Below are 69,694 nucleotides of genomic sequence, written 5' to 3'. Positions count from 1 at the left end.
GCTCAGTATGTGTAGAGTCTGCAAGACAGACAGGACAGGCCTGGGGGGAAGAGAGCGGGGAGGAGGATCTGGTCCCCTGGGAGTGAGGTCCTGCAGAAGAACTTCAATTGGAGATGAACTAGAGGTGGCCAAGTCGTTGTCACCTACTCAAGGAGTCTCGGGCTCCTTAGTTGGGGTGCCTCTGTCTCTCCTGCAAGTTCTGTGCCTCTCTGTTCCAAGCTCCTGCAGGGAGTGTGCTCTCACTGAGTCACTGCTGTCCAGCCCTGCCAGCCCTGGCCGGTAGATATGTACTCATAAATATCTGAATGTGTGAAGATTGGGAAACTGTATGGGGAAAAATTACTTACTTTTTCCCCCTTTTGAATTGGGGAAGAGACAACCTGCTGTGGAAATGAGGTCAGTGACTTCAGCATTGCGTGTTCCTAACGGATGAGCGGGGAGTTGGTTTCATGTGCTGTATTTCCCAAAGGGTAGGCTGGGTATCATGTCAGGGAAATAAGCCCAGAGCCACCCCACAGCCTGGAAGGGAACTGCCCCCCCCACCCCCACTCAGGCCCTGTCAGTCCCTCCTCCCTCCCTGGCTGCTCCCACTCTGAGCCCTGAGTGGAAGCGTCACTAAAAAGAAAAAAATATGTGCTGATTCATGCTGCTGTAGGCCATCTGGGCTGGTAGCCGAGAGAAAATGGGGTGCATGGGGGTGCTGGTGTGCATGAGAGATGCCTGACTCCCGGACCTCATAGCTTCATCAGCCCCTCCCTCTCAGAGTACAGATGGGGAAACTGAGGCTTGGCAAGGAAAGAGTTGTGTCCGAGGTTACACAGAGAATCAGTGCCTGTAGGGACTAGAATCCAGGTTGCTGGTGCTTTAAAAATTTGAACAAAAGCCAAAACCCTTATAAATAGAGAGTTAACCATAATTTAAAAAAAACACTAAAAAAAAAAGCCAAGAAAAATGTAGGGAAAATAATAAAAATTATATATGATCTCATCATTCATTATAACCGCTCACACATTTTGGTTTCTTTCCTGTCTTCTAAATAATACTTTTAAATTATCTTCAGTGATTTATTAACAAAAGAAAACCTCCCCACTTTTGGTTATAATTGTTACGGGTATTAGTTCCCCCTCCTCATACTGTTAAAATCAGTTCCATCCTATAATTACAAATTGTTAGAAATCCATGACTTGGGCTAGCAGCATGAACCTCACCTCCATGGAGCCTCCGAAGGGTAACTTCTAGAGGACTCCTGCTGTTAGTTCTTGTTTATTTTATTTTATTTTGTCTTATTTTACGTACAAGACTTGCTCCTTCCCAACATCTGTGCTGTATAATGGTGTCACCTTGCCTACTTCCAATTTTCGATTCTGCACATTATTCCACAGAGTTGGCATCACTGATCCAGACCATAAGATTTAAGGGTTCTTGGGATGTCCCCCAAGAGTGAGCCAACTTAGCAATCGGAAGCAGGCCTTCCCCAGCCCCTTCAGTTGAAGCAGCAACCCTTAGATCTGTTTCACAAACTGGGTTCCCATCCTAATACTTGTCATTATTGAGTGCTTACCATCTACCAGGTACTTTTCATGTATCATCACATTTACTCTTTTTTTTTTTAGGTGTAAATTTTTCCCCCCACACTTACTCCTTACAACAACGTTGGGAGGCAACTATAGTTATTATTGCCATTCTCCAGATAAAGAAACTGAGGCTCAGAGAGGTGTAGTTATTTGTCCAAAATGAGTGGTAGAGTTGGGGTCCAAACTCAAACAATGTGAGAAAACGAAGTTATTTCTCTCTCCATCTAAGTAAGACTCTATTCAAACAAAGAGTTTTTATTGCCGATAAAAATCTTTAAGAATCTTTGGTTTAGTTCCTTCTAGTGCTTTTTCTCCAATGCCAGACCTCTTGTAAAGAGGGAAGGAGACTCCTGTGGGCTGGGGAGATCCTGGAGGGCTTCAAGAAGGTGCGGTTGGAGCAAAGCCATTGAAGGATGGTCTAGCAGCAGGAGCAGGAGGTGAGCTTGTTCATGCCCAAATTGCCTGGAGATCCAGGTGGGAGCCCACTGAGGAGGTACTTTGCAGGAAATCTCTGCAAAGGGTGAGGTGAGGACAGGTTCAAGAAGGCTGTTTTCCCTGGGAAAGTCCAAAAAAGATGTGACAGGTATGGCCTTCGCCTCCTGGCTGGGCTTGTCTGAAGAGCTGGGGCCACTGACTCCAAGTCAGTCTGGGCTACTGGCGTTGGGGTGAGATGGGCCTGGTAATTCCACCTCTCCCTGAGGGCTGGCCCTGGAGAAAGCCTGTGTTCACGGCACGCGAAGAATCCCGAGTTCTCCATCTATGTAGTGGAACCTCTTTTTGATGAATGGTACAACTGAACGCATGAGGTCACTGCCTTGGGGTCTGGGAAATCCTTCATGAAACAGACTTTCTAGATTTTAATGAGATTTGCTGTGGAAAGATTTATTTTGGGTTATGTGTCCACACTTTGCTGGACGAGCTGCTTTGAATCATCTGTAAAATAGGACTATAGGCCCTGCCATTTGACTCACCTGGAGTTATTGCAAATATCAAATGGGAGCCCAGATATAGAAGTGGTGAGTTAGGGAGGGGGGTTTACATCTTTCACCTCAGCCTCACCCAGAAATGCCCAGAATAAAATTCAAACTAGTAAAAGACTTAGAAGAATCTCTGAACAAATGAAGGGTATACCATGATGATTAATGCTGCAATAATGCCAGTTCTCTCCTGCCCCCCAATCACCTATAAATTCAGTGCAATCTCAATTAAAATCACAGCTGAAATTTGAGGAACTTAACATATATATTCTAAAATGTGTAGGGGAGAATAAGGAACTGTATAGAATTAAGTCAAATTTGAAAAAGAAGAGAATCACTTTACAAGACACTAAACATTCTAGAAAGCTCTACTAATAAAAACCACATGGGGGCGGCTGGATGGCTCAGTTGGTTAGAGCGCGAGCTCGCAACAAGGTTGCCGGTTCAATTCTCGCATGGGATGGTGGGCTGCACGACACCCCCCCTCCCCCCCCACCGCAACAAAGGCAACAAAGATTGACTGGACTCGGAGCTGAGCTGCGCCCTCCACAGCTAGATTGAAGGACACAACTTGGAGCTGATGGGCCCTGGAAAAACACACTGATCCCCCCAAACAAACAAACACCCCATATGGGACTAGTCTAGGAATAAGACCAATGGAACAGATGGAATAGATCGTATCATTCAGCAACACACCCATGCAATTACAATTAATGATGAAAGGAGGAACTATTTGGCCAATGGTGTGGGAAACGCTGGCCCACTCTGGAGAAAACGAAGTGTTTTTCTTTTTTCCCTAGCTCTTCCACACCACACGTAATCTGGCTGTATTAAAGACCTAGATGTGAGATGTAAAAATCATAAAGCTAATGAAAGAAAGTAAAGGAAAATATCTTTATATTCCACAGGTAGGGAAGGACCTTTTGACTAAGATTTAAATGGCAAAAAAATTGATGGGTTTGATTACAGTAAGGTGTTTTGGTTTTTTAAACAAAGAACACCATAAACAAGGATACCAGACAGACACCATCATGAGGGAAGTATTTGTGATATCTAAAAATGACAAGGTATTAATATCTAGACTATACAAGGAATTATTGCAAAGCTACAAGAAAAAGACAGGAAATAATAGAAATACGGTCAAAGGATGTGAATAGGCAGTTCGCAGAAGGGGAAACCCAAATGACTAACCAGCAATGAAGAGGTACGCAAACCTAAGAGTATTCAGAGAAATGAAATGAAATAACAGTGGATTCCACTTTACACCCATCAAATTGGCCCAATCAGAATGTCAGCTAATAGTGAGTTTGGGGGAGAGTGTGAAAACAAATGGGAACCTTCTGACTTTGCTGATGGGAGGAAGCGTGGCCGGTGTGGTCATCCCGGAGAAACTGTTGGCGGTATTAGTGAAATAGGTACACAAATGCTCCAAGATCCAACAGTCCCATCCCAGAGAAATTCAGACACCCACAGACACCACCACATGCGTTACATGGATTGAGCTCACGGTGGGAGAGCAATAGGAGCAGGGGTTGGGGAAAAAAGAAAGCATGGTAAGATCTGAGGAGTAAGATTCACTGAATCTGCTGTAAGTGAGGTACAAAAAGCTGAGAGCAAGAGAGAAATTATGCAAAAAAGGTTCCATTCCCACCAGCTACCAAATTATTAAATATCCAGGAATTACTTACAAATAAGGGAATGGGTTGGAGGAGGGGCTGGTTGAGGGGAGTCCAGTTGCTGCCCAGACCAGAGTGGCCCAATTCATCATAGGGTGGAGAACTCAGAGGGGGCCCCAGGGAAGGTGGGGAGAGCTGGGTGGAAGATAGCCACTGCTTGTCTTTGTGTCTTTAACTAGAAAGTAGGGACCAGCTGCTTCTTGGCTCCACCAGGATCTGAAGGAGAGACTGTGAAATGGGGTGAGGAGAGGTGTTTGGAGAGTGGAGTGGATGATGAATGGCAGTGGGGGAGGGGAAAGGGGGAGAATAAGGGTAGGGTGTGGCAGGGTTAGAGATTGGGGTTGGGAGTTAGAGGAGGGGGGTGCTCATCCTTCACAGGAGAGGAAAATGAGGCCTGACAATTAAGTTCGCAAACTTGTTTGCAACCATGTTGCTAAACTTTTTTGATATCAGAGGGATTATTCATTGTGAATTTGTACCAACCAAACAGTTAACAAAATTTACTATTTGGAAGTGCTGAAAAGGCTACGTGAAAAAGTTAGACGAGCTGAACTTTTCGCCAACAATTCACGGCTCTTGCATCACGACAATGCACCAGCTCACAAGGCACCGTCTGTGAGGGAGTTTTTAGCCAGGAAACAAATAACTGTGTTGGAACACCCTCCCTACTCACCTGATCTGGCCCCCAGTGACTTCTTTCTTTACCTGAAGATAAAGGAAATATTGAAAGAAAAACATTTTGATGACATTCAGGACATCAAGGGTAATACGATGACAGCTCTGATGGCCATTCCAGAAAAAGAGTTCCAAAATGGCTTTGAAGGGTGGACTAGGTGCTGGCATCAGTTCATAGCTTCCCAAGGGGAGTCCTTCGAAGGTGACCGTAGTGATATTCAGCAACGAGGTATGTACCACCTTTTCTAGGATGAGTTTGCAAATTGTCAGATCTCGTCGTGGCAGGGCCATGGTGAGACTGAAAGAAGGAGGAGAATTGAAAGCACTTTGAAAATATAAAGGGCTATAAAAAGAAACTCACTGATTTGGGCACATGGGACTCTCACATGCAGCTGGTGGCAGTGGAAATGGGTACAGCCCCTTGGGAGAGGGATTTCACAGGACCTAGTGAAATTGAAAATGTGCAAACCCCACCTCCTGGCAGTTGTACTCTCTAGATTTGTGACCTAGACAAACTCTCACTGTGCTTCAGGAGACAGGTGCAAGAATGCACATCACAGAGCATGGACCGGAGCAGACATGCAAACACCTGAGTGCCCACTAGCAGGGGAGCAGGTAAATAGAGTGTGGGGCAGCCACGAGGGAGTACCACACAGCAGGTGGAAAGATGAAGCTAGGACTGAACTGATCCTTTCAGAAAGTTCTCAGAAACACAGCTGAGGGGCAGGGAAAAACATCAAGGGGTGGAACAGCGTGCCTAGTAGTCTATGGTTTGTATAAATGCACAAGTACACATATAAAATAATACTCTACATTTTCGTTTATATGTAGGGCAGAAAATGGACGAGAGAGAACATGGCAGACTCAGAGGGGTAGTTGCCTATGGGGAGAAGGAGAAGGGACTAGAACTGGCACTGGGGGGTCTAAAAGGATTTTGATTTTAATCACAAAATAAAGGAATTTGAAAGCAAAGAATAATTTGACACAGACACATGTTTACCGAGAGCCTCCTATTTAAAAAAAAAAAAACAAAAAATCTAATGGAAATCTGTGCTGCTTTCTAGGTGCTGGGGACCCAGCAGAGAACAAAACAGACAAGGCCCCTTAAATAAACAAAGGAATGACAAAAACTTTTATGAAGAAACGTAAAAGCAGCTGTTCTAGTTAGGAGGGTCAGAGTAGGTGACACCTGAGGAGGTGACATTTGAGCAGAGACTGGAGTGAGGTGGGGAATTGAGTCATGGAGGTGTCTGTAGTAAGGGTGACCCAGGCGGAGGGAACTGCAAGTCTAATGCGAAGGCCTGACGTGCTTTGTGTGTTCAGGACCAGCCAGGAGGACAGAGGGAACAAGTGTTATGAGGTCAGAGAGAAGTGAGGACAGCCCCAGTTGTTAGGATTGGTCGATTCCAGGTGCTGGGAATACGGGTGTTTTTTATATTAAGCTTTGAATTTTTTAAATTTAAAAAATCTGAAGAGAGACAATATAAGGTTAAAAGACAGATGGGTGTAAAATACAGCAGCGTGGTTTGCAGTAGGATGAAAGGAAGAACTGCCTATCAGGTAAGGCCTGCTTGGGACCAGGGGCGGTCCTTCCTATAGGACAGGCACACTCCCTTTTTACTGTTAAAGACAAGTGTTTTGAATCAAGCCCAGCCCTGCTCCATTCCCATCTCCCCACATCTCATGAAAGCTGTAACATCAGGACAGGAGAGGCAGAGTCCAGAGATGGCAGAGGCCAGGTAATCATGCTATGGCTGCCCCCTTCCCCACCCGGGACACACAGAGCCGTAGGCAGCCACCTCCAACTGGAGTTGGCATTTAGGATGAAACCAGCCTGTCTTCCCGATCTAATTCAGCCCCCTCATGTCATAGATGAGGACACTGGCCCAAGGTCATACAGGGAGGGGCTAGAACGGTGGGGAGTCCCCTGAGTCTTAGTGGGCCCACTTGCTGGGCTTAGAAATTTAGGGTTTTCTCCAGAAGGTTTGAGCCTGATTTGGGGACTGGTTCCTGGGAAGAGGCAAGGGGGGGGGGACAGCCCTGAGGCTCTCTTGGGTCCCCTCCCCCTCCCTAATTGCTTGGGATCCTCTTTGTGGGGTGGGGGGGTGGAGAGCTGCACTCCCCAGCCCTCTTCTTCTTTGGAAGGAAATGGGGACAGGAGCTGGCGACTATTTCTCAGTCCAGCGTGCCATGACCCCAGCTTCCTATGGCCGCCACAACCCAAGATGGGGCCCTGGGGAAGGTGGGAGGGCAGGTGGGAGGGACAAATGAAGCAGACTGTTGCAAGGGCTGGGGCTAATACCAAGTGTCACTTCCTGTTCTTGATTTTAGGACATGAGTCATCAAGGGGCTGGGTCAGGGCGCTGAGGTTAGCAGGACAGTGGGATGGGAGGAAAAGCTGCTTGCTTGACAGTGGGCCAAGCTGGGTGGTGAAGGGGAGGGTGAGGTCGGGGAGAATGGGGTCTTGCAAGACAAGCTGCCCTTGGGCCTCCAGAGACCAGGTCAGAGGAGCTGGTTTTGTGGCTGGTTCTGGGACCTCCCCAGTGTAAATGGCTGCTTCCAGCACAACCAATTAGCCATGCTTCCCAAACCGCCTTCAGCCATAACACCTGCTGCAGCTAAACCTTCTGTATGGTGTTTCCCAGGAGGTGTCCGCCAGTCACCTGGGAGCTCATTAAAAGCCAGATCATCCGTCCATAAGGCCCTCAACAGACATGGGGTGGGGGGCAGGCGTCTGCTTGTTTAACAAGCCTTCCAGATGATTCTGACGCTGGCTGAAGCGGGAAAACCATCCCTCCAAAGGGTCTACTAGAACATCTGGCACATAGTAGGTGTTCAGGAAGTACTGGTGGACAGACTGGCTGTTCTTGCACACAGTGCTGTCTGCTGCCGAGCCTTCATCTACAGCCACTTGCAAAGCACAGTCATCAACTAGCTGGGTGTGTGAGACGGTGGGGGGGGTCTTCTGAGGGCTATGAGCTGCACTGGGAAGTGAGGAAAGGTTCCAGGGAACCCAGGCCAAGGTTACAGATACCTTGCATGCAGTCCCTGAGTTGGAGCCCAGAGGGCCATGGTCTTATCTGCTGGAAGCCTGCTTGTTATCCATTAACGAGAAGCAAGTGGCCTTTTTCTGCACTTTGGGGCTGGGGTCTAAGATGTGCATGGTCTGGGAGACCAGGTTGAGTGGGTGGGGTCTGGGAGTGATTGGGCTGGGCTGGATTCCGGGGCCTTGACCCTGACACCCACTCATTCATTCATTCACTCACTCATTCATTCATTCATTCATTCACTCATTCATTCACTCACTCATTCATTCACTCACTCACGGACCTCTTTATTGCCTCCTGCATAGCACTAGTCCTGCACGAAGTCCTCATGCACTTCAGCTTTATTGCGCTCCTTCCTCTGTGTGCCACCTGGTCACCAGGGAAATAGAGGGGCCATGACCGAGTCCCCCTGCCCCCGAGGACTACATGGTCCAGCAGTTTGGCTGAGGCTGTGGAGGCAGCCATACTTGCTCTGAATTGCTGTGCCCCTTACGAGGCACATACGCTTACTATAAAGCCTGACCCCTCTGTGCCAACACAATGTCTGCAAATTCTCTGGCCCAGAATAGACTTGCAATAACTGCTAGTATCACAATTACTAAGAGAGGAGAGGGACATGTGAGCGACTCACCGTGCCGAGGGGAGGATTTTGCTAACGGTCTGTAGAAGTCCCAACCGCTGCCTGGGTTGGTGGTGTGGTTAAGGGCAAGTTTCACAGAGGAGAGAGTTGGGCTTCGATCTGAATGACAAAGAGATGACCAAGCAACAGAAGGGAAAGACATTCTAGGCAGAGGAACCTGTGTGGACACGGCGTGGAGGTGGGAACTTGGGGTTATTTAGGGTGGTTAGAGTGTGAAGTTGGGGAGATCTGTCTGGCCAGCAGCTGGCCCAGAGGTGAAAGCCTCCAGCAGCTCGCTGAAGAAGCTGAGCTCAGTTCTGAAGTCTGTGGGGAGCCATGGACTAAAGCATGTTTTCTTAACCTCTATCATATTTTGGGCTGGATAATTTATTTTGGGGGCCTTTCTGTGCATTGTGGGATATTTAGCAGCCTCCCTGGTCTCTGTGCATGAAATGCCAGGAGTACCTACCCCTGCTCCCTGTGATTTTGACAACCCAAAGTGTTCCCAGACATTGCCAAATGTGCTTGGGGGCAGTGGGCAAAATCACCCGTTGGTTGAGACCTACAGGACTGGGGAGAATGATATGACAGCCTTATGATTTTGAGAGCTGGCCCTGACCACAGCGTAAAAAACAGACTGGAGTGATGAGCCTGAAGGCCAGAGGACCAGCTGGGAGGCCGCTGGAGCATTGCAAGTGAGAAATGGCCAAAGCCAAAGCCAGGGATGGGCTGTGGGTAGGAGGAGACGGGCCAGTGATCCACACTGGGGCAGCGTTTTAAAGGGCCCCCTGTGCTGTTACTGAGTTTTACCAGATTCCTCAATGGCAGCTACGATATGGTGGGTGCCAAGATCAAACCCCACCTTGAAGAGAGAGTCCTGGGCCACCTGTGCATGTCATACTAAGAGATTCCACGTCCAATTCTGGTTCACCCAGAATTTGCCATTGCTCACCTCCAGTCTAAACAAGCTATCAGGGTTGGAGAAGCCAAGAGACAGGATTTGGGGGAAGGAGTCGCCATTGTGCTGAATGCCCACTTTGGCCTCTTGGGGGAAGCGTGGGGGGTTCTTCCTTTTCCCTGGGGCCAAGCAGGAGGAGCTATAAGGAACCACTCTGGAGTATATCGCAGGAGTTTAGGGACCACAAGACTGATGGGAGATTCTTGTCTGCTTTGTGCTCTACTGAATGCCCAGCGCCCCAGGGCTGGCACACAGCCCATGCTCCATCACGGTTTGTGACAGGAACCTTTGGCTAGATGGGCCTGAGGTGGCAAAGCTGGAGTGAGACAGGACGCACGGCTTGGGAGCTGGGCTTCTATTGGAGGGGATGAGTCAGTGGGAGCCACTGGATTTGAGGTGTGTAGGGGACATCCATGGCAAATCAATTACCCCTGCTTCTGCCCAGTGACACCTCTCTCTGGGCTTTTGGCTCTCTTATGGATCAGGGAGTCCTCAGAACTGCTCCCAGGTGAGACTTGGAAGGGTCAGAAGAAATCTCCATGCAAGTTTTAGAGGCTGATGCTCTCTGAGGAGTTAACAGTTGTGAGCTGTGCTATCTGCACCCTCCGTGAGATCAATCTCTCACAAACGTGTGGGAACCAGGTGATTTCCCAGCCTCCTGATCAAGAGGTGGGATTTTCCATCTCCTCGGAGTCACTTCCAGTTTCTCAGTCAGCGCCTAGAAGCACCATGCTTGCTATCTCCATCACCGGGATTGGTGGCCGAGAGTAGGGGGCACCTGTACCTCTTTGGGGTAGCCTTACAGTGAGGGAACAAGGGGGAACAGAATCACCTCCTGCTACCCTGCCCTCCCCACCCCTCAGAAATGCCCTGTGTGTTGGGGACAAAGGACTCCCAGGGCTGAGGAAATATGTTCTGGTCACACAGGGCTGGCCCTGGCATCAGAGTGAAGAGGGTGCAGATGGCAACTGGAGTGGGTGCTCAGTCATGATGTAAACTCTAGGGAAGCCAGCCCTCATGGCCCTTGGCCTGGGCCAGCCGCCCTCTGGGTCCCCACGACTTCCTAGAAAGCTTCTGTCCCAGCCTCTGTTTACTTGTCAGCCACGTGGACAGGGGACTCAAGAAGGAAGGCAGGACAGGGTCTGGCTCACTGAGAAGGCCTTGAAGAATATTTAAGGATAGCTGAACAAATAAATAATAGTAATGACAGCTAATACATACTCGTATACAGAGCTTACTACATTACATATATACTTACTTTGTAAGTATACATGCGTCTATAATATATACTATATTATGGGTATTACATAGTTTTTAATCTATAATAACTCTATGAGGTTGATGCAGAGATTCAGACCCAGGTGGTCTGGCTCTAGAGTCTAAATGAGTGAATGATCTAGAACCACGGTGGTCTCCCCAGAGCTACCCTCAGCTTTGTGGCATGTTTTTCCAAAGTAGTGCCACACCCCAACAGGAATGGGGAGCCTGCAGGGGTGGGAGGGGTAGGTGGTCGCAGAGCAGATCAAGGGGCACAGGCTCAGGGTAGCCACAAACCTGGTGGGAGCCTGTCCCCAGGGCAGGTCTCGGGCCCCCACACTGGGAGGGGGGTGTTAGGGGAGTTGTCGTCAGAGGGAGGTTGAGAGGTCACCGAGGTCTGGGAGTGGCTGACGCTGGAAGGTATCGACCCAGAGCCGGATTTGGAGAGTGGGGCCAGACTGGGCCCTGTCGGGGTGAGTCGAGGTCCGGTTGCCAGGCAGCCGGTCGTTGGGGGGCGGGGGCCGTGGGAGGAGGCAGGAGGAGGTGTGTCCTCTAGCCCCGCCCCGCCCCGTTTGCCTTAAGAGAGCCGGCTTTCGCTTTCAGTCGCAGGCGCGGGAGCGCAGCGGTGCCGGAGGGAAGGCGCGGAGGAGGGAGGAGTGAGGGTCCCGGCCCGCCGAAGCCGCCCGCGCTCGGCCGCCACCCCCGGTCCCCATGGCGCCCGCCGCCGTCTGGGCCGCGCTGGCCGTCGGACTACAGCTCTGGGCCGCGGGCCACGCCGTGCCCGCCCAGGTGGGTGCCTTGCGCGGTCCACGGGGAGCGCCGGCCCCTCGCGCCCACCCGGCCTGGCGCGCAAAGCCCAACCCTGGGGGGCCCTGGCCCGGCGCCGAGGAGCCACGCCCCCACCCCCCACCGAAGTGCGCCGCTGGCGACCCGCTGGGGACTCTGGTGGGGCACCTATGCGCCGGGGGCGGAACTCTGTCCCTCGGCCACGGCGTTTGGGGATCCCAGCTAGACCCTGGACCCCAACCCGTCACCCCTGCGACTGCCACGACCGAGCCTTCCCTCCCGTGGGGTGAAGGAGGTGGTCTGAGTGGGGGCATTGCCGCCACTGCCGACACCCGGCACCCTCTTCAGATGACTTCCTCCTCCTCTGGGCGATGGTTTTCCTCTTTCTTAGAAATACAAGGGCGATGTGCCTGAAAGAACAGGGCCAGTTATACAGTAAGCGCTTGATAAGGGCACAGTGGGCTGTCTCCCAGGTCCTTTGCCCAGACCCCTTCCCCAGGAGTCACCTGGTATGTCCAGCAGCCATTTTAGGGCCTCTTCTCTGTGGGCTCCAGGGTAATGGGGAGGAGACAGTGTCCTCAGGTTCTCCTGGGCTCACCTCCCCTGAGGGCCTGTGCCTGAGCTCTGGGGACAGAGGACGTGAGAGAGGCTTTCTGGGTGATTATCAAGGCAGACGTGATCTCTAAGGGGCTCCAGGAAAATGGAGAGAGCAGCCCCCTCCCCACCCCAGAGCAGTTATTCAGTATTGACTGCACCCACCATAATAGCAAGGTAGAGGAATTGCTTGTCCTTTGCCTCTTCTGGCTGTCACCATGGTCTGGTAAGATAGAAGGACCCCATTTTACAGAGAGGGAAAATTGAGGCTCAGAAAACACCTCCTACTTCACGGAAGGGCATGGGGGGGCACTCTTCCATTCCCCCTGTGCCTGAGGAGGAGGAGTGCCTTCATCCCTTCCTCCTAATCCTACTCAGAGGGACACAAGGTGTGTTGACTCTCATGTCTGGACATCTCAACCAGGAAGGAAGGTGGGCGATGGCATTGACTCACGTGGTTATGTGAGTGACTCACTGGCTAAGACTAAAGACATCTTTAGAGTCCAATTCTGGAGAGCAGAGGATGGAGGCTGTTGGGCCAGAATTGACTCACCGCAGTGGGTGCCAGGGTGGGTCCTGGGGGGCTGCCCCAGAGGTTATCCTGGAAACAGGTGGTCCTGAGTAGTCTGAGAACTGAGCGTGGATGCCAGTGGCTGTTGTCCCCAGCCTGACTGAAGTGCTTTGAGAGATGTCATACTGCTCTGGTGGCATGTGAGCCCCTGGGGGAGGAGGCATAGGGCTTCTCTGTGGCCCACGGGACACCAGGCCCGAATTCTGGAGTTGTTTGAGGGGTTCCCCTCCCGTCTCTCACTACCCTCCCTTATTGACCAGCTCCTGTGTCAGTCATCTCAGGTTCCCTCCTTCTGGGACCGTCTCCACAGCCTCCTAGGGGGTCTCCTGGCCTCTGCTCCCTCTCCTCCTGATCCTCCTTGGTGGTATCACATTGAGGAGACCCTCCTCAAGTTGGAGCCTCTCTCTCCCTGCCTGCGAAACCTCCTGTGACCGGCAGAAACTCCCCCAGGTGTCCCAGGCCCGAGTGAGTGAGGTATCCGGGTTCTTGTTGCTACCCCTCTGCATGTGTGCCCTACACCCTGTGAAACGTGCGTACCCCACGCCCGACCCCTCTCCATGATAACACCCTTTGCTCCCATTCTTCAGGGCCTTTTGCAAATGCCACCCCCTGCAGGAAAGCCTTTCTTCATTCTTCCTGTTGCATTTAATCTTTTCTTCTTTGAACTCTCAGAGCCCTTGTCTGTCTCCAGGACAGACTACACATTCTGCTTTTTTATCTAGTTGTGTCTTATCCACCTCAACAGATGGAAAGTTCCTTGAGGGCAGGGACTGTGGGTCTTCTTCCTCATGATCGCCAGCATAATAGCGCCAGTTGTTTTGAAGACCTACTAAGTGCCAGGCACTGTAGTAGGACTTTATTACAAATCCTCACTAGAATCTTCCTTACAGCAACTCCTAAAAGGTGGATGGTGCTGTTTCAATTTAGAGATGTGGAAACTCAGGTTATGACATTTCCCAGGATTACAGAGCTGGGGTGTGGGGTGGGTGCGATGTGAATGCAGGTCTGCCTGATACCAAGGCTCTTTGCACTATACCCTCCCTGTGTCCGTATCCCTGCTCTGACCCCCAGCTGGGTCCCTGGCACACAGTGGGTACTCAATAATGTTAGCTGTAACTAGACTGAGTTGCAGAAAGGACCCCATGTGACCTGAGCTGGCCGAAGGTACTGCAGAGTCACTGTGTCATCAGGGATCTTGCCTCCTTTGAAAGCTGTATTTGTTGGCTGGTATGGAATGCATCATTCATTCATCTAGTCGTTCATTCATTCGATAAGTAAATGCCAGTAAAGTTGGCAGGATAGGTAAATGCTTGATGCCCTGTGATAGGGATGGGGGGGGCAGCAGTCTAGCTTTTCTTGTTGCTGGGGAGGGGACTGAGGGGTTCCTACCTGCTGGTTCTGACCTACGTATCCCTGAAAGTCTTGAGGCGGAGGGGCTGCTGTTTGCCTCCTCAATACCCGGGGGCCTGGGGCCAGCTCAAGTTAGGGGAGAGGTTGGGTGCTCCCAGGCTGGCCTGGGGACGTTGGCCATTGGAGTGGAGATGGGTGACCCAGGGTATCTGCTGTTCAGGGGTGTCCCTTTGCCCCATGCCTCATAGCCCAGATGAGAACCTGTGTGCTGACTGAGGATGTGGCCCACTGCTCGGGCAATCCTTCAGAGGGCAGTGGCCAGCTGGCCAGGTATCTTGATGCAGTGCCATTCGCCCATTCATTCCCCTAACATTATGGACACCATCTCCAAGCCCAGCCCAGTACTGGGCTCTAGGGACCCCAAGATGACCATGACCTGGCTCCAGCCTTCTAGGAGCCACACTGTCAATGTTCACTGACCTGGGCTCGGCCTCTAACTGCCCTTGTCGCCTAGGCTAAGTTACTGAGCCTGTTTTCCTACCTGTGGATGTGGAAAGCACTTCCTACCTTGCCTTCCTCTCAGAGCCGAGTGGGTATGAAAGGCGTTGGAGAGGATAAGACTGAGAACTTGCCTGGCCTTCTTATAGCAGAGAATGGTCCTCGCTGTCATCCTGGGGCCTGGCCCAGTGGCCCCTGGAGTGCTCCTCCCAGGGCTGGGAGACATTTTATGGCCCTAACCATTCAATGCTTCCTGGAGGAATAGCCAGGAAGAATGTGGGGGTGGGCAGGGGGGAGGAGAAGAGTTTGATGCCAACCAGTGTGTGTGTGTGTGTGTGTGTGTGTGACATTTAACTCTACACATCAACTTAGTTCTCAGTTTTATGCCATGCTGGCTGCTTTTCTGTTCCTCAGACGTGCCGCCCTCCCCCATACCTGCCTCAGGGCCTTTGCACTTGCTTTCCCCTTGCCTTGAATGTCCCTTCTGCTGATGTCCCTTGGTCTCATTCCCTCACATCCTTCTATTGAAATGAATTCTTCTCAGAGAGGCCTTCTCTGACCATCCTGCCTATAAAAGCTCCCACCAGCTGTCTCATTCCCTGACCTGCTGTTTTCCTATGGAACACTCATGACCTACTAGATATCTTTCACTTTTATTGTGTCTTCCCAGTAGCATGCACGCACAGTGAGGGCCGGGACTTGTTCACTGCTATGGACTCATAGCCTAGCACAGGGTGTGTCATTCTCCGCACTCTTGACATTTGGGCTATGTTGCTGTTGTGGGGAGTGCCTAGCACATCATAGGATATTTAGCAGCATTCCGGGCCTCTACCCACTAGATGCCAGTAGCAGCCGCCCCTTTAGCTGTGACAATTAAAAACGTCTCCAGATATTGCTAAATGTCCCCTTGGGGGAAATTGCCCCTGGTTGAGAAGGACTGACCTAGAACAGTGCCTGGCATATAGGTGTGCAAAAAATATAGAATAAGTGTCCAAAAATATTCATCGGACCTTTATAGTGCCTTTATTTTATGGATGAGTTAGAAGAGTTTGGAAACCTAGTGGTGACAGGGCTGGGTTCCAGACTGTCTTCCTCTCTCTGGGCTATGTCTCTGGGCTTGTCTCTCTGCGATATTGGGTCTGCTGAGGCTAGGGGTGCTCTCCCCAAAGTGCTCACCCCCTCACATCCCAACCCTGGCTCGTGACTGGGCCACCCACTGGCAGTGACTCAGGGCCCCAGTAGGCATGTGACTTGCCCGGAAGCAGGCAGGGAGGGAAGCTGAGGCTTAGGGGCAGGAAGAGGGGTGCCACTGGAGAACCAGGAACAAAGTGGAGACGTTGTGGCTCCCAGTTCCAGACATGCTGCCAGCCACAGAGAAGCAGTATTGATGACTTAGGAGAAGGGCCCAGCCTCTGATTTAAACCTCAGCACAAATCTTTATTTCACTGTTTACAGGCTGGATGACTTTGGCAGTTCTTTCCATCTCTGGGAGCCTCTGTGTTCCCATCTGTAAAATGGGAATGATGCTCACCTCACTGGCTGGTTGTCAGGATTAAAAGTACTTTATAGGCTGTGCAGCCCACTGGTGGCTATTTATTTCAGCATTCATGGCTTTACAGGGCCTGACCTGACTCTGGGTCCCAGGGCAATGCACGGGCTGAGACACGCTGGCTCTTAGCCACAGGGCCCTGAGGTGTGGGTGGCAGACCACCAGTTGCCCAGAGCTCCTGCCCAGCATCCCTGAGAACAGTTTTCTTCCTGCCTGACCATGCTTCCTGCGCAGATGCCCCCTTGCTAGGCCTCTTAAACCCAACTGCCCAATTTGCCCAACTGCCTAGCCTTAGGACCTGGGCATATGGCAAAGGCTGTGGGGTCAGAAATCATTACTCTGCCCCTCCCCACTCCTTTCAGTGAGTGACAGGTGCTGTGTGTCATTTGAGAGTGTGTGAGGGGTGCATTTGGCATAGTATGGAGGAGTCTCATGATGTCTATGAAACGGGGCTGCAGAAGGTCTCAGTTTTCCCACCTGTAAGATGGGCACGGCTGATTCCAGGCTGTTTCTAAAATCTCTTCCATCGCGACCCTCTGTGATCCTGAAGGTTCTGTTTACTTGTCACCCTGAGGAGGGGAAGCCCTGTGGAGGCACTTCTGAGGTCATGCTGTCCATTCTCCAGCCTCCACATGATTTCCAACACAGCAGGGCTCCAAGGAAGGGGCACCATCCTGGGTGTTAGGAGACCAGAGAGCCCGTCTGGGCGCTGTCATTGGCTTGCTGTGTGACCTTAAGCATCCCTGTCTATAAAACCCAAACAGCGCTGCTCCCATTGCTCTCCTGGAAGGTTGCGGAATTGTCAGCTTTGCATGTGTTTGACAAAGGCCACGGACTAGGGGCGAGGGAGTCTAAAAGTTTTCCCAGGAAGGAAAGCCCAGCACTCCCACCGTTGATATCTGTGCTTCCCAGCCTCTCTCCTTGTTGATCTCGATCCCACTTGCTTTGGCTGGAATGATTTGCTGGACTCAGGCTCCAGTGGCATCGAGAATTCCTGGCAGCTTGTATCCAAGACAAGATGCAGAGCTCTCAGGAGGAACCGGGTCATGGGTTTCCACCTCCCTGCTCCTTAGGACCTAGTTAGCACCTTTTTAAAATTCAGAAGCCAGACCCTCTGGGGCCCCAGGCTGTGGGAAAGTCTATGCTGTGGGTATCCATTGCGGGGCTTGCTGTCTGGAACCCACGGATCAAGGAAGCCCTGAGTGGGGGGGCAGTTTCCTTGAAGAAGCTCTTTGTCACTGGCGATGGGCGCCCCATTCTGCGTCCTATAGGCCTCCTTCACGGCTTTGGGCGTTTTGTCCCCCTCTGCCCAGCTGTTGACTGCGGGGCTGGGACCCCTCTGGGGCCCACAGTCATTTTCCACCACGGCATGTTGTGAGGTCACAGACGGTGGTGACATCACTGTGGTTTGGGGTGCATGCTTCGCGGAGGAAGTGTCTGTTTACCGAATGGGGTCTGGAAGAGTAGATTTCCTTCTGCCCCGAGTGACAGCAATGCCGGGAACAGGGCAGCTGCTCAGGAGGCCCCGAGTCCAGCTGAGCCTTGAGGGTTTTGTGTGTCTGCCCGTTCTCCTGTTGACTGTGAAACACAGCCCTACCTTTCTGAGCGTCCGTGTCATCTTAGCAGAGGAGTGGGGATAGGCTGCCCTCAGGCGTCACCTATACAGGTTTATAATCACTGGACTTGATCCTTCCTAGAATTAGAAGGCCCGCTAGCAGTGCCTTCACACCCAGCCTGCTTCCCAGGCCACAGGGGGGCCAGCTGCTCTCTGGCTTTTGGTAGCAAATGCAAGTGTGCACGTGTGGGGAAACGGGCAGTGTGGAATGACTTCGAGAGCCATGGGGTGAATCCCTTTCCAGAGTGCTGGGCCCTTGAGTTGCCAGCAAACCTTCACTCTGTCCCTGGCTTTGGAGACAGGATCTGGGTTGACCCAGCGGCTCTGACCAGAGACAGGGCAGAAATCCCCAGGGGGTTTTGTTTGTTTTGCTCTGCCATCCAGACAGTGGCCCACCGGTGTGTTTCAATCTGAGCTTGGCCTGCAGTGGGTATGGCTGATGTGGCCTGGGGTTCAAAGAATTGAGTGGGCCTGAGGGTGAGAGCAGAGCGGGAAGGAGTTTGGGGGCAGGCAGGCAGGATGTCTTCCTGGCTGTCCGTGGGAGGCCTTCTCAAATGCCTGTGAGGAGAGATGCCAGACTCTGCGAAGTGACCTAAGCCTAGAGCTGGGAGTCAGGGGTCCGAGGCCCAGTCCTGGCTCAGCTCCAGCTTGGGAGGGCTTGGCTACTTTCCTTCTCCTCTCGGAATGTCAGCTGCCCCAGCTGGAATCTGAGATCAGCAAGGACCTCACCCACCCTCCTTTAGAGTCATGTGGCCTCCAATGTTATACTGGGGGAAGGGGTGAGGGGAGTTGGTGGCTTTGGGCAGGGGGTGGAGTGCAGCTCTGGCCTCCACATGGCCCTGGCTCAGAATGCCCAGGTCTGGACTGGACGTGAGTCTCTAGGGAAAGGCTCCCAGCACTTTGCCTTGTTAGTGGGACTCCTGCCGAGTCCGGGGTACCTCTGCCTGTACTTCTTCCTGCTGACCCACAGCTCAGCTTCTTTCTGCCACTCACAGGGTCTCCAGGTTCAACTTGTCCCGGGTGAACCTGTCACCTGCTGCTCCAATCCCTTGCTCCTCTGGATTCACAAACCCCAAATCCTGCTTCTTCCTGTCCTGAGTCCCACCTCCCCCACCTTATGGCATGATCCCCTCCTTCCCTCCTCACCCCCCACACCCTATGGCTTCACTCTCTTCCTGGCCTCTCGGTCACTGCCCTCTTCTTTTCTTGTCACCTTCCTGACTTTGCCCACCTCCGGCCCTCTTCCCACAATGACCACACAGGGATCTTTCTAAACGCTAAGCCTTGAGGGTGGGCAGGGTTGGGATGAGTACATACCAGGAAGAAGGCGTGGAGGCAGGAATAGCAGGGGATAATGGCTAGACCATCGTAGTTGGAGCAAAAGACTTGTTAGGGGCAGTGATGGCACGTGAAGCTATAAGCTGTTTGGGGCCAGTTTATGGAAGTAGAAATTCGTAATATCAATTATATTAAAAAATTGTACCAACTCTAATTTTTGGAGTGCTTACTAAACACTGTACCTGTGTTATCTCATGTAATCTTTGTAATAGCCCCACAAGGTATGTACTGTTGTCAGTTCCATTCTACAGATGAAAAGACTGAGGTTCATTAACCTCATTTACTTGAAAAAAACCCCCAAAACAAACGCCTTTGCTACCCCTCACCAGTAAGAGGGGAGTCTGGATTCAAAGTCAAGCATCTTTACTCCAGAGTCCATGCTTTCGGCTACCATACTCACCTCCTATCAGGAGTTGAAGTAATGGGGAGCCACTGATAGTTTTTGAGCAAGGGAGTGACCAGAACAGAGAGTATGTTAGAAAGATCACTCTGGCCTCAGTGGGAAAGACAGACTATTGCGATAGTTTAGGCAAGAGCTCTGGGCTGAGGGAGTAGCAGCACAATAGGAAGGAAAGATCGAAGGCTTCAGGGAGGAGGAGGAGGAGGGCTTTGGACTGGACAGAAGACCTAGGGTGGGAACAGAGGTACTCAGGAGAAGAGCCGCCCGCTGTCCCTCTCCACCCAGTCCTGCAACAGGAGGCCCTTCTGGCCTCAGCCCTGCCCCAGCCCGAGCCAAGTGACCTTATTCTCGTCACTGTCAGCCTCATGTGTTCTTGGCGCTCTAACGATCAGCCCCAGGATGAGCCTGGCCTCGGTCACCCTGGCCTGTGCTGGGTGGACATGAGACGGGGCAGGGCTAGCCTGTTCACCTCAGGTGTGAGATGGGATATGCCTCCACAGGCTGGGGACCTGTCTGACTCTGCTGTCAGAGCACCTTGGGAACCCCGAGCTCCTCTCTGAGCTTTGGTCTTCCTCACTGGTAAGGTGGAATAAAAGTGTCCCTTTCTGTCACTTCCCACTGGGGCTGGGAGACGCTGGGAGAGTGCAGTGAACCGAGGGCTGCAACTGACATCCAGGGGTGCACGGTGGGTGCCAGGCAAGGGTCTAATGCACTGCACGCACCGAATGTCTTTACTCCTCAGCCCCTCATGGCGGGGTACCGTTACGTCCCCGTTTTATGCGAGAGGCAGCTGAGGCACAGAGGTTACGCCATGTGTTCAGGATCTCCACTCACGAGAAACAGAACCGAGATTCCACCCCAGGCAGTCGGGCTCCAGAGCTCTGTGCTTAAACCACCACCCAGAGGTAATGGTGGCTGTGGGGGGCTCTTACCTGAAAGCTGCCACCCAGTCTCCGCTCCCTGGGGACACCTCCCCCTCTCTTCTTAAGCCCATTTCCTGCCCAGTTCTCATGTTAGCTTCAACTCATTTCAGCTAATGGAAATTAAAACTTTTGCTTCTGTTTAACAATTCAGCATCTATTAGGCCCCGCTGTGGGCCCTGTCCTGGGCTGGGCGTAGAGCGATGAGTAATAAAAACCGTACGAGGAACTCTCTGCTCTTACTAACGGCCAGCACCGTGCCGAGCACTTCACATAAGTTGACTCTGTGAATCATAACAGCCCTATGTGGCGGGCACTGTTTTTGTCCTCATTTTATAGATGACAAAACAGGCTGGTGAATGGCACAACTGGGATGAAAACCTGGGTGTCTGGCTCAGAGCTCACACTAGCACAGGCGGAGCAGGACATGGTCCCTGCCCTAAGGGGGAGACACGGGAAAACAAATAATTCACCAGGAAATGGTCTGGGCTGTAGAGAGATATACTCGGGTTGTCGTGGCTGCCCCCAGGAGGGCCCTCTGACCCCATCCGGCGGTTTAGAGGAGGTTTCCTTGAGATGGTGTTGGAGAGGACTTTTGAAAGAAGCTGAAGAGTTAACCCTGCGAAGGGGGCGGCGGGAGAGGGATGAGCAGGAGTAAAAGCTTGGAGGAGGGCGAGGGAGCCAGGTGCTGCTCTGGGTGAGAGGCTGTGAGGGTGAGGGTGCAGGGTGAGGTGAGGACGGGCGGGAGATGCTGTCAGGGCCGGGCACTGGGGACAGCGCGCTTCGGCCTGAAGGCAGCGGGGCCAATGGAAGCTTTTAAGCAGAGCCAGACTTGGGTGTGGGACGGTGGTTTCAGGTCTGTTTGGAAAGGCTGGGGACCAAGAGTGAGGAGGCGCCGCTGGCAAGAGACGCCAAGGGTCGTGGGCTGCAGGAGCCAGGAGGGGACCGAGGAGGTGGTATCCACAGGCCGTGGTGGGGGCAGAAAGGAAGGGTTGGGGTGTTCTCTGCAGCTAGACTTAGGGTTCCTTGGCCCCTTCGTGTCCTGGCACTAACACGAAGCCTTGCACTGAGAACCGGATGCCAGCCGGGGCTTCCTGTCTGCCCCCAGCACACTTCTAAAGCAACATCACAAGGAACAGGACTGGAGTGGGATGTGTCACCCCTGGGCCACCACCTGTGATGTGGTTGGTCCTTCCTGACGCAGATGCTGAGCTTCTCCCCGTGACGGCACACGAGCCTCCACCATGTGGTCGTCACGGTGTTGGCCTGCCCTGATGTGGCTGCACCCCACGGTCCACAGGGCTCCCACAAAGCCCCTACGATGGACGCCCAAATGGCTCTGCTGTTTCTCACCACACCCCGGGGCCCCTGGGACCTGCTATGCAAATGCAGCGGTTTCTATATTGCTTGAAGACAGTTTCCACCTGGGTGGGGGTCCCCGGGTCCTTGGGCAGACACCTCTGCCCTTCCCCACAGCTGCGGTGTCTGCCCCTGGAACCCTGGAGACCCTTTAGCCTGGAAGAGTTACTGAGCCCACCTCCACCTTGCTCACTGTGTGTTCTCGGAGGAGTCACCCCCCATCTCTGGGACCCCGTCTGTAAAATGATTACAGGGCATGAAATTGTCGGAGAACACAGAGGCAGGCGCACCTGTGTCTGGCTCCTGTCTGCCGCTTGCTGGCAACGTGGCATTGGACATAGTGTGGAATCTGCAGAACTGGGTCTGTGTCTCTAAAATGGAGTAATACTGACCTTGCTGGGTTTGCAGGGATAGAACAAGAGAATGCTTGTGAACGCGCCCAGCGCTGGGCACATAGTAGGCACTTCTCCTGGGTCTGGACAGTCTCTGTCGCTCTTTCCAGTTCTGGGAAAAGACTAAATTTGGGAGGCGTGCTGCTCCCCAAAGCCTGAAGCTTCTCCCTGTGGCCTCCTTACAGCCTCATGCCCTTTCTGCCCTCAGCTGGCACTCTGTGGGATCCCTCCCCAGGGTGTTCCTGGGGAGGCTGGCTGTGACTCCATTTCAAGAGTACTGGCATCTAAGGGGAGTCTCCGGAAAATGAAAAAGCCTTGAAGACCCTAAAATGCTGCACTCATGGTGGCAGGAAAAGCAGAGGGCAGCATAGTGCGTTCAGATGACCCATCTTGGTGGCGGCCAACTCTTCCTCCTTTTCTAGGCCTGCCTCTCTTTGTCTTCCTCTCTCTCATTGTCTATTTATAAATAGGAGAAGGGTACCTTGGGGTACATGCAGGGTTTTGTGCTGGGCAAGAAGTCAGCTGGTGCAGGGTTGCCCAATTCTCAAGAGAGAGCTGATGTGGACTCCAGACTCAGACCTGCGTGGCGTCCCTGGCTCCGCCCTTCACCTTGACTCCTCCCCCAGCCCCTGAGTCTAGGCTTCCAGCTGTGGTTTCTGATCCTCCAGGGTGAATGGAGGGGGGGGGGGTCGGGAGTCAGGAACAGGGTGGGGGGAGCTTCTAGCGGGAAGAGTCTTGCCTGACTCGCCAGGTAAGTCTAGTCTGGCTATAGCTCTCTCTAGCCCTCACTGGCCTCTGAGGTTCACATTCTTTTAGGGCCTCACAGCCACATTGCTGTCCCTTATCCTGCACACTGTGTCCTCTGGCCACCTAATGGACCTCCAGCCTCTAGGTTTTGCCACTCACCCAGACTCTTTATTTTGGGGTCCCGTTACGCCTCTAGGTGTTTCCCTTGAGTAAAGTCCCTCTGAGACAACCTGAGGCCACTGTCTTAGGAAGCCCACATCTGGCCTGTGAGAATCTCCCCCTCCTGCCTCAATGAAGCCCTCAGCCCCCGTGTCATTGCAGTTGGCCTGCCATGGTCTCCTGACTTTAGGCTTCTCAAGGAATTGGCCTGGGGCCAGCCTATGGGTGACCCCATAACTGCAAGCGTCACAGGTTGACTTCCCCATACTTGCCCCTGCCTTTGCAAGGCCCACATGGGCCATCTAGCACCTCACTAGAACCGGGCAACCTGCTGCCTGGGGTCTTGTCCTCGCCTCGCCTGTTCTCAGCTGAAACCCAGGCAGAAGGAGCCCAGTCCTAATACTCTGTCTGACACAAGTCTACAGCTCAGGGCCTGTGCAGACCCTCAGAGCTCCCCCCACCCGTGGGTCCCCTGGGCGTCTGGGAGAAGATGACAGACCCAAGTTAAGACCTCTTGCCTTCGCTCCTACAACAACCCCAGGAGGAGGCAAGGCATTATGTCACCATTTTATGGTGACAATGCTGAGACTCAGAAAGAGTGATGTCCCCAAGTCCCCTATGACTAGCACATGCACCCAGAGCCCTTAACCTAACCTAATGCACCTCCTATGATGCCAGGTGTCTATGTACCTGGGAGGGCAGACATCTCTGGCTCCTTTCCTCACAGAGGCCACCTGTTCAGGCTGCCCTCACTCTGGGAGAGGGGATGAGGGAAAGGCTGGGTCATGGAAGCCCCACCCCACACCCACCTTCAGGCTTGCCTCACACCCTAGCTCCCAGCTCATTCAGTTTTTCCACCTCTCATGTGGGTGGGCCGCCCACCCACCCAGTACTTCTGAGGTCTCGGGAGGGCCTGAGCTTTTTGACACACATCTTTAAGAAGCCAGCGCTGGAAAGGGCTCAGAGCATCCACCAGGCCCACAGCGTCATTTTGCAGATGAGGAAACTGAGGCACAGAGAATCCAGTTACCACCCACAGTAGAGGGAGTGCCTGAGCGGGGGAGGGAGGACCTTTGGGGTAGACCTGAGGGGTTGAAATCCAATCTTCCTGGGGTGGGGGAGACACAGGTGTCAACTTGATGCCAGGAAGAAACTGGGCCAGAGGTGAGGAGGCCTCTTTGAGGCTCAGTATTCTCATCTGTGACTGGGGAACAATAATTGTAGTACGTACTGATCTCGTGGTGCGGGGATGAGGACTGAGGGAGACAGTGATGTATGTAAATAACTGCACAATGGCTGGCTTGGAGCAAGCTTCTAGGAGAAGGTGCTGCCACTGTTTGTCTACCAGCACCCTCACCCTCACCCACTCTGGCCCAGCTGCCCTGGCCTCCTGGCTGTGCACGGAGCATGCCGAGCACTTTCTCCCTGTCACTCGCTGCTTTTCCTTTTTCCTGGGCTCCTACTGCCACCTCGCATTCTTCTACCGTGCGTGTCTGCGTCTCCCCCACTAGAGCTCAGCTCCCCAAGGCAGGGACTTGGCCGTGCTCAATGCGGTCTGCCCAGCACCTAGAACAGCAGGTGTTCAGTATGTTTGTTGAATGAATAAATAAATGAATGAGTAAATGCGTGAACGTTTCCACCTTTGCCCCGGACGGTCTCCACCATTAAATGGGAGGTCGTCTGGGATGTCTAAAGGTTCCTGCCAACTCTGAGCTGTGGTGCTTGAATCCCGCTCCCACTTCCTCAGCTCCCACGTGCCCTTCTAGCACTTGGCACAGCTGCTGATCAGCGGGCCAACCCTCTCTGCTCACGGACTCCTTCCTTTGAGCCTTTGCTGCCCTCCTCCTGGTGCTGAGGAGCTGCCAGCCTGAGGATGGGCCCTGTCTGGAGCCCAGGGACACAGGTAGTTCTGGGCAGAGCTGGGTCTTAGGTGCTGAACGTCCCTGCCTGCTGCAGGGGACTGGCTCATTCTGAGGTTCCTGGCAGTCTCCTGGGAATCAGGTCAGAGTTGAGGTCAGAGGCTGTTGGCCTGTGGCCAAGAGGGGTCCCCTGCATGCGTGTGTGCGTGTGTATACATGTACGAGAGCCTGAGTGAGAGAGAACACGTGTGCGCCAGCACCCCGGTCTCTGTTTGCTGTGGAAGTGTATGAATGATGGCTGGTGGCATGGCAGTGACTCAGGGACAAAGGTGGAAGGCGGATCCCAGGAGCTGGCTCCTTTAGCTGTCCTGAAGAAGAGAAGGGACCAAAGATTTCTCCAGAGGGACCAGGGCAAGAGTCGCATCCCAGCTTGGTCTTCTCCTTCCTGAATGAACTCAGACAAGCGACATAATCTCCCTGAGCTGTGAAATGGACACACACCCTCCTGCTTTGGGCGGAAGTAGGATTCTATAAAGTGCGTGCAACCTTGCCTGGCACATAGTAGGTGCTTAGCAAATGTCCCATTGTTTTCCTTCCTCCCTGAAGCGCCAAAGCTGAGAACCTGGAGGAGAGGTGAAGGTCACGTGGTGGGAGGGTCTTGGGGTCCTGGGTCTGTGTTGAGGGGAGAGGGAAGCCAGGAGAAGGGAGCCAGGTTAGGGGGCATCAAAGCATGCAGCTCTTCTGGTGTAGCCTTGGACATGTCCTGTCACCTCGCTGAGCATCTGTGAAATGTTGGTGAGGAGCCTCTCCCAGATGGAACTCACATAGTCGCTCCTGGGATGGAGGAGGTGCTCAGGGCACATTAGGCACTCCTGAGCGCAGGTGCCTCCTGTCCTCGGAGGACGGAGGCCAATGTCAAGGAGAGGAAAGGGGACCGCAGACCCTGACAGCTCTGAGGCTGTGGTGGGTGAGGGGTGGGCCCCCATGGCCTTATGCACAATCCGCCATCAGCCTGCCACCAACCCTGGAATGACCCAGAGCCTTTGGGAGACCAGGGAGTAGCTTTCTATCTCCCTTTTCTCATCTGGGAAGTGGACACCATCAGACCTGCCTCACAAATTGGATGTTAGATGGTCCTTCCTCTTTCCCTCCTTCTCTCCTTCCTTCCTTTTATCTATCTATCTATCTGTCTGTCTGTCTGTCTGTCTAGTCTCTGTCTAATCTACCTATCTGTCCACCATCTACCTGTCTATCATCTATCTTCTCTAATCCCTCACTCCCACTGGATCACAGATTGTCCTGCCTTTAAATGGATGGTTTAACGCTCATCAGTGATTTCCAAGTTTTTTCTTGGGGACCCTGTATTTTGAAAGCTTGGGTCTGCTAAACATGCTGAGTGAATCAACTACTATCCCGTTTAGTTCCTCATTTTAAAATGTCAGTCATTGCTCCCCTGTGGATGGGTGGGTGGTACATGGATCTGAGCCTCCTCAGCACCAGCCAAGAGAACTGGAAGCTTCCATTGCCTTATGTTTCCCAGAGGCTGCTTGCCACGTTCTGGGGACCTCCAGGGACCCCAGGCCTGTGTGGCCCCTGTGGTGACCTGAGGCCTGGCTCCCAGGGCTGTGGTTTTGCCAGACCTCTGCTCTGGGAAACCCTGCAGTGGAGGGAGTGACCTTTTGTTCCGCTCAGCTGCGGGGCTTTCTGTTCCTCATTGTTTAGCCATGACAGGGCTGTGGGTTTTTTGATTTTTTTTCTTTCTTTCTGAAGATAAACAGGCCTCGAGATTGCTTGAGGGCTGACCACCATCACACAGAGTGGCAGGAGGAAGTGTAGGGAAGGCCACTGAGAGCAAGGTTGAAACAGAAAAAGACCCCGAGGGGAGGCCATGTGGAGGCTTCTGGGCAGTGGCCTGGGGGCCACGGGGCCCAGCCTCCTGCCTTGGTCCAGGAACTCTTGGCCTGTGGGTGGAGAGAGAGCCCAAACTTGGCTCAGGCAGGGCCCTTTCCCATCAGGCCCTTTGGGCCCTGTCAAGAAATCCTCCCCCAGCTGGGCAGGCCTCCCTGTGCTGTACCCCAGGGGCTGTCCTGGGGGGTGAGTGTTTGTCTCCCCAGCCCCGCTGAGAACACCCTGGCCCCCATGAGTGAGGGGCTCCCCTAGTTACTGCAGGGGGTACTCGTGGGGATGCAGGGTCCGGCCATCCTGTGTGGTCCCTCCCTGCCCTCTGGCATGCAGTCTGAGGGGGGAGGCAGCATCAGAGCGGGAGGCACAGCCCCTTCCTGGGAGAAGCCACACAGCAACAGTCGGCAGGAAAGACCATTTTGCGGGGGTAGTAGGGGGGCAGTTAGGCCTCCACCACAGTGCGTGCAAGGGAGAAGGTGGAGATCTCTGGTTGCGGGGCGCCCCCCTTTGATCACTGGGTCTCCTCCATGCGCCCCTACCCCAGGTCATCTTGCCCCCCTGTGGGTGTCAGGTAACCCTGTATGTTAAGTAATGGAATCACCAGGGGAGGTTGCCTCTTTTCTTTTGTAATAGTACAGCTTCCTGGCCCCCCCACCCAAGCTTGGTATTAATAACAGGCCCCCCATGTGGTTTAGTCACTGGCAGCGAGCCCCACCCCCTTCTGTGAGGAGCCCTGATAAGGTGCCTGGCAGCCCTCTCCGGGACCAAATGGGGAGGGAGGAAGGATTGGGATGGAGTGTGTGTGCGTGTGTGCGTATGTGCGTGTGCGCGCGCAGCCACGGGCACCGAGCTCATGGTCCAGACTGGAATGGGAGTTATTTCTTAGATTCTGTTATGCTGAATGGTTCCCACTTCCCATGCCAGCCACCAGCATCTCTCTCACCCTCACGAGAGCTGACTTCCTGGGATTTGGCCCCGGGCCTGGGGTGGGAGTGGGGGTAGGGAAAGGGCTTCAGGGGCCCGCCAGCTTGGTGGCTGCTCCCATGTTTGGGCTTCATGGCTCTGGTGCCAAGGTTGGTCCCCCTCCAGGAAAGGACATTGTAATGAAGGCTGCTGCTTCGATTAGTGTCCCCATGAGCACCTACGACATGCCAGGCTCAGGGGCAATAGCAGCGGCACCCCAGCCCTCCACCTCAGAGGGCGTCCATCTAGGGGGAGCACAGCTCTGTGTGCCAGGAGGAAGGTCAGGATTTGGGGTACTTGTGATTAGTCAGGGTGAGGTGTGGGCAGGGAAGCCCTCGGCGGAGCCTGCTGTCAGAAAGCATAAACAGAATTTTATTAGCGGAAGCACCAGGCTATTCTAGGCAGAGGAGGCAGCTCAGGCAAGAACGTGGGGGCAAGAAGAGCCTCAGATTGCTCCACAGCAGGAAACCCCAGCCCTTGGGGGTTGTTGTGACACCAGGGTGGGTCTGGGGCTGCCTGCCAGGCCAAGCAGGAAAGGCAGCAGGTGTCCCTGTTTGCTGGTTCTCAATGCGCGGGCCAGCCAAAGACCCTGCTGCCCTGGCTCGGGCACTCACGACCCCCAGGTGGTGGGCAGCTGGATGAGGGAAGATGGGGAGGCAGGCGTGTGTTTGGAGCATGAACTCTACCGCAGCGTCAGTTAGAGCATCCGTCCCTCCTGGAGGCGGGGGGTCATTATCAGGCAACACTCACGGCAGCTAGGTGGGGTGGGGTGCAGGGCTGCCCGGCTGGTGTCGGGGATCTGAGTGGGTGCAGCAGTACCCACTGACTAGAGCACCTGGAGCACTTGGGACAACACCTGGCATTCTGTCAGTGCTCAAGAAGTGGTCATTGTCGTGACCGTCATCAACAAAGACCTACTGAGCACCAGCTCTGCCGTGGGCCACGTGCTGGAAGCTGAGGGTCTAGAGATGATGAGGCCGTCGTGTCTGCCTTGTGCTCTACAGACATGTGGAGTGTGTGTATGTGCGTGCGTGCACAGCCACGCAGGATGGGAGGACAAGTAGGTCACCCATTTCAGCACCATGAGATGATTGTTATATCCAGCGTTCAGAGCCCAGAAGAGGGGGAACCCGAGTCAGGCTGGGAGGGCTTCCCAGAGGATGCAGTAATCTGCTGGAAGGATGAAGGGGTGATTCCCAGGTGCAGGAAGGAGGGAAGGGGAAACATCCTAGGTAGAGGGCCACGTTACACTGAGCTCTGTGGTTCTCTAAGTGAGGCCACTGCCTTCAGCCAGCTTCAGGACTCTGTGTCCACCCCGGGCAGTGTTAGGAGCCAGTGCCACCCTCCGGCGAGCTGGCTCAGTGCCTCCACCTGCAGACATGCGTGTGTGAAGGAGGAAGAGGGTAGGTGAAGGAAGGCAGGACTCTCCCTGCTTTTACCTCCACCACCCTTCCCAAAGGGAGAAGTCCCTTTGCGGGGAGACAGCCAAACACTTACAGGACACAGGGTGGGACTCTGGGCGTCAGGTATGACAGAATCCACAGGTGGCCAAGCTGATGACTGTTCTTCCCCCTTCCAGGTTGCATTCACCCCCTATGCCCCGGAGACTGGAAACTTGTGCAAGCAGAGAGAGTACTATGAGGAGAAGACGCAGATGTGCTGCAGCATGTGTCCCCCTGGTGAGGGACAGCCACTGGGATGCTGACCCTCAGACTGGCTGGGTCTCTGGGGGCTGAGGCCTTGGAGGGAGTGTGTGTACGAGGGTTAAGGGGCAGGGTCATAGCCCTCAATTCTTACGGAACTTCTAGTTCCATGAACTGGCCCTATGCTGCCTCTTGCTTCTGAGCCCTTTGCACAGGCTGTTCCCTCTTCCCAACTCCCTTTCCCTGATAAACTCCTACTTATCCTTTGGACCTCAGCTTAGATCTCCCCCTCCTCCAGGAAGCCTGCCTATACTGCCTGGCTAGATCTGGTTCCTCTTTTGAACTTCCAATGGTCTCTGGTGTCTCCCTCGGCAGCAGCTCTTTTTACCCTGTGCTAGCGTGGCCTGGTTCCTCTTTTGTCACCCCTACTGTAGGTTCCTCCAGGACAGAGACTGGGCTTGTTTTCCACTGAATCCCTAGCACCTGGCACCATGCCTGGCACATACTAGGTGCTCAGTACATATTTGACTGAATCAATGAATGCTTATCCATTTCATAGATGGTGGACTTGAGGTCTAGCCCCAGTTGGGGAAGCTGGGTGGCCCAGCTCCCCGTGTCGTCTGTCCATTCATACATTTATACATTCATTTCTATAATATTGACAAAGCACCTACTAAGTGTCAGGCACTGTTCAAAGGGCTGGGAGTACAGTTGAGAGCAGGGCAGACAAAATCCTCACCCTTGTGGATTTTGCATCCCAATAGAAGCACAGACAAATGAATCAACAAAGGAAATAGATGTGTGTTCCTATCAGAGAGTAAGTGCTGTGGAGACAACAAGGCAGGGGAAGGCAGATAGAGACAGATGGAGTAGGACATGTTGTTTTATACCAGCTGGTCCAGGAAGGCCTCTGAAGAGCTGACACTTGGGCAGAGACGTGCAGGAGGGGATGGGGTGAGTCATGCAAGTATGCAGGAAACAGCGTACTAAGCAGGAGCCACAGCAAGTGCAAAGGCCCTGAGGTGGGAGACTGTTCGGTGAACTTGAGGAATAGCAAGGCCAATGTGTGGCCCAGACTGAGTAAGTAAGCAGGGGCTGTGGTAAGGAGTTTAGATTTTTTTCTGTAGGATCCAGAAAGCCGTTGGAGGGCTCTGAGCCATTCGCTTGAGATATAGGCAGGCACATATAGACCTGTCACCTTCCACAGCTATTTTATGAGACTCCAGGGGAACTGACTCTTCTTTCTTCTGTTACCTGGCAGGGTCTTTGTAAGAAGTTGCTAGATTAGCACAGCAGTGAATATGGCAGCGTAGGGCTCAGGGCTCAGAAAAACTCTTTAAAGGTTTGCCTTGGTGGTGTCCTATCCCCTGGCATGCCTTTTCCTCAGGCCTTGATAGGAACTATACTACATTCCTACTGCCTTTTTTTCCCTCGAGTTTATACTCCCAGGTGGATAATTTTAGCCAAATATAAAGAAAGGAGCTGGCAAACCAGTTCTCACTAAAATGTGATTGACTAACAACAGGCAGTTCCAATGGTGGAATTTCAGGCATCTGGAAAGAGCAGCGGGGGCTCAGAGACAGAGTGACAGGGGGTACATGCTAGATGTGAGATGGGTCGATAGAGTAATTGGAACCCCATTAAAGAGCCTTCCCAGCTAGGCTATAGAACTCCGGGATTCTGGGGAACAGTGGATGAGCCCAGGATCTGAGCAGAAGCCCCATCCCACTGAGACCTCTGACCCTTGCTTTCTTAGGTTACCGTGCAGAAGTCTTCTGCACCAAGACCTCAGATACAGTGTGTACCGCCTGCGAGGACAGCACATACACCCAGCTCTGGAACTGGGTCCCTGAGTGCTTGAGCTGTGGGTCCCGCTGCAGCTCTGGTGAGTAGGTCAAGAGGGGTGGTATTCAACATCGCCCCCTTTGGCTGCAAGCTGGCTGGGATTACCCCAGACCCATCGTTTCCATGCCCCACGGCGTGCGGTTGCATGGGTACAGTTCTTTCCTCTTTATCAATGGGATTTTCATCCTCTTCAATAGCTCCATAGGGCGGGCAGGCCAAGAGCAGCGGTGGGAGAACTGTGCCCAGTTTCGAGTTAAGGAAGTTGTACCTTGGAGAGCAGGCTTGGTTGCTTATGCTGTGATGGAGCCAGAGCAAGACTGAGTCTTTGGGACTCCATGGCCAGTGTTCTTTTTGCCCCATTGCTGAGGAGGGGTGGGGCCCACCAGCCTGCTGGAGATCAGAGCTCTCTGTAGGTGGTAGGCCGGCTGGGGCTGGGAGGACAGAGTGGCGTGGTGGTGGGCAGAGTTGGTGGAGGCAGGAATGACCCTGGGCTGCCTTCTTCCCCCTCTAGGCCAGATGGAAACTCAAGCCTGCACTCGGGTACAGAACCGTATATGCACCTGCCAGCCAGGCTGGTACTGCACGCTGAAGAGGCAGGAGGGGTGCCGGCAGTGTGTACTTCACCGCAAGTGTCCCCCCGGCTTTGGTGTGGTCAAACCAGGTATGGCGCCAGGGCCAGTGGGCCTTGGGGACCCCTTTGGGTCTCTCCTTTATGGGCATCAACTCATCAGCCCAGCCTGGGAACGTTGTCAGTGGCAGCCAGGTGCCAGCTGCCCATTTGTCCACACGTTCCCCACTCGTTCTTTCCTCCAGCGTTCCTGTGGCATCTACTGTGGGCTGGGCCCTGGGGATCCAGAGATGGATCAAAGTGATCCCTAAGCTACTGGGAAATCGGGTGGTGCCACAGGAAGATGAACCCGCGTGACCCTGGAGAGCAGGAAGTCACTAGAATTGGTTAAAGGACAAACTGCCAACTGTGTGTGCGTGTGTGTGTGTGTGTATGTGTGTGTGTGTGTATGTTTTAAGGGGTGCAGACAGAGGTCTGTGGGCCCCTCAAGACCTCCCCTAGGGCGCCAGTGGCAAGACCTATCTGGTCCATGGGACATCTGAGTTGGTGACAGATTCTAATTTTTCCTTGCAGGAACTGCAACGTCAAATGTGCTGTGTGCGCCCTGTGCCCCAGGGACGTTCTCTGACACGAGTTCATCCACAGATACTTGCAGGCCCCACCGGAAGTGAGTGGCTGAGTCCTTTGGTTCTGGAGGAGCAGGGAGGGGCTGATGGTGGGGTCTGGAGCATAGCGTGGCTGTGCCGTGCTATCTGAAATCCCCCCATTCCCTCCCTTGGGTTGAGGCATTGCCGAGCCTTGTTCAGTGCCAGGAGGGGTGGATCTGACAGTGGGTTGGTCCCAGGACAGAGAGCACAGTAAACAATAGCTTTTCTGTGGAAGTCAAGACTGAATGCGGAGAGGTGGGGTGAGGACAGGAAGGCGCAGTGCTGAAAGAGGGCATGGCACATGTGCGCACTCCCCTGGCCTGGCTGCTGGGCCCCTTGTCGGCTGGCCTGGTTTCCACAAGTGAACCCAGCTGCCCTGAGCCATTCTGTCCTCTGCTGACTTCTGACCCAGCCTCCTCCTCCCCAGCTGTAGCTCGGTGGCCACCCCTGGCAGTGCAAGCATGGATGCGGTCTGCACATCTGGGCACCCTCCCCTGGGAGTGGTCCCAAGCTTAGCCCTCGTGCCCCAACCTCAGTCCACGAGATCCCAACAGAGGGAGCCAACTCCAGGACCCAGCACAGCTCCAAGTACCTCTGTCCTGCTCCCAATGGTCCCAAGTGCCCCCACTGAAGGGCTCAGCACAGGGAACATTTCTCTTCCAATTGGTAAGTCACAAGAGGGCCCATTCAGCCATCGTCCCTCCCTCTCTCCTTCCCTCTCTCCCTCCCTCCCTCTCTCCCATCTCAGAGACTTACTGAGAACCCTCTGTAAGCTGGATGTGCTGTCCTGGGATGTGGTAGAGGTAGGACTAGAATATCCCAAGACCTTGTGCTGCCACTAAGAATCCCTGGGTCAGGAGGGGTGGGGTCAGCTTTCATCTCAAAGTGGAGGTGGTCTCCTGACTGCCGGTTCTAATGAACCCATTAGGCTGTCAAGACAGTGGGCTGGGCCAGGTCATCTCCCGGGCTTCCCTGTCTGGGGTTTGGACTAATCAGGCCAGAAGTCTCAAACTGTGGCCTTTGGGCTGAATATGGCCCAGAGACATGTTTCATTTGGCACACTTTTGGGTTTGTTTTTGAATTTGAGACCTGTGTTCTGGGCTTGCCCCTCCCCTGTGACAACACCAGCCATCTTTGGGCGCTGAGGGGTCTCCTGAGTCCCTGGTCCATTTGAGATTGCTTTTCGCAGCTGTTTTGAGCTTCACTTTTCCTTCCAGGACTGATTGTGGGTGTGACAGCCTTGGGACTGCTAATAATAGGGCTGGTGAACTGTGTCATCATAACCCAGACGAAAAGTAAGCTTCCATTTCTTCTTTCCTTCATCCACCCATTCATTCCTCCACTTGTTCAGGAAGCTTTGCTGGGGTGCCGCCTGTGAGTTCAGGGGTCAGACAAAGCCACAGATGGTAGTCTCTGTTCTGTAGGAGCTTAAAGCCTGTGGCAGAAGGCACTTCCTCTGACTTATCTACTGAAAGGCAAGACGCCATCTGGGCTGTTTGAGGGGGTAAGAGTCCAGGATTCTTGTCTGGGAATCCTGGGGTATTCAGGCATTCTGGAGCAGTGACATTTGAGCTAAAATGTGACATTGAGGTAAAATTTTGAGGTAAAATGTCACTGGAGCAGTGACATTGAGGTAAAATTTTGATGGGGGGGATGTGTGCAGGAAGGAAAGGGCATGCTACACAGAGGGCATGGCACGATCAAAGGAGGGGAGGCTGGAAAATAGTTGGGGTGGTGGAGGGGAGTGGAACAATGTCAGGCTAGCTGGAGAGTCGGCTGTGGGGTCTTTGTGTATCTTGTCTGGTAGGTAATCGGTCCTCCCAGGGCTGGGCCTACTCCCGCTGCTCGGGCCCCATGCTGCCATCCTAGTTAGAACAGATGTGGCCTGAGGAAGTCACTCTCCCTGACTTGTCCCCTCTCTCCTCTTTGCAGAGAAGCCCTTTTGCATGCAAGGAGAAGCGAAGGTGGTGAGTACCCCTCTGCCTCCCCTCTCCTCCTCCCCTGCGCTCCGTCCTGGGGGGCTGGGTAGTCTCACCGGAAGCAGCAAATTTTATTAAGTTGGTCTGTCTAGTGTCCGGTGGTGAGGCTGAGCCCTGGGAGGCTGAGGAAAGGCCAGCCAGCATCTGTCCTTGGGGGTAGGCGATCCCCCATGGGCGAATAAAGGAGGCTGAATGTGAAATGCCACATCAGGCAGCAGGGGATTAGTGGTATCAGTGGCAGGCCTGTGGTCCTGGACCCGTGGTGTGACCTTGGGGCAGACGTGAAATTGCTTGTGGCTGTGTTTCCTCACCATTAAATGGAAACAGTGCTGGTCAGCCCAGCTTGCACGGCTGTGCCATTCAGTCAGCTGGCAACAGTTCTCAGCATCTCTGTGGTGCCCTTGCTCATGGAACAGTGATTGTCAAACTAAGTGCTGGGGTTCCCCGGTGGTCCACAGAGGTCCCTCGGGGACATCTCTGGGGTGGAGGTGAAGGCTGGGGGACTGAGCCCTGCGTCCTCCCACTGCAACCGAAGCAGCTCACCTTTGATCTTTTTTTAATAGAGTCTGTGAAGGACTTTTGTTAGAGACACAACACTGACATAGTATTTCATCAATTCTCCATTAGGAAGGCATTTGGCTGCAAGTAACCAAAACCTTAATGGTGATTTCAAATAAAATGGCTTTATTTTTCTCATATACCGTATTTCCCCGAAAATAAGACCTAGCCGGATCATCAACTCTAATACTCCAAAAAACGCATTAGAGCTGATGGCCTGGCTAGGTCTTATTTTCGGGGAAACAGGGTACCAAGAGGTCGAGGGCTTGATGGCTACTGGAATAGTTCAGTTGCAGCCTTCTGAAAGGCCAGTAGGACCGCAGGCTTCGCCATTTTCAGTGTGTTGGCTTTGGTTCTCTTGCTTGTGGCTTCATGTCAAAGGAGGGTGATCACCATTTCGTATGTTTGAGGTGTGAAGAAGAGGCGGAAATGACCAGTCCAGCCCTGGTGCCTTTTATCGGGAAATCACGGTGTTCTCCCAGTCGTCCCGGTAGACTTTTCCTTTTGTCTTATTGGCCTGAATGGTGTCATGCGACCACCCCTGGCCGCAAGGGAGGCTGGGAAAGGGGGCACTTTGCTTTCCCGGCCTCTGGGGTGGAGGACGGGAGAGGGTGTGGGATAAGCCAGTACACGGTGACTTGTTGTAATCCTGTATCTGGTAGGCAGGGTAAGGTTTTTACTCAGTTTTACTGATGAGGAAACAGAGCCCAAGGAACTCCCTCCATCTCCCTCATCTTGCTGGGGCAGGATTTTTCAGCCAAGGCACTATTGATGTTTTGGGGCTGATAATATCGTTTTGGGGGGGGTTTCCTGTGCATTGTAGGCTGTTCCGCAATATCGCTGGCCTCTCCCCACTAGATGCCAGTGGCACTGTCTCCAGGAGTGATAAACAAAAATGTCTCCAGACATTGCCACATGTTGCCTGCAGGTCAGAATCCCCCCAGTTGAGAACCACTGTGCTAAGGAAAAGCTCAGCCCTGAGCGGCCTAGTGCCTGAGGTTTACACAGGGCTTCGGACTTGGTACGGACCAGGGACTGAATTCGTGTCCTGATTTTGCTGACAAGCAAAGAGGGCAGAGGGGGAAAGTGACTTGCCCACGGTCACACAACAGTATGTCTCTGGAGTCCTGGCCCAGTGCTCAGGGCCTGCCCTACAGTATTTTAGCAGGTATACACATTGGTTTGAGAGTTCAAACTCTTTTTCTCATTCCCCCAGGGTGCGAATGCCCCTGCTTCCTTTTTCTGGCTTCTGTTCAGTGACACTGACGGCTGCTGCCTGGTGACACGTAGAGCAAGTGTGTCCTCCAGGCTCCAACCGCGCAGCCCAGCTGCCACATTCTTTCTCACTAAGTGTTTCCCAATACTCAGTGCAGTGAAGATGTCCTGGGTGTGGGCCTGTAGCCTCTGCTTCCCCTTTCCCTTCACTGAGTTTTCTGTTCACTGAGTTTGAGCAACTCAGCTATTTCTTGTTGAGTGTTGTGTGTAGCGATCAGTGGTGTGCTGGTAACTGAAAACCCAAAATGCTGATTTAGCGTGTTAGCTCAGTTCTGTGTTATAAACGCTCCCACCATGGTCAATTTTAAGCTACCCAGACTTTACTGAGTGTGGGGCTGGGAAGACTCACGCACAGGTCTGAGCTGGTGCCGCATACCACTGGCCGAGTCCCGTGCCAGGCTCTGCCTCTGCTTGGCACTGCATCTGCACACACCCCTATGAGGTACACAGTACCATCACCCCCATTTTACAGATGAGGAAACTGAGACTCAGGGCGGTTCTGTTCCCTGTGTAAGGTCAGACCAGTAAATAAGTGGCAGAGCCCAGGTTTGAAACTCAAACTGAATCTGCAGGCTCTGCCAGGCCAGACATTCAAGGCTACTCCAAAACACCCTCAGCCCCACCAGGGCCTGCTCTTGGAGGTTGGTCACCTTCCCAGGTGCCCTTCAGTCCCCGGACTCCCTCCCCCACCCACGCCCCCTCGCTTAGCCTGTGCCTCACTCTGTTCCTCAGCTGGCTGGCAGTGGTCCCTGCTACGAGGCTGCCTGGTAATGCCTAGGTCCTGGGGTGGAGCGTGTGCGACTCAACTCCGCCCCATCCCTCCTGCTGCAGAAGTGACCCCAAGGCGTGGCGGGACAGTGGCTTCCCTTTGCTGAGAAAAGGTCAGCGTATCCACTTGTGTGAGCTCACCCACAGTCACCCCCACAGACACGGTCGTTCACGGGCTCACTTGTACTGATGAGAACAGACATTTGGGAGGCGCTGCACGTCCGTATGCCAGGCACAGTCCTGAGCGTTATTTATTCTCACAGCCACGCTATGACACACAGTATGATTATTGCTCCCGTTTTGTGGCCCAGCAAACTTGGGCTCTGAGAAGTTAAATAGCTTCCCCAAGGTCACACAGCTAATGAGAGTGGCCTAGGACGCAAACCTAGGAGTGCCTCTCTCAGCACGCACGCTAACTGCACGTCTCACAGAGGTGCACACATTCCCCCCCACACACAGCACACGTGTGTGTGCACTGCATATATCCTCACACCTGTACATAGAGGTGTGTGAGCCTCATGGACATGCACTCACACGTGCTGATAGACACAGACCCTGTGGGAATCTGGAGGACCTAGCCAGTGCCTCTGCTGGGGTCTCTGCTTCTGCCCACGGCAGGGCTGGGCGGTGAGGGGGGTGGGCTGGCTGGCTGGCTGGGATCCTGTTTTTTGCATGAGCCCCCTCAGTACCCCGTACCCTCTCTTACTGGGTCCCAGCCCAAGGAACAGGACTCAGGATGCATCTGCCCTATCAGAGCCTGCCTGAACTTTATAACTTGTGGCTTTGAGGGGAGGGAGGCGGGCTGTGACCTTTGGGGGTTTCTGTTCTGCCTCGCCCTGGCCACCAGAGGAGCGGGACACGGGCCCCAAAAGCCCCTTCTTTGTGCATTGTGAGGAATGACCTTTGGATGTTCTCCCTCTCCCTCCCTCCCCTCGCCTCTCAAACCTCAGAGCAAGGCTAGGAGTGGGGTCCAATGGCCAAGGTCAGACCACCTGGACAAGGTTCAACATGAACTTGAAATGCCCTCCATCCCTCCAAAGCTGGGGGTGGTGAACCAGGGAGGCAGGATGCAGTGGAAAGCCAGCAGCTCTGGTACACTGTTGTGGGCTAGTCCTGCCCCTGCCCTGGACCAGCTGTGTGATATGAGCAGGGGGCTCACCCTCTCTAGGCCCCCATGGCCTCACCGGGACACCTTGCAAAGGATCCTTCCAGCCCAGATTAAGAGGCTATGGGCTGGCTCAGGATAGCGAGGGCTCCTCTGGAGGGCTCAGTTCAAGAGGCCATAGCCATGGTGGGTGGTGTTGGGGTCCCCAGAGGCTGTGGGAATTAGATCCCTCCAAGGAGGGATCAGGTACTCTGCCGCTGCTTAGAGCACACCTGGAATTGTAGCTTCTCCTGGAGTGAGGCCGTAGGGTCTCAGTCTTCCCTAGGGAGGGAGTCTGCTGTGCCTGTGCCCCCCATCCCATAGCAAGCCCACCCTTTAACCCTTACTTCCCCGTACTGTGCTAAGAAGTGTCTGACCAGCAGTTCACTTTGCCTCAGTTGACATCCTACCCTGGACCCTCTCAACCTGGGCATTGGGTGGGAACTCGGACCCTTTCGTCTCCTTTCTTTCTGGGATCCAGAGATCTATCAAAACCCCAAGGCAAGGGCTGGTTTGCCAGTTAGTGTGGACAGGCAATAAACTCAGCATGGGTGTCTGGAGCCTCCCTGAAACCCCAGACACCCAGGAAAGGCATCATGGGTTATAGCCCACCTGTACCATGTCCTAACTGTGTGACCTTGGCCAAGTAAGTCAACCTCTCTGGGCCTCGGTTTCCATACCTGCAAAGTGAGGCCGACACTGGGCTGTTGGAAATATCAGTATAGATCGTGTCTCGGAAGGATGTCGGCACAGCATTTGGCATTGGGTAGCACTTGAATGTCAGCTAATATTTTATTAGTATGATTATTGTTGTTGTTATTAATGTTCTATGAGAAAAAGGCATTAGGAGGAGTCACAGAGCAACCTGAAGAGTGGCGTCTGCGGAGGGTTGCTGAGGCAGCGTGGCTGAGGGTCCTAACTAAAAAGGCTCTGCAGTGGATTGGTTGATCGAACACAAAGACTCACCAACTTTTTTTGCAAAGGGCCAGGTAGTAAATACTGTGGACTTTTGGATCATAGGTCTCTGTCACAACTGCTCAAACCTGCTGTGGTTGTGGGGGAAAAGCAGCGCAGACAGTATATAAACAGATGGGAGTGGCTGGCTGTATTCCAATAAAACTGTAATTTATGAACACTAAAATTTGAATTTCACATGGCATGACATAGTAGCCTTTCGATTTTTTTCAACCATTTAAAAATGTACAAACCATTCTTAGCTCACAGCCTATACAGAAACAGTGGCAGAACAGACTGGGCCCACGGCAGTAGTTTGCCTACCCCTGATTTAACAAACTCTTATGTGGAGGTTACTATTAACAGACATTGTTCTGAGCACTTTACAAATATTCAGCCATTTGACCTTCACAACAATCTTCACAAGTGGGATTTTTATTCTCCCTTTCTAGATGAAAAAAAAAAATGGAGGCACAGAGAGGTTAAGTAACTTACCCAAGGTCACACAGCTAGTGAGTGATGGAGTCATGATTTGTACTCACATGTCTGGCTCCAGAGTCCATGGTCTTGGCTGCTAGGCTGGGCCACATCACCCTGTGCTGATGGGGTGACCTTAGGAGAGTCAGTCTCCTTCTCTGGGCCTCTATTTCATTTTGCAAATCCTGCCCCACCTCTAAGACTGGTGAACAGGGCTACCTGGCCCCGTCCTGCAAAGGCCTCACACTCCAGTAGGGCAACCAGATGCTAATCACAGAAACCATAGAGAACTGCATGCCCTGAAAGCACGATGTGTGGAAAGAATGTGTGGGTGTGGGCAGAAGCGCCATGTAAACTGTAAAGTGTTCATGGCATGGGGTGCAGATGGTGGTGAGAAGGAGAACGGAAGAGGAGCTGGCTGATGGCCTGACCGCTGTCCCTCATCTCCTCCCCATTCAGCCTCACCTGCCTGCCGATACGGCCCGGGGTGCTCCAGGCCCTGAGCAGCAGCACCTGCTGACCACGGCGTCCAGCTCCAGCAGCAGCTCCCTGGAGAGCTCGGCCAGCACTGCAGACAAGAGGGCGCCCAGCAGGACCCAGCCGCAGGCACCAGGCACAGGGAAGGCCAGCGGGTCTGGGGAGGCCCAGGCAAGCTCCAGAAGCTCAGGTAAGAGGTGGGCGCCCAGCTGGCTTCATCTCCCCTTTGTGTTTCTCCCTGATTTCTGTCTGAGCCATCTCCTCCTGGGCCTCCCATGCAGGTTGAGGCCTGAGCTCCTAGCAGGGCCTTCGAAACCCTGCCTGACTGGCCTTGGCTCGCCCTCCAGCCTCGCCCCCCTACTGCCCTCAGGTGCAACACTGAGCCTCAAGCTTCTTTCAGTTCTCTGAACCCTTCCAAGTCCCTTCCATCTTTGCCTGTGTCGGGTCTTTCCCCAGGAACACCCTTCCTTCTAGATAATTCCAACTTGTCCTTCGAGTCCCCAATATCCAGGCAAGGAGTTTTCCTGTATATTATAATATATATCATAATAACATTACATATTAATGTTACAGTATTATATAATTATTGTATAATATCGTATTATAATTATACAGGTGTATTTATAATATGCTATTATTAATATTGATTATATTTTACAGATGAGGACATCGAGGCCCAGAGAGGTTAACCAGTTTGTTCAAGGGCACACAGTTAGTAAGTGTAGAGCCAGAAATCACCCCGGGGCTCTAGGGCTCCACTCACTGTGGCTCGTTGCCCGGTCCCTTTGGGCCTGAAGCCCCAGGGAGCTCAGGGTGTGGGGTCTGGAGAAGCCCCTGACCCCTTTACGCATTTGCATTTTGTCCTGGATGGATGGTGACAGGTGTCACCCTGGTTGGCATCTGCCCACACTGGAGGGGGCCCCTGCAGGGGTTCCCCGGAAAGCTTGGAGTTTCCTTGGGTGTGTTTTGTAGGGAGAGGTCAAGTCTGCTGACTGGCCTCTTTCCCTCTCACATGGCAGGGCTGGCTGGTGGGAAGTCAAGGGATGACCGTGGCCATTCTCAGATGCCCTCCTAGCTGCTCTGTGACTGAGAGAGTCTGAGCTGACTCCTTAACCCCGCCGAGCCTCAGTTTCCTTACTTAGAGATGAGCCATGGCACCTCCTCGGCAGAGTTGCAAGACCCTTTCCTACCTGTCACCCGGCTCAGGTGTTGCTTCCTCCCCTGGCAGCCCACATGGATGAGGTGCCCCATTTATGTTTCCCCATCATAGCCCTCCATCTTCTTCAGTGTGATGTCCTGTCAGTGTCTCCACCCCAGCCTGAAAACTCCACGAGGGAGGGCTTGACTTAGTTCCTGGAACATAGCAGGTGGCCTGAAATGTCTATCGAATGAATGAATGAGCTTCGAATATGACCTCTTTGTCTTTGTACAACTTTTGGACTCATCTTTCTAATCCTTAGTGACACCTCTTCCATGGCTGTTCTGGTGTGGCTTCTTTCTTGGCCCTGGCATGGACTTCTGACTGTGTCTGCCCACCCCTCTACCTCTGCCCCTTCCCTATTCGTTCCCCACTTGCCTCTCTGGCTTCTGCTCTCCCCTGCTCTCCCTCCCACCCCAACACCTCTCTCCACTGTGGGAACGGGTAAACCCCATGCTGTGCCCCGTTGTGGTCCCCCTGTCCGCCCCCACAATGTCTCATTCACAATGTGCAAAGGCCATGGTGACTCTGGGTGACATTTGGGGGCTGTGGTGGCTCAGGGTGGAAGTTTCCTTCCGGCCCCATGGGTTCAGCCCTTTCTCCACCTGGCCTGTTTGGGGCTGTTCTGAGTAGAGCAGCTCGCTGCTCCATCCTCGTCTCAGTGTCCCTGGAGTCGGGGGAGCAGGGCTGAGGAGAGGACTGGAAAATAAACAACCACATCCGTTTGGGCACTCAGTCGGTCCCACAGTGTCAGCAGCAGCAGCCAGCACTTTTTGTGGGGCTTTTGCGCACCCAGCCACTTATACTCACCTCCTGGCTTATCTATTATTTGGTCCCTCACCAACTAGTTAAGGAATTCAGATGTTCGCAGGGGCTGGGCCAGAAGGTGGCTGGGCCAGAACCTGCACCCTGAAGCCCTTCCTGCCAGTTGCATTCAGGTATGTGGACCCTTGATGGCCAAATCTCCCACATCTGGCTCCCCAGGGCAGCCATAAATCCAGATATTTTTAATGGAAACTGAATTTTAAATGTTGGCAACCAATTTATTTGAAAACACAGCCACCTATAAGAACAAAACACACTTATGAGCTGGTCTTTATTTATTCACGTGTCCCTGTTACAGGCACTAGGGACACAGTAGGGAACAGTCCATTCCCTCCGGGGCTCAGGGCCTTGTGGGGGGACACAAATGAGCAGCCCAGGAAATTGATTGTACAGTGGGAGGAGCCAGGGCCCTGGAGATCATAGCAGAGGGAGGGACACAGGGAGAGACGGATGGGACAGGAGGTGAATGTTTTTAGAAAGGGAAGTCAGGGGGGCTACTTGGAGGAAGGGTCCTCTGAACTGAGGCCTGAGCAAAAGGAAGGAGTGAGCCATGGGAAGAGCTCTGCAGGCTGAGGGAGCAGCATGTGCAAAGGCCTTGAGGCTTGGAGGACTCAAGGAGCCGCAGGGAGGAGAATATGTCTGGAAGGAACCCAGCCAAGATCTTCGAGCAGCAGGAAATGGGCGGGAGAAGGCAGGCAGCAGATTTGGCAGAGCCTCACAGGCCGTGGTGAGGACTGGTGATTTGAACAGCCAAGGAAGTGATCTGCCAAGTTTTAAAGGGCGGGCTCTGGCCGCTGGTGGAGAATGGACAGCAGAGGGGTGGGGTAGAAGCCAAGAGGTAGGTGGAGGCTGTTCACACTGGTCCCGGTGGGCGTGGATGGAGGTTTGCATGGGAGATAGCAGGAAGTGGTGAACTTGAAGTATCTTTTGAAGGTGGACCAGGCAAGGCTTGTTGATGGATTGGAGGTGGGGTGTGAGAGTTCAAGGCTGTGGGTCTGACAGCTGGGTGGATGGTGGCAATGTGAACAGAAACAAGAAGAAGCGGGTTGGGTAGGAGATGGGGATGGAATCAGGTTGAGATGAACAGGTGGTTGGATATATAGGGCCATTGTTCAACCCTGGCTTCATTGAGAATGTCGCCCTGTCTCCAGGAGCCAATCAGACTTTGGAGATGTGGCAATGAGCACGACAGTTGTCCTTGCCTGCAGGAGATGGACAGGGTCATTATACCCATTTTATAGCTGAACAAATGGAAGCTCCAATAGGTTAAGTGACTTGGCCAAATTCATGGGGGCAGAGCAGGGATTTGAACCTAGGATTGTCAGGCTGCAGAGCTCCAAACATTCCAGTCTCAGTGACGAGGACAAATTACCGCCCCTCCCCATTCTGGAACCCCCGATTTATGAAATCTCAGAGGCAGCACTACCCAAAGAAAACAAATGTGCTGCAAATGAAGCCAAGTTCAGGGTCAATGCTTAATCTCCATAAAGGAGCAATTCCAAGCGCTTCGATGTTGATCGTTTGGCAGATACAGATAATGGGCCAGTTGGTGTGGCCTGGAGTGCGGATTCCTTCTAGCAGTTATGGGAAAGGGACTCGTTTTCATTGCTTGACCAGTATTCTGTAACGTGCGCTTCCTGTTCCTGCTCACTTCTCTGATTCTTTGTGGGAAGAATGTCTTGTTCTTCAAGCACCTTCACCTGCTTTATATAATCGGTTCCTCCCATCTGTGGGCTGAGTTGGGCTGGGTATTCTTATCTGACAGATAAAGAAACTGAGGCGCACAAATATTACGTGACTTGCCCAATGTCACAGAGCCGAGCTGGGCTGGAGCTGGGGCCTCTTGGCTTCTGACTCTGTGCTCTTTCCCACATGTTTTAACCTGCCTTTTGGGGCAGGAGACAGGCTGTGAAGACCTCCCCACTCCAGGACCCCCGACCGACCACCCTCTCTCGTCTTGTGCAGAGTCTTCCCCTGGCAGCCACGGGACCCAGGTCAACGTCACCTGCATCGTGAATGTTTGCAGCAGCTCTGACCATGGCTCTCAGTGCCCCTCCCAGGCCAGCTCCACGATGGGGGACACGGACGCCAGCTCCTCAGGCTCCCTGAAGGATGAGCAGGTCCCCTTCTCCAAGGAGGAGTGCCCTTTTGGGTCCCAGCCAGGGGCTCCAGAGACTCTGCTGCAGAACCCGGAGGAGAAGCCCCTGCCCCTCGGAGTGCCCGATGCCGGGATGAAACCCAGTTAACCGCCTCACAGCCGAGGTGGCTGCATCACAGCTGAGGTGGGCTGACCCCTGGGCCTTCTTGGCCCCTGGCCCCCAGCACTCTTGCTCTTTCTGAGCTAAATTCCTTTAGTGGCCTCCACAACCTCAGCCTTCCTCTCACCTGCAGGCAGAAGGAGGAGGCAGGGAGAGTCGTGGAGAACCTCTCCTGTCACAGTGTGTGTCCTTCTTGCAAGGCTGGCTGGCTGTGCTGGGCAGCCTGGGGCGAGCCCCTGCCTCTCCAGGTCGCACCCCAGCTGGTCCTATGAACTTGGCTTCTGAAGCCCTTGTTGTGATCTCTGCGCTCTACTGGCTCTGGCTTCCTGGGAGCCCCCAGCATCCTGCACTCCAGAGGGGTCTGCTGGAGTCATCCACGGAGAAGGGGCAGTGGCGAAAGGGCAGTGCTTTAGCCTGAATGCAGAGACTGCAGGCCGGTTTCAGTGAGGGTTCGGGGCTGTCAAAGGTCAGATGGCTCTGTGCAGAGAGGGGGTGACAACCTCTATAGGGGAAGGAGGTCCCCTGGGTTAGCTAAGGATCCTTAGAAGGCACCACCTCCAAATCCATTTTTGTTAGCTCCTCCTCTCGTACAATGGCATGAAAATCAGACACCCAGAGGGCCCAGGCTGGCAACCTGAAGGAGTGCCCTGACTTGGGCAAGACGGCACACCTCTACAGGGAAACCTTTTAATTTTAACATGTGGCAATAAAAAACCAAAAAACAACAAAAGTAAGTAACCGTGGAGGCAAACGAGCCAATAACACAACAAAGCCAAAGTCAGTTTGCCTCCTCTGCCTTTGACCTTCCCTCCAGGTTACTCAGAGCCCCAGCACTTCCTCGCTCCCTCGCTGTGTGGTGTGGGGCTCCAAGGCCACACCTTTTCCTATCAGGGAATTTCAGGAATTGGAGATGACCGAGGCCCTGCAGCCATCTCTCTCCTCCTACCTCAGCCTGGACTTTCCTCCTTTGCCTCCCAGGGGTTGCTCCTGTTTCCCCCTGAACCCCTCCTGCTGTTCCTGGAGTCCCAGGCCCCAGGGGAGCTGTGGGGACACATTGGTACTGTGCCCGTGTAGATGTGAGATGCTGAGAGCCAGTCTGTGTGTGTGTGTGTCGTGTGATGTGGGTCTCTGTAGCCAACGTCGTCGAGTTGAATGGCCTTCCTGAAGCAGCTGAAGCCAGCAGTTTTGCCAAGAAGTTCTTACCTATTAAAGAGTCAGCCTGGGTTACGCTCCAGCCCCCTTTTCCCTCCATGGTTTCTCTCGGCTCCCGTGAGTAACTTGGCTCTGGGGGCTCCACTCGCCTGCCCGCCCGCTGCCCGCCGCCCAGGACTGCGCCGCCGGCCTCTGCTGCCAGCAGACCCCTTCCGACGACCCTCGCAGCGCAGACCCTCGCAGCGCAGGCCGGGACGCCTCTCCACCCTCCGCCCCTGCCGCGGAAAGTTGAGTTTGAAGAGGGGGGAAGAGGGAAACATGGACATGAAGAGGAGGACCCATCTGGAGCTGAGGAACCGGACCCCGGCAGCTGTTCGAGAACTTGTCCTGGACAATTGCAAATCAAATGATGGGAACATTGAGGGCTTAACTGCTGAATTTGTGAACTTAAGACTTCCTCAGTTTAATAAATGTAGGCTTGATTTCAGTTTCAAATCTCCCCAAACTACCTAAATTGAAAAAGCTTGAGCTCAGTGACAATAGAATCTATGGGTGTCTGGACATGTTGGCAGAAAAACTTCCAAATCGCACACATCTAAATTTAAGTGGAAATAAACTGAAAGATATCAGCACCTTGGAACCTTTGAAAAAGTTGCAATGTCTGAAAAGCCTGGATCTGTTCAACTGTGAGGTTACTAATCGGAATGACGACCAAGAGAGCGTCTTCAAGCTGCTGCCCCAGCTGACCTACCTGGATGGCTCCGACCGAGAAGATGGAGAAGCACCAGACTCAGATGCCGAGGTGGATGGTGGGGATGAAGAAGAGGATGATGAAGAAGGAGAAGATGAGGAAGAAGAGTTTGATGACGAAGAGGATGAAGACGAAGACGTAGAAGGGGAAGATGATGAAGATGAAGTCAGTGGGGAGGAAGAGGAATTTGGACATGACAGAGAAGTTGAAGCTGAAGACGATGAGGACGAAGATGACGAGGAAGAAGAAAGTGGGAAAGGTGAAAAGAGGAAGAGAGAAACAGATGATAAAGGAGAAGATGATGAAGACCCCCAAATAACCTACAAAAAAAGAACTGTTCAGTGTTGGTTGGACTGCTCATCTGGATTTGGTAGCTATTTAAAAAAAAAAAAAAGAGGTAGCTGTGATACAAACCCCAGGACACCCACCCACCCAAAGAGCCAAAGAATAGTTCCTGTGACATTCCGCCTTCCTCCATTTAGTCCCTCTTGGAAATCCACCACCACGTTGGGGAACTTCACCCCAACAAAATTGTAAGCGTTGTTAGGTTTTTGTGTAAGACTCTTGCTTGTCGCGTGGATAGCTGTGATTGCTGAGTCAACCATCTGTGGCTACCAGTTACACCAAGATTGTAACAGCATTTTTACTTTCTGTACAACAAAGAAGCTTTGTAAATAAAATCTTAACATTTTGGGTCAAAATAAGTAAATAAATAAGGAGTCAGCCCGGTCCTGCCAAACATACTTGTCCACATCCTACAGACAGTGGGCAAGTGTGGCCTTGACCAGATTCTGGAAGGAAGGGGACGGGGGCTCCTTGAGAAACCATTTGGATCCGAGGTACTGGATTCCCTTGTTGAAATATTCTACTGGACTTGAACTTGGCAGCTGAACTTTTAGAGGGCTCGAGAGTCCAGCCGGTGCCATAGAGACAAGAGGCGTCCCGCCCAGGAAATCAAGACGTCTTACTGCCTGGACTGGCCCCCGCCTCTGCCCACATTGGACCCTGCACTGTCATGGAGCACATGTGCCCCCTGGTGGTCAGTCCTGGGAGGACTTGAGGCCTCGCCCATCACCCCAGCAGAGCAGGGAAGTGAATGAAAAGGAAACCCTTTCTGGATGTAGCCTCAGTTCCCAGCTTGTGCTGATCCCAAGACAATGAGAGTTTCCACTGTGTACTGGGCAGCATTCCTGCTTATAAATAAACCTTTCGTTTGTTTTAGACATTGACCCCTGGCTCTGGCTTTAGGTCTGAGCTGGGGTTTGTCCGTGGTCCTGCTTGCCTACCACCCATGTATAGGGGGAGACGGGGTCATGGGCACGGGAGTCTCACAAGCCCATGTTCTGGAACCTGCCTGCTCCCTTCGGCCTGTGAACAGTAAGATGGCAGCTTCCTGCCCAGAAGCACCCAGCGGGCCTCCATGTAGCCCTCATCACGTGCCCTTTCATGTTGGTCTCAGCCTGTTCTTGGGGTGAAGGTGGAGTCTCTGCATATCTGCTTTTTCACATACAGCCCAACACCTCACCAGGAGAGCAAGGCTCTGGCCTCCAGGAGGCCCCAGTCTGGGTCACACCTATGAGACCCCTCACTGGGTGCTCAGATAAGCAGGGGTGAGAAGGCCTACAGAGGAGGGTCCTGGGCACAGCCAGGGGGTTGAGGAGGGTTGTGGAAATTATCTCTGACCTGTTCCTGAGGCATAGCAGATTTCTAGAATAAGGGGTGGAGAGGAAGTTGCAGGCAAAGGGAGTTCATGTAAAGGCCTGGAGAGACCCTGGCCGCTGAATTCACTCAGCGGACCCCTGGGTCACTCACCCTCCTTCCAAGAGTCATTGCCACTACCTCAATGTAACAGTTTTCATTGTTGGTGATTTCCTGTACTCTTCTCCCATAGCCCTGCCCTCTACCCTGTCTCAGCCACTCACCTTCGGCCAGGGATTGGCAAACTTTTCCTGTACAAAGCCACTGAATACATATTTTAGGCTTGGGTGAGGGGTGTTTCTGTCACAGCTACTCACCTCTGCTGCTGAAGCACGAAGGCCAATACATCACAAACAACACGTCCAAGAATGGGTGGGAAGTTTTCTGCCCCACTGAGCAATTCCCCAGTTCTCAGCAGACGCTGACAAAGTGTCCGACACACTGAACTCAATTCCGACACTACCTGAAGGTGTCAGATCCCACAGGGTAAGGGCTCAGTCCCACAAGACTGCTCCCACTTCTGACACGAGCCGCAAGTCCAGGATGTCATTGGTGCCTCTGTCATATCGGCGGCTATCCATGACCTCCCCTTGGTATTTGATCATTTGTTAGAACTGCTCACAAAGCTCAGGGAAATGTTTGCTTACATTACTGGTTTGTATAAGGGATACAGGTGAACAGCCCGATGCAGAGGTACACAGGGCCAGGGCCAGAAGGAGCTTCTGTCCCTGGGAATGGGGATGTCCCACCCTCCTGGCTTGTTAAGCAACCATCAAATCTCAATTTGTTTGAGTTTTTATGGAGTTTAATCTGCAGCCCTCTCGCCTTCTCAGAGGTCCTCAGGTGAGGTGGAGAGTTCCCACTCTAATCATTTGATCTTCCTGGTGACCAGCTCCATTCTGAGTCACCTCATTAGCATAAACACGTGTGCTCAAAGGGGGCTCCTTGTGAATGACAGAAGACACTCTCATCACTCAGGAAATTCCAAGGGTTTTAGGAGCTCTGTGCCAAGAACTGGGGAGAAGGACCAGATAGGTCTCTTATTATACCACAAGCATGACTGTGTTCCAATAAAGCTTGGACCCAACATGCAGCAGGTGCATTTGGCCTGTGGTCTGTCGTTTGCTGAGCCCTGCTCTAGACGTGTCGTTACTGATAGCCACCACCATCATCTCAATTTCAAGCATCCCACTCTCCCTCACCCCCACCCCCGAACCCCAACACTACTTCTGTCTTTCTCCCTCACTAGGAGCCCTCTGTCCCTCATCCTCTCCTGTCTTATCTGGCAGAAAGACGATGGCCAATCCTTTTATCCCGTGCATGTATCCTCAACTCTCTGGTCTTCTTACTGCTTTATTGTTCTCTCTCTGGTTAAATCCAACGTCCTGTGCCTGCCACACCTGCACCTGTGCCCCTGTGCCCCTGTATGGGACAAGACCAAAACAGTCAACCGTGCTGGCTGGTCTTGCTTTAATTTCACGATCATGAAACACTAAGGGGGTCCTTGGTGCCACCCAGCAGTCACAGTGTATCCCCCTCCACTCTTGCTGGTGTATTAGTTTCCTATTGCTGCAGACTTAGTGGCTTAAAACAACACAAATTTATTCTCTATTCTCTTACAGTTCTGGAGATAATAAATCTAAAATCAAGGTGTTGCCAAGGCTGTTAGGCTCTAGAAGAGAGTCTGTTTCTGGAGGCCCTAGGGGAGAATCTATTTCCTTGCCTTCAGCTTCTAGAAGCATCTTCATTCCTTGACTTGTGACCCTTTCCTCCATCGTCGTAGCCAGCGGCATAAAATCTTTCGTAGTCAAATCTCCCTCTGCATCCCAACAAGGACATGTGTGATTACAATGGGCCCACCCAGGTAAAGCAAGCTCATCTCCCCATCTCCAGATCCTGCCAGGTAGCATGATCAGAGATTTCAAGGATTGGAATGTGGATGTCTTTGTGGGGGCTGTTATCAGCCTGCCAACCCCACCACATACTCTCCCACACTCCTAGGTAGACTATTTCACACCATCTCTTCTCTCAAGCCTCTGGCCTCGCCCCACCCTTACCTTCAGCTGGTTACCTGGCTGCCTGTTTCACAGAGAAGATAAACACGAGAACATGGTCAGGCTCTCCCCCACATGTACCCTCCTGCCTGCATCTGTGCCCAGATCCTCAGCCCTCTCCCCTGGACTGTGGATCAGCACCCAGGCTGCTGGCTAAAGGCACCCTCCTCTCTGCACAGGAACTTAGTTGCCCGCCCACCTCACCTCACCTCAGGACATTGCACTGACAACCCTCTCTCTTTCTGTTAGCATCAGCTTCCCCGTTTTCTGGGCCTTTTCTGTCTGCGTGTAAACATACTAATGGTTTTCCCATTTACAAAGCAACATACCACCAACATACCATTAGAATGGCTACTATAAAAAAACGTAAGTGTTGGTGAAGACGAGAACTCAGAATCTTTGTGCACTGTTGATGGGAATGTAAAATGGTGCAACTGCTATGGAATATAGAATGGCAGTTTCTAAAAAAATTAAACAGGATTACCATATGATCCAGCAACTCCACTTCTGGGTATACACCTCAAAGGACTGAAAGCAGAGATGCAATCAGATACTTGTATGCCAATGCTCACTGCAGCATTATTCACAATACCCAAAAAGTGGGAGCAAACCAAGTGTCCCCTGATGGATGAATGGATATACAAACAACAGTATATTCATACAATGGAGTATTATTCAGCCCTAAAAAATGAATTCTGAACATGCTACAATAAGGATGAATCACGAAGACGTTATCCTGAGTGAAAGAAGCCAGTCACAAAAAGACAAATACTGTGTGATTTCACGTATATGAGGTACTGAGAGTCACCAAATTCATAGAGACAGAAAGTAGAATGGTGGTTGCCCGGCGGGGGGTGGGGGATGAGGGATGGGGAGTCAGTGTTTATCGGGTACAGAGTGTTCAGTTTTGTAAGATGAAAGAGGGAGATGGATGGTGGCGATGGCTGAGCAACAGTGTGACTGTACTTAATGCCACTGAGCTGTACCCTTAGGAATGGTTAAGATGGTAAATTTTATGTCAGTGTATTTCACTACAAGAACAACAAAACCCTCTTGATAACAATTCTCCTTCCGGTTACTGTCAGATTTCCCAGCAGTTATTAACAGCAAAAACGCTTAGGAAATGTGGTCTATCAATATTTACTGCCTCCAATTTGTCTTCTTTCACTTTCTCTTGAGCTCACGCCAGTAAGGCTGCGTCCAACTCTCCACTGAAATTCCAATTGTCCAGGTCGCCGCTGCCGGGCCTGCTGCTCAATTCACTCGTGGATCTCAGGCCTCCTCTCGCTTCCTCCATGGTCAGCACTGGGCCCAAGTGACCAGCCCCTCACCCGGCTCTCCTACCATCTCAGGGTTCTTGCCTCTTTCGCGGGTTCCTCCTCCTTTCGGTCCTTGGGGCCTCTTCACTTCCTACTGACTTCCTTGCTGGTCCCAACCAGCTTCACGGCCTTAAGTACCACAAACGTATTCTGCCAGCTCACAGCGTTTGAAGGGACAAGTATTTATTGTGCTTTCTTCACGTAGGGCAGTGCTCTGGTGCTGAGATGCAGCAGCTACTAAAAGTAGGTGGGAAGAGAGACAGTGAGAAAACACAGGAACAGCTAAGCGCACAGGCGGTGAGGATGAACTGGACAGGGAGGCCCTTCTGGCTCGAGGTCAGGGGAGGGCCTGGAGGGCTGATTGGAGCAGAGGTCTGCAGAACTGAGTGAGGACCCCAATGTTCCCAGTGGGGCGCCGGGAGAGGGAGAGAGCGCGGCCAGGTCTAACGGGCTTCTGCTGTCCTGCTAAGGTCAGCGTCAGCGCTGGGAAAAGGGACTCACTGAAAAGTTGCAACTGGGGGAGAGACATGGCCAAATCTGTCTTTTGGAAAGATGTTCCCAGGTGCGGAGGGGAGAGTGGGTTGGGAGCGGGGTATGAGGAATGCTAATCTCGTCCTTGGCTCTCAGGCCCTCTCACTATCAGGAGGTAGGGTGGTCCCTCCTGATGCGCCCTTGCTCTGGCCGCATTGGGGGCTGGGTAGGGAAGGGCAGAGGGGAAGCCAAGACACCAGCAATTTGCAGCTTGTTCTGCACACATCCCTCCAGTTCCTCTCTCTGCCCAGCTCTGTACCCTGGGAGGCTGCTCTCTGCAGACCACGTACCCAGACCCTGCCCTTGGGCTTCCAGCAGGGGTTGCCCAAGGGAAGGCACTAGCAGGAGACTGGGGGGTGGGAGGAGAGCGAGGGATGGTGTATTTCCCCCTCTCCATGCCCCTTCCAGTGGCTTCTGCCTGTAACCACCCCCTTGCCATGCTCTGCTGCCACCGCTCCCTCTCTTGTCCCAACAATCCCTGGTGCGGTTCCCCATCTATACAAAGAGGGTAATAATGGGCGATTCGGTGTGAGCAGGTGAAAAGGAAAACTCTTCCTGTGTGTCCTCAGTTCTTAATCGTCTACTTTGGACACTTCTGGTTACCAAATGCAGAGGTTCTTTCTGCACACCAAGCAATTCTGTAATACCAGCTGGGTGTCCTACAACTTAATTCTGATACTATCTACCCACAAAACGGTCTCCACTTCCGACGACAGTCACAAGTCCAGCTTGCCACCTGTCCTTCTTACCCATTGTCTACAAATCAGAGGTTCCTACGACCCCCTTTTCTTGGGTTTGATGAATTTGCTAGAGCGGCTCACAGAACTCAGGAAAAACAGTTTACTTACTAGATTACCAGTTTATTGCAAAGAATATACCTCAGACGCAGCAGGATAGAAGAAATGCACAGGGTAAGGTTTATGTGGGAAAGGGGCTGGAGGGTCATGCTCTTTCTGGGTGCTCCTCCACATATTCAACAACCTGGAAGCTCTATGAACATTTTTGGGTGTTTTGAGGCTTTATTGCGTAAGCATGTTGATCAAATCATTGGCTATGGGTGATTGATTCAACCTCTAGCCCCTCTCCCCAACTCAAATTTGGGGGTCGGGGCTTTCAGTCACCCGTTAATACAAACTCAGATGTGGTTGAAATGGGTTTGTTATGAATAACAGACACTGGTTTCACCTTTGTGGCTCTGGAGCTATTTCAGGATATGAGGACACAAGTTGGGAGAACAAAAGTTGCTCCCAGTGCTCTTATCACTTAGGAAATTCTAAGGGCTTTAGGAGCTGTGAGCCAGGAACAGAAGAAGACCAGACATCTGTTTCATACAAGCATGCCTCAGGGATGTTATGGGTTTGGTTCCAGACCACCGCAATAGAGCAAGTTGTCATCTTTTTGCTGGCGGAGGGTCTTGATTTCAATTTGTCAAAAAAAAAAAAAAAAAAAGTAACATCTGTGAAGCACAATAAGGCAAAGCGCCCTGAAATGAGGTCTGCCTGTATAAATCACAACACCACAGGAGGTCAATTCGTAGCAACTGGAGGTAGCCACCGGCCTGATGGGCCAGGTGCAACCTCTCCTGCCTTTTTTTCTTTAACCATCTACAAGTAAGTGGTTTCTCTAAGGTGGGGTAGGAAGGCAGCACATTTTTGATTTCTCTTTTATCTAGTTTCCATACACTCATCGTTCTGGAGCATTCTGATGGACTAGCACAGGAATTGTGGGCGCTTGTATCCCAACTGCCCAGGGGTGAACCCTGGCTCCACCAATTCTTGTCTGTGTGACCTCAGGCAAGTTAATGAACTTCTCTGTGCCTCGCCCTCATCTGTAAAATGAGGTTAAAATAATATTTCCCTCAGAGTAAGGGAGGTACTCTATCTGTAAAATGCTCGGTACTGTGCCTGGCACATAGTAAATGCTCAATAAATATTAGCTACTATTTTTTTGTGTGTGTAGATGCTGGGGATACAACAGAGTCCAGGATAGACCAGGTCTCTGCTGGAGCTGACACGCTAGAAGGTGCTACGTAAAGAAATACCTGTAGGCTATGCCATATGGTGGTAAGTGCTAAGAAGAAAAATAAAGCAACATAGGGGACAGAAAGGGTGGGGTGCTGCTAGTTTGCAAAGTGGGTTGATGAAGGCTTTTCTGAGGAGCTAGACTTTGAGCAGCTTTGGTGAAAGGAGGGCAGGTCAGCCTGGGCGTAGGACAGGACAAGAGGTCGGGGAGGGTGGCTTCAGAAGCCATGGAAAGAATGTAAGGTTTTGTTTTCCAAGGATGGGTGGGTCTGAACCAGGGAGTGTGGAAAGTTCTGTAGTGTTGCCCGATCTAAGAGTTGGGAAACTGAGCTTAGGTTATTTTATCTGCGTAGTTGCCCCAGGAGATAGTCAAGGCACCCGTTATCCCTGCTTTGCAGGCGAGTACTCTGAAAGGCAGGGCTGGCTGGGTATGAGGCTTATCTAAGGAGTTAAGTAGGATGAACAGTCTGTTTACTGTGGGAAACTCCAATAACCAGCTCCTTAGAATTTCACAAGCAAGTCACTGACGGATGGGTAGATTTAAAGGGGAATCTCTCTGTCTCTCTGTCTCTCTGTCTCTCTCTGTCTCTGTCTCTGTCTCTCTCTCTCTCTCTCTCTCTCCTCACCAGGCCTGGAGTTCCGTATTCAGAAGCCATGGAGCAGGGCAGCCTCCTGAAAGCTGGGGGGTTGAGTTGAGAGGTTACTTGGGGCAAACCTAAATCAGTGACGTACTGTGTGAACTTGGAGCAGCCACTGTCCATCTCTGGAGTTCAGAATGTCCATTTGTAAGAGGAGGGGCTGGCTCGTGAGCTGTGGTCTGTCCTTTGTCCTTTTCCCCACAGGGTGACAGTAGCAACCCTGCCCTGCATTTTCACAAGAGACTCTGGACCTATTGTTATATTGACTACATGTTGAAATACTATTTTGGAGAGATTATGTTAAAATATTACCATTAATTTCACCTGCTTCTTTTCATTCTTTTTTAATGTGGCTGCCAGAAAATTATATATGTGGCTGTGGCTTGCATTATGTTTTTATTGGACAGTGCTACTCTGGAAAGTTAAATGCCTTCAATATTTGATTAAATTGATGCACAATTAAAATTGCAACTCCCCTATTCCTGAGATTCCTCCCCCATCGCCTCAAATATTGTATAGTTTACACATCAGTTACATTTACTGCTTGCTGTCTACTCCTCCTGGTAGAACACAAGCTCCAATAGGACAGAGATTTGTTTATTTTGCTCAGTGATGTAGCCCCAAGTGCTTAGAACAGTATCAGACATATAATAGGTGCTCAATAAAAGGTGAATGAATGAATGTAAGCATAGGAAGTGTCAGGGTTCCACGGTTGCCAAATCTTCCAATTTTTCTAGAGAGCCTCCAAATATAGATTTTCACATGTAAACTCCAGCTGTTAAAATATTGTAACTAATTTAAATTTTTTTTAAAGTTACCTTTTTTTTTTTAAGATTTTTTTTATTGGGGAAGGGGAACAGGACTTTATTGGGGAACAGGGTGTACTTCCAGGACTTTATTCCAAGTCAAGTTGTTGTCCTTTCAATCTTAGTTGTGGAGGGCGCAGCTCAGCTCCAGGTCCAGTTGCCGTTGCTGGTTGCAGGGGGCGCAGCCCACCATCTCTTGGAGGGAGTTGAGGAATCGAACTGGCAACCTTGTGGTTGAGAGGATGCTCTCCAACCAACTGAGCCATCCGGGAGGTTAGTTCAAGGTGCCGTGTTCAATCTTAGTTGCAGGGGGCGCTGCCCACCATCCCTTGCGGGACTTGAGGAGTTGAACCGGCAACCTTGTGGTTGAGAGCCCACTGGCCCATGTGCGAATTGAACCGGCAGCCTTCGGAGTTAGGAGCATGGAGCGCCAACCTCCCGAGCCACCGGGCCGGCCTAACTAATTTAATTTTAAAGCATTAAGTTAGTTAATTAGTGTGGGCCGAAGGAAACATTTCCGCAGTAGTCTGGGTGGTTTGTCTGCACCCCTTCTGGTCTAGGTGATTCTAGAGGGTGATACACACACTAGGCCAGGTGGGGAGGGGCCTGATAGAAGGTGGGGAGGGGAGTACTGAGCAGGGTCTCTTAAATCTACCTGTCTCAGAAAACTTGCCCCTTCTGAGTGAACATGCGTCTCCAGGTCTAGTGCAGGTGGTAATTGAGGGACGATCCCCGTCTCTTGCAGCCCCTCACCTGTTGTATGTCTGAAGCCTGTAGCTTCGGGGGTCACAACATGGCTGAGGACCGAGAGAGGTCCTTCCCTGTGGCCAGCACAACCCTATCCCCTTGGTCAGGCCAACATTTGATCTCTCTGTTCCCTGGTTCCCCCACAACAGGTGTAACTTTTGCTCTAATAGTTGAAGACAGATAACTCAGGGCAGTGAGCTGTTGCAGGAAGAGCTGAGACCATATTGGAGAGGGCTTCAGGCTTGTAGCAGAGACCTGGATTGTCCCATGGTCTCTCTGTATGACCTGGAGTAAGTCCCTTCCCCTTTCCCATCTTCTGTACAATGAGGGCTTTGGACCAGCTTGGCATTTCCAAGCCCATCACCTGGGAGCTGGGTCCTCCTGCAGACTCACTGAATTAGCCCTGGGGGCCAGGTCTTCTCATTGAGGTCTTCCCTGGTCTCCTTTGCTTCCCTGCATTATTTTTCTCTTTAGCACCTACAACCATCTGGTTCACTTGATATTTGACACTGACTTTGTTTATTGTCTGTCTCTTCTCCCCCGCTGCTAGGTAAGCCCCTTGAGAGCAGGGATTTTTAAAATATCAGCTTTACTAAGGAAAAATTTACAGAAAACACAATTTGTAAATTTTAAGTGGACACGCCAATGAATTTTGACAACTGTGTACGAGCCTTGTGACCACCACAATAGTCCAGATCCAGAACAGTTCCATTGCTCTGAAAAGGTCCCTCACGACCATCACTGCCGTCCACCTCCAGCCCCTGGCCACCATTGATCTGCTCGTGCCATTCTAGTTTGGTCTTTTCTGGAATGCCATCGAAATGGAATCATTACAGTATGTGGTCTTTTGTGGCCTGGCATTTTTTTTCCCAAAGCTAACACTTTTGCGGTTCCTCCAAGATGGTGCCTATATCAGTAGTTTGTTTCTTTTTATTGTTGAGTCGTGTTCTATATTTCATTGTATGGGTAGATTGCAGTCTGTTACTGCGTTCTCCAGTTGATGGGCATTTTGATTATTTCCTGTTTTGGGCTCTTTTAAATGAAGCTGCGATGGACATTCGTGTATAAGTCTGTGTATGCATGGGCTTTCATTTCTCTTGGGTAAATACCTTGGGGTGGGAGAACTGTATGGTAAATGTATGTTTAGATTGCTAAGAAACTGAGAGCACAAACACTTTCAGTAATAGTGGTTGAATACATGGTGTCCTTGCATCTGCATTTTGAATAAGCTCCCCAAGTACATCCAGGTGTCTCTGTGCTGAAGCTCTGGACTCTGGAATCCTTTGGCTCTGATGGGCCACTTTCCTTCTGCTTCCCATTTGCGGAGTCCAGGGATTTTCTACCCAAACCTCAGCCCCTGAGGGGACTCAGTATGGAGATTCTGATACGTTGATTCCACTTCAGAGGAACCCAGGTTTTGCTTAGGAGTGGGTCACCCCACAATCACCTCCCTTAGCATTATGAGGGTTGATAATTATTATTATGGTAAATATACTACTGCAACCTTGCCCTCCTGTCCTGCATTTTTGGACTTTTTATGAGCCTGGGGTGTTCTTCCTGTCCTTCCGGTGATAATGCAAGATGAATTGTTCATTTTTTCACTCTTTGGTTCATTCATTCATTTATTGAGTCTCTTCTGTGCTAGGGAACAGGTAGGTGTTGAAGAAACGTGTGAAAAAGATACAATCTCTGCTTTCAGGAATTTGCAAGGGTGGAGAAAGACAACGTATGTATAAACAAATAAATAAGGTAATCTCAGATAGCATTAAGTTCTGTGAAGAAAATACAACAGGGTGATAGATGATGGGAACTTTAAAAAGGGTAGCAGGGAAATCCTCCTGGACGTGGAACATTTGAAGCAAGAAGGAGCCCATTTTATGGGCTACCAGTTCAGGCTACCAGAACTGCTTGGTAGCCATTAGCCACCTAAGTCTATTGGGCCCTTGAAATGTGACTAGTTTGAATTGAGATGTGCTGTAAGTGTAACCCCCCAACATATCTCATTAACATATTTTTTTCTGTTGGCTATAGGTTGAGATGATAATATTCAGGATATGTTGGATTAAATAAAATATATTATTAATTTCACTATTTTTTTTCCCTTTTTAAAAAAATGTCCCAACTCGGTAAATTTGAAATCACGTGGCTTGCATTATATTGCTATTGGACAGCAGTGGTCTAGGGGGAAAGCATCCTAAGTAGAGAGAAGGTCAAATGAAAGGTCCTGCCGCGGGAAGTGAAGGGTGCTGGGGCAGAGCGGGCCAGGGAAACAAGTGGCAGAAACAGGAATGGACCAAATCCAGTGGGACCTTGGTATCAGCTTGGAAAAGAGGTGGGTATTAAGTATAGCGGAGAGGCCGTCGGAAGCAGGGAAGTGGCATGGTCCGAATTATGTTTGAACAGACGCCGGTGGCTGCTCAGCGCAGAGCTGACTCGGGGCGGGCCAGACGGAAGGCAGGGCGACTTAGAAGGAAGAACACCGGGTTCCGACACTGTCAGCGCCAGGCCCCCCGGTGGCCCGCGCTGCGCTCGCCTGCAGGAGCGGCCGCCGGCGCCAGGGGGCGCCTCCTCGATGACTCGGCGCTCGGCTGGCCAGGCGCCGGCGCGTCGCCGGCTCGATTGGTTGGGTCGCAGCGGCCGGAGCGCCGCTGGCAGCGCCATTGAGCAGCGGCGGGGAGGAAGCAGCGCGCAGCACCGGGCGAGGGCGGGCGGCCCGAGACACCGACAGGTACCGGCTGGCACCGGGCGCTGCCGGCGGGGGCAGCGCGGGGCGCCGCAGGGTGGGCGCGGGGCGGCTGCCGGCCGCTCGGGCTCCGCCTGAGACCCGCGTCGGGCCCGCCCGCGGGGAGCGCGGCGCCGGGAGCCCGGGACGCCGGTGTCCGGAGCCGTGAGCGTGCGAGGCGCCCTGCCTGCGAGCGCCCCGGGCTGGGCTGTCCCGGCTCCCGGCGTCCGCGTCCGGGGAGTCCGCGCCCCCTCGGGAGCCGGCACCGGGGGTGGGGTCGGCCCGCTTCCCTCCCGACCCGGCCTCCGTGCGGGCCCTGCCCGCTCCCGCGGCTCCGGCTCCGGTCGGGTCCTCGCGGGCTTCACCTCCCCTTCCGGCCTTTGAGGTCGCGCTCAGCGACGGCACCCCGGGCCCCAGACCCGCTTTCACCCCGCGCCTCCCGGGTGGTGTCGTGGTCGGGCCCCCTAGGTGTGGGACGCCGGCGCCGTTCCCTCCGGGCTCTATGTGGGGGGGGCCGGCGCCCCCCCGGAGCGGAGCTCTGGGTTCTGAGGGCAGGGGGGCTGCAGGGGCCTGGTCTCCGGGCATTCCCGTCCTGGGGGCCCCGGCCCGGCCCCCGCCCGCCCCCCGCCTCCAGGCTGCCGGGAGCCGTCGCCGGTCCTTCCTGCTCGGCGCTCGCCGCCCCTTGAGGGAGGGGCCTGGCTCAAGGTCATGCCCGCCTCGGCCGCCCGAGGGCCGAGCACTGATCCCCAGTGTCACCTGCCGCGCCGGGTAGGGGAGGCCCGCGGGGGGTTCGTGCGGGCAGCTGCCGGGAAACCCCGGTGAGCCACAGTGCGAGCGCTGGGACCCTGTCCGGTCTGGCGGCCCTTCCGGACTCCGGCCCCTTAGGAGGAAACGCGGAGTGGCCTCCAGCCTGGTCCGGATGCTTAGCGGAGCTGACGCTTCCCGGCGTGGGCCTCCGTTGACTGACCGGCACGTTTTCCAGGGCTTCTCGCCCCGTCTTTTAAGCTGCGCTCGTCACTCTCCCACTTGGGGGTGAGCAGAGTGGGGCCTGATCTTGTGCTGGGACAGCGTTCGTGGTTGGTGCTTTAGAGAGAGTTTGATGGCGTTCAGGGCTGAAAGCAATGGCAGTCACTTCAAAAATAAAGAGTACTCTGACTTTGGCGCTTGGCCTAACTGTATTTGGAGTCTGCCTAGTAAGACGAGATCGGTGAGCTTCACATTTTGTTTTCACAGATTTACTTGTTTAAAGTTAAAATAAAGGGTGTTTTTTTTTGTTGTTTTGTTTTTTTTTTTTACCAGACTTGAAACATTTCTTATTTTTAAAAATTTGTTCTTGGCATCTCTTTAAGTAAATGCGCCCAATACTCTTTAGCAGATTCCTGGTTTTATACAAAATGGAGCTTTAAAAAAAAAAAAAAATCTTTGGAAAGAAGTTAGTATTTAACTAAATGCTGTCTTACTTATTTAGTTTTATCGTCATGGTTGACAAATAAAAGTTAATCTCATCTGGAAGTGCAAGACACTGTTGGCAAATAGTTGATCTTCCTTGGAGGTTGAGTTAATTCTCACAGGGCCTTGTGTTTTGGGTCTTGGTTGGGTGTGGCAGCCGCTCAGTCGGGATAAGCGTATCTTCTGGCACTAAGATGAATCATTGGAGGAGGGGCACAGTGCTTGGAAAGGATCTTGAAAGGGCTGGTTCCAAGTGGGACGCCTGCCATAGCGAATCTGGTGTCCTGCATGGTGCGCTGGTGTCTGACGTGCTTGGCTCAGAGCAAGATTTGGAGCTCACTTCTAACTGGGACCTACTAGCTGAGGGACCTCGGGACCCATTTAAACGTTTGTGTCTCAAGTTCCCTTATGTTAGCTTTTTGTAATGCTAAAAGTAATCAGGATATTTTTTTTGTCACGCTGACAGACACCAGTATTGTAATGGGCAGCCGTAATTAAGTACTGAATGTGAATGCTCTACCTGGAACCAGAGGATTTCTGGTGTTTGTGATTACGGACTAATACAGTTCATGGTATCAGCATCCTCTAGTGCCCAGGTACCAGTAATAGTAGAGCTCCAGGACATAAAAGAACAGTCATAAACCACTGCCTTCTCCTTTCCATTTATATTATTGTACAAATGATTTCGATGAACAAACTTGCAAAACTGAATTAGGGAAGTCTTAAAGAGGATCATTGCAGAATATGAAGTTCATTGATACAGTCTCTTAGGGCATTTTTGCTTCAATCTAGGACAGAGTTGTTTAGGCATGGGTTCCTGTCCCTTCACTGGAAACAGAAGTGGGTTCTTTCCTTATCTCGACTGGGCTAGATAATTCTTTGCTGTGGGGAGCTAGCTTGCGCATTGTAGGATGTTTAGCAACTTCCATAATCTCTACCCACAAGATACCAGGAGTAACTTCCCAGTCATGATAAATTGTCTCTAGACTGCCAGGTAACACCTGGATGAGAACCTGATCAGGGCAATCTAGTTCCAAGGTGAGTCACTAAAAGCAAACAGCTTAATGACCAGTTACATTGAAAAGTTAAGCAACTTTGGGTTGTCTGTAATGTTTGGTGAAGTTATGTGACTGTTCTTTGTAGCCTCATTAAAATGTAGATGAATTGGTTTGATCCTCCATTTACTGTCAGGGCATCTTACAGTGCTTCTCACCCCATCTTAAATTTGTGCTTTTCATTCGTCTACCTTCAGGGAAGGAAGAGTAGGAAATCAGCTTACAAAATCATCTGGTTTTTCTGTTGATTTCCTTTTTTTTTCTTTCATAGATTCTTCAGTGACCATGAGAGAGAAAAATAAAGAATGATCCATGATTTTTAAACACCTTGTCTTGAGGATATAGTCATGTTGGAAGGGCTTGTAGCCTGGGTTCTCAATACCTATCTGGGGAAGTACGTCAATAATCTGAACACTGACCAGCTCTCTGTTGCGCTTCTGAAAGGTGAGTACGTATATCTCTTTTTGGTAAAGTATGGCTTTGCAGATGGCATTTCTATTTTTTATATTCTTTTGTTGTATTGAGAAATAAAACATTTCCCTGGATGGCTCTGCACTAAAAGGAAATAGGTTCTCCCATATGACGCCAGTTATTACAGGGTAACTTAAGTATGTAGCTGTATTGCTGTAGATTTTAGGGACCTATTAAATATGTGTATAAAAGATGAAGCTGCTGGTGGCTGCTTTACCCTAATTAACTTTTTAGCTTTATGAAGCAGTCATGATGGAGTGACAATGGCATTGGCTTTGGCTTCAACTCCTGTTGTGTTACTTATTAGCTATGCAAACAAGTCACTGAAATTTGGAGCCTCAGTTTCTTTAGGAAAAGAGGGTACTGTACATCTCCAGGGGTGCTGTAAGGATCAGATGGAGTGACGTTTGAAGCCCTTCTGCTGGCATATCATACACACCTGGTAGATGTTTTGAAGTTTGCTATTGTGAGGTCTTTGATGGAATTTCTCAGGTCTCGTCTCGCTTAGTAAGTAGTAAAGTACAGGAAGCTTGAGACATTTTAGCCCCCATAGGCTGATACTCGGTAAATGCAATCCAGTGATTTGGTGTGGGGATCGGAAAACTGCTTTTTTCTCCTTCTCCTTGTTTTAATTTAAGTTCTCTTTGCCTAACTCAAAATGGAACGCTTTAACAATTTGGAAAAAGGAAATAAAGCCAGTCTGCAAGCATGTAGAGTCACAGAAAGTAGGAAGGAGACCTCCAATATGGTGGAAACCTCAGCTTCCTGGAGCTTGAGTTTTGCCAAGGGGACCAGAACGGGTTAGTGGAGATAGCAGTGATACAGAGAGCAGTAGTCTAAGAATAGGGTTCCAGTGGTTTCGCTGTCGCCAGAAGTGTGGCTTTCTAGGTTTTTCTGACCCATCTACGTAAACCAAACCAGTAAAATGACTGTGGCAGCAGTAGGCCGTGGGGAACTATCATGGTCACCCGTCCCACTCCTGTCGTTCACTGGAAACAGAAGTAGGTTCTTTCCTAATCTCCTCCTCTTGCTTTTCCTCCTGTCCTTAGAAGGAAGCTGCTCAGTGCAAAGCGAAAGTGTCTAGTCTGTCAGGGAAGAGGATGTGTTCATAGTTCAATAGTCGTGTCAAGTTCTCCTCTTTGGTCATTTACTGAAGTTCTCGTACACACTGTGAGGCCAACCAAGTTGTACAGGGCAGGTACCAGGGCCCAGGAAGAGAACCAAACCACAGCCTTGCTAATAAAAGAGCTGGCTCTCAAGAGTGGAATAGTGAGAGGAGGTTTGCGGACAAAAAGAATAAGGAGAGATTTGTGGTACCTGATTTTATGGAGCCTATACCGGTAACAGATTTCTAATCTCAGCAATTTTGGACAGAATGTGTCTTGTAACCACAATGGCGTGTGTCTCTGATGCCTTAAACTGCTTTTCTATGCTTACTTCCTTAAACAGAAATTCTCTAGGGCTGATAACAAACCGGTGGTATTTGAGGACTGTTTCTCTGCAGAACAGAAAGATGCTTTTTCTTTCATAACCACTGTTAGTGTGGTGTGCCATCCTATGGGTCCAAAGCACACGGCGGTGCTTGGCCAGAAACGTGTTGGAGCGTCATGGTGTACCAAGAAGTTGTCACTGTTTATTGACCTTGATGACATAGTTCCAGTTAAGCAGTGTTTGGGGTGGAGGGTACTCGATAGGAATAAGAATGCTATTTCTTTTTTTTGTCCCCTTTTTCTGCCTCCCCCCCCACACCCCTGTTCGAGCCGTTGTTTCTCAGTCTGGTTGTGTAGGACACAGCTTCCTGGCCCAGGCTGGTGTTATGAGCCTTGCCCTACCCTCGGCTGAGGCAGTTGGTCGCTGGTCGTCGGTTGGCCGCTCACAGCAGCTCATGGCAGCTCTCGCCAGCGGCCAGCCGCTCATGATGACTGCCGGCCACTCAACGCTGGCCACCAGCCGCTCCTGGCAGCACACGGTAGCCCACGGCAGCACACAGCAGCTCACGCTGACCTCTGGCTGCACACGGCAGCCCAGCTCCAGGGAGAGCCGTTGTTCACAATCTTAGCTGTACAGGGTGCAGCTCACTGACCCACATGGGAATCGAATCGGCGTTAGGAGCACGGCGCTCCAACCACCTGAGCCACCGGGCCAGACCAAGGATGTTATTTCAATCTATCTGCAAATATTTACTGTTCTGCATGCTCTGGGAGATGCGAAGGAGACTGAAATAGTGGTCAAGAGTATGGGTTTTGTAGCCAGACTGGGTGTGAATCTGGTTCCTCCATTTGAATAACTTGGGCAAATTATTCAAATTCTTCATGTTTCCAGTCTCCATTTCTGTAAATTGGAGATATTACTAGCTCATAAGGTTCTGAGGACTAAACACATTAATGGAGGTTAAAGAACTTACAACTGTTCTTGGCACATAGTGGGTCCTCAGTCAATGATTGGCTGATGGGTAGGACTTGAAGGGTAGATTATACACGTGCTAAAAGTGCAAAAAGTGCTAAAATGCAAAGTGCAAAAAAGTGCTAAAAATGCAAAGTTAGCATATGAATAGTTGAAGAACAGAGATGGCACTGGTGTAAAATTTCAATCATTCAGTCATTCAACAAACACTCCCTGAGCACCGGCTTTGGGTAAGACTGTGTTATGGAGTGTTAAAAAAAGGGAGATAGTAGAAGATACTACGAGCTCAGGTGCAGGGTATAACCCTGGTTTCACTACTTACAAAGCTGTTTGTGAGCAAGTTGCTTAAGCTTCGTCTTCACCTCCTCTCCTTCTTGCCACCTGAGATCCTACAGATCGGACCTCTGGCATTTACCAGCTCTGTGAGTTTTACGCAGACTGGTTGTCCTCTAAGCCTCATTTTTCTCATCTCAAAATGGAGCCGAGAATTGTATTTCCTCATAACGCCGCGATTCAATGCGATGGTGCCTATGCGTGGCACAGTGAGATCTCACTGAGTGAGAGCTGTTACTGCTACTGCTGTTCCTTGCTCTTAAGAGCTAACTGTTACACTGTTGGGAAGACAGAAAGACGCAGTAATGCAAAGCAGTACATGTTAAAGTGTTACACTGGTGACGTGGGCGTAATGCAGCTCTGGGCAAAGGGCGGGAGCCATGAGGTCGCTTTCGAGTGGGTCTTATCTTAGCAGGATTGTGATGGGGGTGCAGATGGGTCACACAGTCCGGGCAGAAGGAAGCGGAGGCAGAAGGCTGAGAGCTTGCAGGGCGTGTTCAGGCCAGAAGGCAGCAGCTGCCAGTGCCATGTCAAGGAGTCTGAACTTGGGAGGTGGGCATGTCTGTAACTCAAAACTCAGATTTCTCTCCGTTTTCTTTTCGTAAGCTCTGAAAAGTTGGCCCTTTAACCTAGAGCCCATGGGACAGGATTCAGTAGTCATTAGTGATTACCTGAAAAAACAAACCAATCTCTATATTCACCCCTGTCCCAGAGACTAGATTTCTTGCTGATCTAAGATGAGGAATTTTTGGATGAGAGAGACATCCATGACTAAGCCTGCAAATTATCCACCTGGAAATAAATGAGCAACAAATCATTTATAAAATACTCAACTGCGCTGGTACTTTAGGGCCTGGCCCCCTGGAGGCACATTTCCCAGCAGGGCCAGTGGTGGGTGGGTGCGCATTTGAGTGGGTGGGGAGGTAGCCGAGCTTCTGTCTTGAACCACGGCTGCTGGTTCTGCCAGAGTTGTTTTTGTTTTGGCTGCGGTTTGTTCTCCTTCTCCACGTGTTTCCTCTCCTTTCCAGACCACCTCCTTCACTCTCTGTGCCTCAGCTTCTTTAATTTTTCATAGTGTGGATCGCCTACAATTCCTTCCACTTCTCTAAGCTGTACTGCAGCCAAGGAAACCTAGGGCTGTCTGCCTTTGTGACAGATACGGTGCTGGAAAATAGGGCAGATGATTCATATTGCAAATGTTGTTGCTCTTCTAGAGAAGAAGAAACGATACACTTTTCCTCCCTTTAAGTCAGTTTCACCTGAAAAGGAACCTGTTTCATGATTATTTTGTCCTTCGATCATTTTCTCCTCAAATGTGGAAATGGTTGTTCCCGGGCTCTCGGGGGCTAGTCACTCCTTTTGGTTAGTCTTAAGGTATGTGGCCTCCCATGTGGACAGAAGCTCTCACAAAAGTATGAAAAATAAGTTCACTGCATTTGCTCTGAGAGTTTGCTCAGAATCTGCCAAACTGCTAGATTTGAATCCTTCTTTAGAAGCCAATAACGCAGAAGTCTTGAACAGTCATTTAAAGGCAAGAATACTCCAGTTTCTTGCCTTAGTTTGTCTTTGGAGGAAAAGGCCTGCTTGCCGTTCCTCTGGGTCCTCTTACCAGTTAATGTTTGCCAGGTGTTCTTGAAAATGTGTACCTCAGACAGAGTTCAGGGGCCCAGAAATTGCCTTATGTGTGTGGTGCAAGCAGTTTTGTAAAACGATGGCCATCTCCCCAGCTCTTTGAGGATGAGAACCCTGCCTCCTTTTTTGTATTCCTAGTGGCCAGCACAGTACATGCAACAGGGTGGGGATTGGTGTCTCTGTGTGAATGGAGGACGTCCACAGCCGGGAGAGAGATCTAGCTGCATCCTCTCGACTGTTCCTGTAAACTGCTTTGGAGACATCCTATGCCCTTTTGGGTTTAAGTCATCGGGTCTGAAAAGGACCTTCAGTGGCAGTCCTGTTCATTCCTTTGCTTTCCTACGGGTTATTACACCTGCAAATGGAGATGCAGAAGCGAGCACAGCGGAGCTGGTCTGTCCAGAGGAGAGAGTGTAATTCCTTTTGCTGACCAACTTGATTTAACTCTTACCGGCTCTCAGCTGTGGAGTGCAGCATGCCCATCTCTGGGGGTGGGGGTGGGTGCGTAGGAGGAGCTTGTTAAAAATTGCAAATTTCTGTGTTTCAATCCCAGAGCTGTCTGGGCAGGGGCTCAGGCGCCTGCATTTCATCCCAGGCGATTCAGATGTTAATGGCCCTCTGGTCAATGTTCCACTAAACTAGGGGTCTGCAAACTGGCCGGCAGCCATATCCCAGCTGCAAGCTGAGAATGGCTTTTCCATTTTTAAAGGCCTGTGAAAAATAAAAACAAAAGGAGAATATACAACAGACCCCCGTAAAGCCTAAAATGTTCCTTATCTGGCTCATTACAGGAAAAGTTAGATCCCTGCCTAAAAGCTCTTCATCTGAGGGCAGACTTCAGCTGTTATTTACATGTCAGAGTGAGGTGGTCAGGAAATTAGTGTAGACAAAGCACATAGGCGGGTGGTAGTGCTTACTATGGCTTTTTATAGCCTGGGTCTAGATGTAGCACTTTCCCTTGAACCTTCAATGATTTGTACACAGTAGGTACCTTACTGCATTTGTGGGATGAACATTTTATGATGTTTTTATTTTTTAGGTGCTGTTGAATTAGAAAACTTGCCATTAAAGAAAGATGCCTTGAAAGAACTGGAATTACCATTTGAAGTCAAAGCTGGTACGTGGTACAAAGGAGACGGAGGCAGTTCTGAGTGTACATTGTTTGGGACTTGAGAACAGAGAGCCCTTGAGTTTGGGTCTCTTTGCCCAGGAAGAGGCAGGGTAGGAGGAGTAGAGATCCATCTTAAAGTGTGGCCGCTAGTATCAGGATGACCTTGGGGTGGTGGTGAGGAGATCAGGTGGCCCCCAGGCCTACTAAATCAGAATAGCCAAGCTGCACTTTTAACAAGCACCTTAGGTGATTCTTACGTTTGCTAAAGTGTGAGAACTTCTGTTCTAGAAATGGGGACTTCTTATTTTCAGGGAATTCATTATAAATATTAGAGAGAGTTTACTCTTTTGAATGAAAGTGGGCTCTGGAACAGTATGTCTGGGTTTATATTCTATTCTGTCATTTTCTGGCTGTGTGACCTTGGGTAAGTTCCCTAACCACTCTGTGTGCTTCCTCATCCTTAAGGTGGGATAATAATAGTACCTATGTCATAGGGTTGTTGAGAGGAATACCTGAGTTAATACATTAAAATTAGGACAATGTCTGCCACACTCAGTAGACGTTTGCAATTATATAGGAGTTCTGCACTCACTTGGATTGATAAGGAAGCAAGAATTGTGATGGAATAAAAATATTCTCTATTGAGTGACCACTTATAAAATTAGTACCCATTCAGGCACCCCTCATCATTCAACAATAGCATGTTGATGTCAGTCAGTCCTTTCCTTATTTTGGGGTGCTTGTATTACAGTAAAATGCAAGTAGAATGCAAATGAGTTGCTAGGTGAAATAGAATAAACATCTTGTAAAAGATTTAGGCTTTCTTGAAGCCAATTCAAGTGCTACTAAACTTCCAGAGTTGCAAGCAAAGGCACTGACAAATTCCAATCTGAAAGTAACTCTCAAGAATCATGACGCAAGAGTTATTGTATGAATATCAGATTAAGAGAAACTCTTGGGAAAAATTGATGAAGTTTTCTAGTATTTTTGCAAAAAAGATCGTTTTTATTCTTGTTCTACAAAAACTAAGTGAAACCTAGCAGAAGTTATATTTTGCAGTCATATAATTATCAGAATATTATGCATTCTCCCCCAATTAATTTTGGTTAGAATTGCAACTGTGCACTAATTATTGTTAAAATTGTTTATGTAATGTTATTAACCAATGTTATCGCAATACATTTAATAAAAAAATTGTTTGCTGTGAAAATTGGTATGTGGTTTCAGTTATATTATACATTTTATTAAGTATAAAAAACTTATTTTAATTTTTCTAGATAAAATTCAAATTAAAATGTTTTTTTTTGCAGTATTGTAAAATTTCTTAATTTGTTACTGGATTGCACAGTTGATCACTTTGTAATCTTTTTATTTATTGGGGTGACAATTGTTAGTAAAATTACATATATGTCAGGTGTACAATTCTGTATTACGCCATCTACAAATCCCATTGTGTGTTCACCACCCAGAGTCAGTTCTCCTTCCATCACCATATATTTGATCCCCCTTACCTGTCATCTCCCACCCTCACCCCCCTTACCCTCTGGTAACCACTAAACTATTGTCTGTGTCTGTGAGGTTTTGTTTCTCATTTGTTTGTCACTTTGTAATCTTTAAAGGTGCCGTGGTTAATGCTGCTCTTCTATCTTAAATGTAACAGATCAATGCGTCTTGAATTTTAGATCTTAGAGGGTAATGATCACACTCTGATAACGCGCTGCTTTCGGAGGGAGATTAGTTGGGTCCTGTGGATCTTTGAGAGCTCCTTTAGGATAATTCAGATGTTCTTATGCATTATTCCTTAGTGATGACTTGCCTCTAATTAATTGAATTTAAAGAAGACTGTTCTAGGAGGCTTGGCTAGAAATGGTGGAACTTAGGTAGTGAGTATCACAATTCTACCAGGCTCTTGAGCTTTCCCATCAGCCCACGTTCTCCTGAAGAATCAGGATTCTTTCTTGATAGAGTGCTGCTGCAACATTACCTACGCTTGGTCTGTTCAAGATTGGACATATTGTAAGTCTGATAGCTCCTAATAAGCACTTATCAGCCAGTCAGTTAATAATAAGCAGGAAATGAGTTTTGTGCCCCTGGGCTTGTGCAGGTCCCTGGGAAGACAGACACCCCAAGGAAATTTAAGATGTAGTCCAGCTGGGGAAGAGGTAGTTTCCAGGAGAGAGATGTCTCATTTGATACGGTAAAGTCACACTGAACTTTTTCCAGTTTCTAATTTGTTATACCTCATTCTTACATTTGTTTCACATGCACGAGAACCTGCTGCCTGTTTTCATAAATTAAAAAAAGAAGGTAAAAGTAATAATGCTCCTTCAAGAAAACTAGAAGAATATAGAGAAATAGAATTAAAAACGTGTATAGGCATTTAACAAGACTTCTTTTTTA

At 51.4% G+C, this 69,694-nt stretch overlaps 3 protein-coding genes across 12 annotated transcripts in view; all 3 read left to right on the top strand.

Annotated features, from left to right (window-relative positions):
• Positions 1 to 11,385: 11,385 nt before the first annotated feature.
• On the top strand, positions 11,386 to 47,526 carry TNFRSF1B (TNF receptor superfamily member 1B). 4 transcript variants are annotated; one of them, XM_081057701.1, is made up of 11 exons: positions 11,386 to 11,572; positions 29,365 to 29,464; positions 31,185 to 31,313; positions 31,785 to 31,934; positions 32,415 to 32,508; positions 32,916 to 33,154; positions 33,706 to 33,783; positions 34,421 to 34,455; positions 40,103 to 40,310; positions 44,109 to 44,425; positions 44,539 to 46,039. In XM_081057701.1, exons 1-10 carry the CDS (start codon positions 11,495 to 11,497, stop codon positions 44,387 to 44,389), a joined length of 1,392 nt encoding a protein of 463 aa, XP_080913827.1. In that variant the 5' UTR covers positions 11,386 to 11,494; the 3' UTR covers positions 44,390 to 44,425; positions 44,539 to 46,039. The 4 variants fall into 4 exon arrangements, with proteins under 4 accessions (XP_080913827.1, XP_080913828.1, XP_080913829.1 ...); XM_081057702.1 differs by having other exon boundaries at positions 11,389 to 11,572; positions 44,535 to 46,684; XM_081057703.1 differs by adding an exon at positions 40,781 to 40,835 and having other exon boundaries at positions 11,389 to 11,572; positions 44,109 to 45,106.
• On the top strand, positions 45,554 to 46,841 carry LOC308501380 (uncharacterized protein; the record flags this gene model as incomplete). The annotated part of the gene is given in 2 exon segments (XM_081057706.1): positions 45,554 to 46,003; positions 46,005 to 46,841. Coding segments are annotated over 2 exon segments (1,287 nt in total).
• Positions 47,527 to 58,735: 11,209 nt separating the features above from the next.
• The window catches only part of VPS13D (vacuolar protein sorting 13 homolog D), a 229,268-nt gene continuing 218,309 nt past the window's right edge, over positions 58,736 to 69,694 (top strand). For all 7 annotated transcript variants that reach the window (XM_081057697.1, XM_081057696.1, XM_081057695.1 and 4 more), the window contains exons 1-3: positions 58,736 to 58,846; positions 61,616 to 61,788; positions 67,223 to 67,300. In XM_081057697.1, the coding sequence (XP_080913823.1) occupies positions 61,692 to 61,788; positions 67,223 to 67,300 (175 nt within the window). In that variant the 5' untranslated portion in view covers positions 58,736 to 58,846; positions 61,616 to 61,691. The remainder of the gene's footprint in view (positions 58,847 to 61,615; positions 61,789 to 67,222; positions 67,301 to 69,694) is intronic.

Source organism: Rhinolophus hipposideros (genome assembly GCF_964194185.1).
Source record: "Rhinolophus hipposideros genome assembly, chromosome: 8".
Taxonomy (NCBI): Eukaryota; Metazoa; Chordata; class Mammalia; order Chiroptera; family Rhinolophidae; genus Rhinolophus; species Rhinolophus hipposideros.
This window is presented reverse-complemented; position numbering and strand designations above follow the sequence as displayed.

What these genes read in the sequence shown, in the direction of transcription:
- TNFRSF1B (XM_081057700.1), top strand. Translation starts at nt 11,495, where the DNA reads ATGGCGCCCGCCGCCGTCTGGGCCGCGCTGGCCGTCGGACTACAGCTC. An exon ending in GCCACGCCGTGCCCGCCCAG is followed by an intron (nt 11,573 to 29,364) that starts GTGGGTGCCTTG and finishes TCCCCCTTCCAG; the next exon opens with GTTGCATTCACCCCCTATGC. An exon ending in CTTTGGTGTGGTCAAACCAG is followed by an intron (nt 31,935 to 32,414) that starts GTATGGCGCCAG and finishes TTTTCCTTGCAG; the next exon opens with GAACTGCAACGTCAAATGTG.